This window comes from Rhinoraja longicauda, unplaced genomic scaffold (genome assembly GCF_053455715.1).
Source record: "Rhinoraja longicauda isolate Sanriku21f unplaced genomic scaffold, sRhiLon1.1 Scf000203, whole genome shotgun sequence".
In the NCBI taxonomy this organism is placed as follows: Eukaryota; Metazoa; Chordata; class Chondrichthyes; order Rajiformes; family Arhynchobatidae; genus Rhinoraja; species Rhinoraja longicauda.
The window spans coordinates 1-72,089 of NW_027601421.1; the positions used below are offsets into that span (position 1 = coordinate 1).

Below are 72,089 nucleotides of genomic sequence, written 5' to 3' on the forward strand. Positions count from 1 at the left end.
GGTGGGATAGATCGTTCATAACTTCATCACAATACACCTGGACAATCCGTTGCTATCAATCCCATTAAAATCGCCAGACCATTATTTTGATGTTTCTATTTTCCAGCTTAATGATGCTTCACAAAGGTTGGATTGGTAACTTAGTTGTACTTCTTTAGATTTAGAACAATGGGAAGAAATTATTGTAAATGATGCTGTCTCCTCTAATCTTGGAGACCAATGCAGATTGGATGATAGATTTGTGGGGAACAGCTGTGTTTAACCCACAACTACAGGCCCGGGTGAAGAACGTGAGAGAACAGGGATGATGGAGACAGGGACAGAAATAAAAGAAGTAGAACATCTTTACACTGAACGAGAGGATAAAATCAAACGATGCACTCAGATTTCTGGGGTGTGAATTGAAAACATAATCGTCTGAATCAGGCACCAGAGAGCTGGTACTGGCTGAAAATGTGCAAACTAGAATGTTAAAAATAGCCTTTAGAGGAAATTAAATCCTTTTGATTCCGCTTGTGATAACCTCTATGCACGTGCACTTGATCAGAGATTTATCACCAACAGCAGGTGGTTGTGTTACATGTCAGCCATGTCAACTCCAGACTTGCCCTCCATGGCAGATGAATCCAGATGAATCTCATCCTGTCCCATTAGTGATTACTGCACTTTCCTCCTGCTCAGGATTGAAGCAAACATGCAGCGAAGGGCACAGTTGGAGGTTTCTGCAGCCTGACAACACAGTCGTTAGATCAGGAGTTGAGCATAACAGGAGACAACTTACCCAGCATCCGAGCCATTCCCACACAACAGAGCATCAAGAGAATCTTCAAGAAAGTATTGATTATCTTGGAGGTTCAAAGAGAAATACAAAAATATCTTTAGCATTCTTAAGCCGCACAAAGATATACACAAAAATAAAGACTTGCTCTTTGATGTTAAGGTCATAGAGTCATGCAGTTTGGAAACAGGCACTTTGGCCCAACTTACCCACACCGACCACCAAGTCCCATCTACACCAGTCCCACTTTACTGCGTTTGGCCCATATCCCTCTAAACATGTCCAATCCATGTATCTGTCTAATTTCTTCTAAAACGTTGTGAGAGTAACTGCCTCAACTACCTCCTCCAGCAGCTCGTTCCACACATCCACCACCATTTGCATTAAAAGGTTACCCCTCATGTTCCTATAAAACCTTTCCCCCTTCACCTTAAACCTTTGGCTCTTGATTCCCCTGGGCAAGAGACTCATTGCATCTACCCGATCTATTCCTCTCATGATTTTATACACCTCTATAAGATCACCCCTCATCTTCCTGCACTCCAGGGAATAGAGTCCCAGTCTGCTCAACCTCTCCCCATAGCTCACACCCTTGAGGTCTTTAACATCGGTGGAATGTTCTCTCCTTGTTATTGGTATCTACTCCTTTCTGCACTTAACTTTGTTTGAAATCTCCTGTTAGTTGTCTCGCTTATCTTTATGTATAGTAGGATCCAAAAGTGTAGTTTAGATAATTGTGTGGTTATCGTTTTGAACCTTCTTGAGTTACCGTTTAAAATGCATGGTAGAACGGCAGATAACTTATGACACAAAATTAGCCCATTCAGCCCATCTAGTCAGTGCTGGCTGAAAAACAAAATTGCCAATCGAACCATTCCCACACTGGGTTCACATCCTGCCAAGTTTACATGGACAGTTTAAATGTGATGAGGCTTTCTGCCCCTGTTTCTTTTCAGTCACTGAGTTCCAGACTCCTAACACAACGAGGTGAAATAATTTTTCATCATCTCCTGTAGTACTGGAATTTCATTATTTTCAAAGGTAAAAGAGGATTAATGGCTTCAGCTTTGTTCCCACAATGCAAAGCAAAATGCTGGCGCAATGACACAATGGTAGAGCTGCTGCTTCACAGAACCAGAGACACGGGTTCGATCATGATCTCAGATGCTGTCTGTGTGAAGTTTGCACGTTTTCCCAATGAATGTGTGGTGCTCCACGTTCCTCCCACATCCCCGTGCAGGTTTGTAGGTTAATTAGACTCTGTAAATCGCCCCTTGTGTGGGGGGAATGGATGAGAAACTGGGATAACATGGAGCCAGTTGATTCGGTGGGCCGAAGGGCCTAAACATAGAAACATAGAAACATAGAAAATAGGTGCAGGAGGAGGCCATTCATCCTTCGAGCCAGCACCGCCATTCATTGTGATCATGGCTGATTGTCCTCAATCAATATCCCGTGCCTGCCTTCTCCCCATATCCCATGATTCCACTAGCCCCTAGATCTCTATCTAGCTCGTTGTATTTTTTAATCAAAACAATTATCCGCTTACAAAGCAACACCACACTGGGATAGAACATATGGAGAAGTAAGAACAATAAAAATGCTTCTAACCTGAAGCTATAAACATTTGTTCTGTTAAATGCATGAACATACAGGCCATTTCTGTTACTATTACTCAACACCTGTGACTATAGTATCAAAGAATGCTAAATTTTAAAAGCTTCTGAAATTGTGATCCAGGTACTTTGTGATGACTACTTATCTGAGTGGTTGGAAAAAGTTCAAACCAAATATGTATATACACAAAAAATAATGAAAAGATCAAGTCAGCAGAAATACTGTCTATTTTTGGTACAATCAGAGAGATGATTGTACTAGTGGGTCAATAAAATGGATAAAAAAGTTCCTCCTCAGGTTCTTATAAAATCTTTCCCACCTCACCTTAAAACCATGTCCTTTGGTTCTCAATTCCCCTACTCTGGGCAAGAGACTCTGTGCGTTTACCCGATCTATTCCTCTCATGATTTTGTACACCTCTGTAAGATCACCCCTCATCCTCCTGCGCTCCAAAGAATAGAGCCTTAGCCCGCTCAACCTCTTCTTATAGCTCCTGCTCTCCAGTCCAGGCAACATCCTCTGCACCCTACTCCGACTAGTTTCACTGTCCTCCTGATTAATTGTCCTGTTTGGATGCCTTGTTGTCAACTTCCCCTCAGTCAACAATGAACCATTGTTTCCCGGATCATCGTCTGCTTTGATCTCTCCTTTTCCCACCTTACATGCTCTTTGTACCCTTCCTCATCTCTAGTTTCCCTCTCCCCTGACTCTCAGTCTGAAGAAGGGTCTCGATTCTTCTTTCCAGAGATGCTGCCTGACACGCTGAGTTACTCCAGCATCTTGTGTCTATCTTCATTAAAAAAATCATCTTTGATCCCAACAAGCTGCCCAAGAAGAAGATATTATCAGAATATGTGATAATTGCACAAACTGTACCTTCATGATTAATGTAGTCATGCCAGTTATAACTGCCACTGTGGTTACCAACCAGGGTATCATTGTCCATCCCTGACCCGTCCTCGATGAAGGTATTATTGTAAAATAATTCTCCTGGTGGAGGCCATATCACACATTTGTGTTTCAAATTTCCCATAAACAGCTGGAGACCAATAAGTGCAAACACACTTAAACAGAAAACGGTCAGAATCATCACGTCTGCCAATTTCTTCACCGACTGGATCAGAGCTCCAACAATGGTTTTTAATCCTAGCGAACAGAAAAATGGCAACTGTTACAATGAGTCCTGGCCCTGTGACATGATTTGTTTAATATCGCCCGTGCATTTTTTTCATTGTTTGTAAAGCAATGGCAGCCGTAGAATTGCCCGCTCATTTAAAATTTAGCGCAAAAGCGATTTAATTTCTAACTAGTTATATATAATAGCACATCTTTTGAAGATTTTTCTCACAACTTTGAGGAATCCCTCTGATGGTTGTTTTCTGCTCTGAGACAGAAGAAACTGCAGATGCTGATTTACAAAAAAAGGCACAAAGTTCTGGAGTAATTTTCTCAGGATGCAAAACATCAGTTATCCATGTTCCCCAGTGATGCTTGATTGATCGATTGCTTGATTGACTCTTTAATATCCGATTTGTCACATGTCACATTGACATTCTTTGTTTTGCATACCAGGCTTGGATAGAGTGGGTGTGGAGAGGATGTTTCCACAAGTGGGAGAATCTAGGAAAAGAGATCATAGCCTCAGAATTAAAGGACGTTCTGTTAGGAAGGAGATGAAGAGAAATTTATTTAATCAGACGGTGGTGAATCTGTGGAATTCTTTACCACAGAAGGTTGTGGAGGCCAGGTCAGTGGTGATTTTTAAGGCAGGGATAGATAGATTCTTGATTAGTACAAGTGTCAGAGGTTATGGGGAGAAGGCAGGAGAATGGGGTTAGGAGGGAAAGATAGATCAGCAATGATTGAATGGCAGAGTAGATTTGATGGGCCTAATGGCCTAATTCTACTATTCCTCATGACCTTATGACTTATACACAAGGTATGCAAAGAGTCGCCAACAAAGTTACAAAGTATTCATTACTTTGGTCCCTCGTAGTTCTCAGCCCCCCCCCCCCCTCCTTCACGCTGGGTTCCTCTTTGTTATGCCGCCTGACCCGCTGAGTTACTTTAGCACTTTGTGACTTTTTGTCTTGCTTTCTGTTTATATTCTATTTGATAATTTTCTGTTCTGCCCTTGAGACATGGTCTTGTCCGGCAGCAACTGCAGGCCAATGCCTTACAATCCTGACAATACAACATCCATTGTGGCAAATTGTTTATCCCTGATGGATCAACAAAATGTGCTGGTTGGAATCAGGCCTGTGGTTTCTGGGAGAGGAATGTAAATCAGCCAGCTTGCAAAAGCATTCCAAGGAACCAGCATTTGGCCTCGTTGTACTAACCGGTGGGTTTCAGAGAAGATTTTTTTTTAAAGTCCTAATTGAGCATTAGATAGTAATCCCACAAAGAGAGACCGTTGGATGGTTGGAAGGGAGATAGAATTACTGACAAAATCCTTTTCAGAGTCGTGGCATATTGTGAGGGCAGTGTGGTGGGAATTCTACTGTGCACCTGTCAAAGCATTACTGACAGGGGGATACTGACAGCGGGAGCTGAAATGTGTGGAATTCCATTCTGCAGGATTAACATCCCTCTCGTTGGCTGGCTCCAATGAACCCTGTGTAATCGCTTTTATTCATAACACTGCAGTTTTGTATTACTGTTTACAAATATTGAAGATTCTTGAGGGGTTTAAGAGTTTTGTTTCATGCTCTGTCCCACTTCTCTGAAAAGGAGAGAATGACATTGCTTTGAAGTGAGAGGAGCAAAGTTTAGTGTTTTAGGGCAGGAGTTGCTGCGTTACAGTGCTAGAGACCAGTGTTCGATCCTGACTACAGGTGCTGTCTGCATGGAGTTTGTACGTTCTCCCCATGACCACGTGGGTTTTCCCCGGGTGCACCAGTTTCCTCCCACACTCCAAAACGTGCACGTTTGCAGGTTAATTGCCTTCTGTAAAATTGTAAATTGCCCCTTGTGTGTGTAGGATAATGCTAGTGTATCGTTGGTCGGCGAGAACTTGGTGGTCCTAAGGTCTCTAAGGTATAAAGATGGTCAGGGAATCTTTTTTTTTTACAAACAGGGTGGTAAGTGCCTGGAATGTGCTGCCGGGGTTGGTGGTTGAGGCAAATATGATAGTGGCATTTAAGAAGCTTAGTGATAAATGTAGGAATATGCAGGGAATGGCAGGATAGGTTATGTACAGGTAGATTAGAGATGGTCTTGGCATCATGTTCAGCATGGATGAAGGGTCTATTCTTGTTCAGCTCAGTCTGTAGAAGGGTCTCGCCCTGAAACATCACCCATTCCTTCTATCCAGAGATGCTGCTTGTTCCGCTGAGTTACTCCAGCATTTTGGGCATGTTCTTGTGCTGTTCTATTACAAGAAAGGGTGCATTGTTGCTCATATAGTTACATCCATCCTTTTAAGATGCTTATGAACAGCACTTCCATCGTCTCACTGGCACTGGAGAACTTGGACAGCTGATGATTCGGATTGGCACCTCTCCTCAGACCCGAAATGTCACCCATCCATGTTCTCCAGAGATGCTGCCTGACCTGATGAGTAACTCTCGCACTTTGTGTCTTTTCTTGTAAACCAGCATCTGCAGTTTTGTTGTGTCTACATCTAACAGGCAATAACCTTCCGACAGTGAACTTATTAATTAACAATCAAAGAGCAGTTCTGACTGCTGTATTGTAAAGGAATGGGAACGTTTGACACGCCGTTACCTGGAATAACTGTGATGGTTTTCAGAGCCCGCAGAACACGAAAAGTTCTTAAAACAGAGACGTTACCCAAATCCACAAATTCAGTAAGGTATCTAATCAAGAACAACAGAGAGACAACAGCTAAGTTTTATTCATGCTGTTGTTTCATAGAACACAATATTTACACTATCATTTACAGATAATTGTGAACTTCCAATTACCATCATTTCACTACAATGCCTCTCCATATATATGCAAAATTAAACTGGTTTTGCAAAAAAGTAGCACATTTATTTAAAAGATGCGAAATTGTGAAAAAGAATTGAAGAATTGCCAAAAGGTAATTCTCAGAAAAGGTATTTTTAGACCACTGATAATAAATGTATTTAACCACTATATTAATGGTTGTAGATTAGATTACTGGCTTTATTAAGACTGCAAGCAGGAATTGCTTATAAATGAGGAAGAACTTGCAGATCTTGCAGCTATAAACCTCGAATCTCACGTAGGATATTTGATACAAGGTGGCACAGAGTCAAGATTCTACAAACGACAAATGAATGAGCTGATATTCTATTTTTAGTGTTTAGTTTAGTTTAGAGATACAGCGTGGAAGCAGGCCCTTCAGCCCACCAAGTCCGCGCTGACCAACGATCCCCGCCCACTATCACTGTCCAGCACACTCGGGACAATTTACAATTTTACCGAAGCCAATTAACCTACAAACCTATAAACTTTTGCAGTGTGTGAGGGAACCGGAGCACCAATAGAAAACCCACACCATCAGGGTAAGAATGTACAAACTCTGTACAGACAGCACCCCTAGTTATGATCGAACCCGGGTCTCTGGCGCTGCAACCACTGTGCCAAGGAGCTGCCTCTTTCTTGGTGAGTTTGGTTGAGGGATAGGGTGGCACTTGCAGAGGCAGAGACCTGGGTTTGATCCCGACTACGGGCGCTGTCTGTATGGAGTTTGTACCTTCTCCCCGTGACCTGCGTGGGTTTTCCCCGAGATCTTTATTTTACTCCCATACTACAAAGACGTGCAGGTTTCTAGGCTAATTGGCTGGGTATAAATGTGTAATGTGCCCCTAGTGTGTGTGGGATAGTGTTAATGTGCAGGGAATGCTGGTCGGTGTGGACGGTGGGCCGAAGGGGCCTGTTTCCATGCTGTATCTCTAAACTAAACTAAACTAAAATACATAGACCACAACTTTGGAAGAATTCTTTCATCTCCTTTCAATAATGCCACACGATAGGTACTGCATTCATGGCCAGAGGAGCGTGGCCTCGAGAGCCAGTATCTCTGACAAGGCAGCCCTCCCTCATTGCTATGACATTGTGAAGAAGCTATAATGCAACAAGCTTTTGCCAGATATAGATATAGAACATAAAACAGTACAGCACAGGAATAGACCTTTTGACTCACAACATCTGCACCAAACATGAAGCCAAGCCTTGCTCTCATCTGCACCAAACATGAAGCCAAGCCTTGCTCTCATCTGCACCAAACATGAAGCCAAGCCTTGCTCTCATCTGCACCAAACATGAAGCCAAGCCTTGCTCTCATCTGCCTGCACATTATCCATATCCCTCCACTCCCTGCATTTCCATATACCTATCCACTATCGAATCTGCCTCCACCACCATCCCCAGTCACAGGTTCCAGGCACTCACCACCCTCTGTGTATAAAACTTGCCCGCACATCTCCTTTAATCTTTGCCCCTCTCACTCTAAACCTATGCCCTCCAGTATTTGATATTTCCCAACTAGGAAAAGATTCGGACTGTTTATCTTATCTGTGCCTCTCATAATTTTATAGACTTCTATCACATCTCCCTCGCCTTCCAGTGTTCCAGAGAAAACAATCCAAGTCTATCCGACCTCTCCCTGTAGCTATTGCCCTCTAATCCATGCGCAATATTAGGGTGACACGGTGGCGCAGTGGTAGAGTAGCTACTTTACAGTGCCTGAGACCCGGGTTCAATCCTGACTATGGGCGCTGTCTATAGGGAGGTTGCACATTCTCCCTGTGGGAAACTGCATGGGTTTTCTCCGGGTGCTCCGGCTTCCTCCCACATTCCAAAGATGTGCAGGTTTGTAGGTTAATTGGCCTCTGTAAATTGTCCCTGGGGTATAGGATATGAAACTGGAATAATATAGAACTACAGGTAATCATTGGTCGGTACGGACCTGGTGGGCTGAAGGGCCTGTTTCCATGCTGTATCCCTAAACTCAGCTCAACTCAACTAAACTAAACTAAACTAAACTAAACTAAACTGAACTAAAACCCAAAAGAATATTCTCCAAAGTCTGGAAGTAGAAGATGGGAAGATAACATTATAAATGATCTTAAAGTAAGTCCAAAATTGAGGCACAGGAAAGTTCAAGGGTGGGCAATCACTGAGTTTTGTGACCGATGAAGTACATGCTCTGGTCCTTTGTGCATTGCAGGCCACTTCCTATGGGAAAGCATTTCATTCTGTGTGGCTTGTTCTGGCTGCCAGCCACTAACTAGTAATAGAAGCAGAAACTATTCTGCATATTTTAAGGGTTGTGGCAACATCTGAGAGACGAACAATGATAGCTGGCCTTACCAGTGACACCCACATCCTGAAAAATAAAGATTAAAAAACAAAGCCCATTTTGCAGAGAAGGTGAGGGGGTGAAGCTAAGAGATGTCGACATGGCGATGAAGATTGTAGATCTGTTCTGTACTTTAGCAAGATGAAGAGTGATAAAACATATCAATAAGTCACACAATAATCTTTGCATTAGTCAAAAGTCGAGTGTTTTATTGTCATATGTCCTAAATTTGAACAATGAAATTATTACATGCATTATACCTTCTGTCTATACACAACATTAAAGAGAACCCATTCATAGAAACATAGAAAAGTAGGTGCAGGAGTAGGTCATTCGGCCCTTCGAGCCAGTACCACCATTCAATATGATCATGACTGATCATCTAAAATCAACCTGCTTCCTGCTTTCTCCCCGTATCCCTGGATTCCTTAAGCTCAAGAGCTAAATCTAATTCTCTTGAAAGCACTCTTGAGCTCCCAAAGTACAGACTTCATGTTATCTGCCCCACCAGAGGGGAGAGAACACGATCACTGTTACACTTCAATCAAGAACGCATATCGCTCTGTTCCCTGGGCGGCTCTGGGTCTCTGATCATTGTTTCGTTCACCTTATTCCGACCTACAGGCAGAAACTAAAATCTGTTAAGCCTGTGGTCAGAACAACGAAAAGGTGGACGAGCGAGGGCATTGAAAAACTACAGCCCTGCTTTGACTGCACTGATTGGAATGTGTTCAGGGAAGCAACCACAAGCCTTGATGAGTATACAGACACTGTGACATCCTACGTCAGCTTTTGCGAGGACAGTTGCATTCCCACTAGGACCCGGATCTGGTTTAACAACGACAAGCCCTGGTTCACAGCAGTACTCAGACAGCTCCGCCAGTCAAAAGATGAGGCCTACAGGAGTGGGGATGCAGACCTCTACAGGCAGGCCAAGTACAAGCTGAGAAGAGGAATCAGAGCTGCCAATGAAAGGTACTCTGAGAAGCTGAGGAGCAAGTTCTCAGCTAATGACTCTTCTTCAGTTTGGAAGGGCTTGCAGGAAATCGCCAGCTACAAGAGGAATCACAAAATCCTGGAGCTAGGCAGCATCTCAGGAGAGAAGGAATGGGTGAAATTTCGGTTCGAGACCCTAATTCAGACTGATGTCAGGGGAGAGAGTGGGACAAAGATAGGATGTAGTTGGAGATGGGAAGACAGCGGGAGAACTGGGAAGGAGGAGGGGAAAGAGGGACAGAGGGACTATCTGAAGTTAGAGAAATCAATGTTCATACCGCTGGGGTGTAAGCTACCCAAGCAAAATATGATATGCTGTTCCTGCAATTTGCGCTGGGCCTCACTATGACAATGGCGGAGGCCCATGACAGAAAGTTGAGACTGGGAGTGGGAGGGGGAGTTGAGGTGTTGAGCCACCGGGAGATTAGGTTGGTTAAGGCGGACTGAGTGAAAGTGTTGAGCTACAAGACGAAAATGACCTGATCGAGTTCTACTGCAGGTTCAAGAAACAGAAACATAACCCTGGGACCCCTTCCTCCACTCCCCCCCCTCCACCCCCTCCCCCCCTCCCCCCCTCCCCCCCTCCCCCCTCCCCCAATCACCACTTCACACCTACTCACAGCCTGACTCCAGTCTGCACTGACTGGGCCCTCGTCCATTTCTCACCCCCTCCTTGCTGCCCAACATCAGTCTGGCCACTTCATCTCCAACAATAGAAATTGCGGAGGTGGAGAGGCTATTTATGAGAGACAGAAAAGCCGGAAATCTCCAGGACTGGACAATGTTTCCCCCCCCACCCTCAAGCTCCGTGCCGAACAACTGGCACCGGTCTACACAGACATTTTCAACCAGTCCCTGGAAACCTGCACTGTCCCTGCCTGCTTCAAAGTCTCCACTATTGTCCCTGTACCCAAAAAGACAAGGATCACTAGTCTTAATGACTACAGGCCTGTCGCACTGACCTCTGTCATCATGAAGACCTTTGAAAGACTTGTGCTGGCCCAGCTGAAAAACATCACAAACCCCCTGCTGGACCCCCTGCAGTTTGCATACAGGGCCAATAGATAGGTGGATGATGCAGTCAATCTAGACCTGCACTTCATCCTCCAGCACCTTGACCGCAAGGGGACCTATGCCAGGATTCTGTTTGTGGACTTTAGCTCTGCATTTATCACCATTGTGCCAGAGCTACTACACTCCAAACTCTCCCAGCTGACTGTGCCTGAACCCCTCTGTCAGTGGATCACCAACTTCCTGACGGACAGGAAGCAGAATGTGAGGCTGGGAAAGCACATCTCGGACCCGCAGACCCTCAGCATAGGAGCACCGCAAGGCTGTGTACTCTCCCCTCTCCTTTACTCTCTCTACACCAACGACTGCACCTCCACAGACTCCTCTGTCAAGCTCCTCAAATTTGTGGATGAAACAACCCTGATTGGACTGATCCAGGATGGGGAGGAATCTGCCTACAGATGGGAAGTGACACAGCTGGCGTCCTGGTGCCATCGCAACAACCTGGAGCTCAATGCTCTCAAGACAGTGGAACTAATTGTAGACTTTCGGAGAGCTATCCCTCCCCTCCCCCCACTCACCATCAACAACACCACAGTCACATCTGTGGAGTCATTTAAGTTCCTTGGAACCATCATCTCCAAGGACCTTAAATGGGGGGCCACCATCGACTCCACAGTCAAAAAGGCCCAACAGAGGATGTACTTCCTGCGGCAACTGAGGAAACACAATCTGCCACAGGCAATGATGGTCCAATTCTATACTGCCATCATTGAGTCCGTCCTCACCTTCTCCATCATGGTCTGGTTTGGCTCAGCCACCAAGCACAACATCGAGAGGCTGCAGAGAATTGTTCGATCAGCTGAGAAGGTTGTTGGCTGCAACCTTCCCCCCATTGATGAACTGTACACTGCAAGGGCCAGGAAGCGAGCGGGCAAGATCATCTCTGACCCCTCTCACCCTGGACACAAACTCTTTGAAGCACTTCCCTCTGGAAGGCGACTCCAGACTGTCAAAGCAGCCACAGCCAGACATAAAAACAGCTTTTTTTCCACGAGTAGCAGCTATACTCAATAAACAAAACTCTGCAGTCTCTTTTTGCTCTGGTTTATTTCACTCACATGTTTAAACCGTAATGTTGTATTCTTAATGTTTTAATGTTTTATGCTTTATTCTTAATTGTTTACTATATGTCCGTGTTGTTACTTGCGAGCAGAGCACCAAGACACATTCCTTGTATGTGTACATACTATGCCAATAAACTTATTCATTCATTCTTTCATTCATTCATTCAAAACCCCAGTGAATTGGCCTCCACTGCCTTCTGTAGCAGAGAATTCCACAGATTCACAACTCTCTGGGTGTAAACGTTTTTCCTCACGTCAGTCCTAAATGGCCTACCCCTTACTCTTAAACTGTGACCCCTGGTTCTGGACTCCCCCAACATCAGGAACATTTTTCCTACATCTAGCCTGTCCAGACCTATAAGAATTGTATATGATTGTATATGATCCCTTCTCATCCTTCTAAATTCCAGTGAATACAAGCCCAGTTGACCCATTCCTTCATCATATGTCAGTCCCGCCATCCCGGAAATTAACCTGGTGAACCTATGCTGCACTCAATAACAATAATATCCTTCCTCAAATTAGGAGACCAAAATTGCACACAATACTCCAGGTGAAGTCTCACTAGGGCCCTGCACAACTGCAGTAGGATCTCCTTGCTCCTAAACTCAAATCCTCTCGCAATGAAGGCCAACATTAGCTTTCTTCACTGCCTGCTGTATTTGCATGCTTACTTTCAGTGACTGATGTACAAGCACACCCAGGTCTCGTTGTACTTCCCCTTTTCCTAATCTGACACCATTCAGATAATAATCTGCCTTCCTGTTCTCACCACCAAACTGGATAACTTCACATTTATCCACATTAAACTGCATCTGCCATGCATCTGCCCACTCACACAACCTGTCCAAGTCACCCTGCAACCTCATAGCATCCTCTTCATAGTTCACACTGCCGCCCAGCTTTGTGTCATCTGCAAACTTGGAGATGTCACATTTAATTCCCTCGTCTAAATCGTTAATAAAAATTGTAAATAACAAAGGTCCCGGCACCGAGCCTTGCGGTACCCCACTAGTCACTGCCTGCCATTCTGAAAAGGACCCGTTTATTCCTACTCTTTGCTTCCTGTTCGCCAACCAGTTCTCTATCCATGTCAATACCCTACCCCCAATACCGTGTGCTCTAATTTTGCACACTAATCTCTTGTGTGGGACCTTGTCAAGGGCTTTTAGAAAGTCCAGATACACCACATCCACTAGCTCTTCCTTATCCATTCTACTTGTTATATCCTCAAATCGTTCCAGAAGATTAGTCAAACATGATTTCCCCTTCATAAATCCAAGCTGACTTTGACCGATCCTGTCACTGCTTTTCCAAATGTGCTGCTATCACATCTTTAATAATCGACTCAAGCATCTTCCTCACTACCGATGTAAGGCTAACTGCTCTATAATACCTCGTTTTCTCTCTCCCTCCTTTCTTAAAGAGTGGAGTTACATTGGCTACCCTCCAGTCCACAGGAACTGATCCAGAGTCGAGAGAACATTGGAAAATGATCACCAATGCATCCCTCCCTCTAGATCCTCGGTCCCCTAATAGTTTTGGGAGATTGTTTATGTCTTCCTGAGTGAAGACAGAACCAAAGTACTTGTTTAACTGTTCTGCCATTTCTTTGTTTCCCATTATAAATTCACCTGTACAAAAGCATGGTCAAATTTAAATCTTTAAGTCATAGTTTGATTCCAAGTCATTTTGAATCATTTAATACCTGTACATTTTCCAATCTCTATTTTGAATGAACCTAATGATTCAGATTCTGGGGATCTCCAGGGTAGTAAATTCCTAAGGTATATCAACCTCACCATGTAGAAATGTGCCCTCTGTTCACCCCAATGACCCTTCATTTTCATACCTGTGCCACTGTTCCTGGATTTCTCAGCCAGGTGAAACAACTTCCCCACGTCTAGCCTGTCATGTCCTTCAAGAATGTTGAAAGTTTTGAAGAAATCTGTACGTTCTTCCAAACCCAAAAGAACAGAGTCCCACTCACCTTAATCTCTGCATAAAATAAGCCCGTCAATACTGAAACCCACTAATGAATTTTAAAGCTGTGGCAAATACACCCTTTCTTCTTCAGGAAGCCAAAACTGTAGAAAATATTCCAGGTGAGGTCTCTTTAAGGTCCTGTGCAATTTCAATGTCTTCTGTATTCAAGCTCTCTCATAATAAAAGCTGATGTACCATTTGCCCTCTTCACTGCACCTTACACCTGACTGCTAACCTTCAGTAACTTGTGTACAAGCACCTAGATCCTTTTGAATATCAACACTACCCAATCTCGCATCATTTAGCCAATAGTCTGCTTTTTCTCTGTGCACCATTTCCCCATCTTGTATTCCATGTTTTTGCCCACTCTTTAACATTGCCCATACCCCCCTAAAGTTTATTCACATCCTCTGTGCTCTTAATCCCACCTAATTTAAGATTGCAAATTTGTAACTTTGACATTTTATTCTCTCAGCCTAATTGATCATATAAACTGTGAATAACTGGGGCACAAAATCATACTTTCTCCACCACTCAAATCCAATAATGTTTTCGAGACTGAAATTTTAAAATGTCAAGCAAGTCAAGCTACTGAAACAAGAGGCGTTTGTGCAAAATTGTTTAGGTTGAAATAATGTAAAATCCAGAAAATTCCCAGCAAGATCCATTCAAGTATAAATGGAAATATAATCTTTACCAGAGATTTTATAGTTTTGCATTCATTGTACAGAATGAAAAGCACATAAATTAATCTACCTTTCTACCTTTTGTAGTTGTAACTGTTGACCTGGATAAAAACAATTTCAGGATAGAGTGGTTGAAGTCTAGAACGCATCGAGTGAAGAACTGGACAGATGAATGCATGCCCTGGCACTGTGTCTAATCACATACAATGCAAGTGGGCTGCTCATTGTCAAATACGACAAATTGGTCCAGAAATGATGATCGATTTAACTGCAATCTAAGTGTATGTCCAGGAGGAAGTTGTAAAAATGTTGATTAGATCCCAAAAATCCTCTTTAGGAATAGAAATCCATTCTGTCAATGACATAGGTGGGAAGGAATGTTAAGGGGAAACGTTATACTGTCGGGGAATGATACTCCTGTTAACCAATCATCCCTTAATTCTGTCTTTTGATTTTTTAATACAGCTGGTATGTAGCAGGAAGATTCAGCTCTGTTAAGGCAGATATCGTGTTTGGGAGTCATGGATGGTGAACCGGTTCAAGTGACAATGTGCAAGCCCAATTTGGAAGATGCAGGAAACCATCACACCAGTTAGGCCACAGGCATGGGGTGCCGGAAGTCGCACAGTCGGCAAGTGTGACTTCAATCAATGCGCAATGCTGACCTCATACAACAGCTGTTAGATTGGAGCACTTGACTCCAGCTAACCCCTTCTCTTATCAAATGCGCGTTGAAAGCATTTTATCGGGATGCATCACAGCAAGGTTTGGGAACAGCTCCATCCAAGACCACAAGAAATTGCAGAAAACTGTGTGGTGCAGCCCAGACCATCACACAAACCGACCTGCTTTCCACGGACTCCATTTACACCTCTTTCTGCCTCGGCAAGGCCACCAGCATAACCAAGGACAAGTTGCACCCTGGCCACTCCCTCTTCTCCCCTCTCCCATCGGGCAAAATGTACACATCCAGATTCAGGGACAGTTTCTTCCCAGCTGTTATCAGGCAACCAAATCATCCTACCAACAACTAGAGAGGAGTCCTGAACTACTATCTACCTCTGGAGATAGACTATCTTTGATGAGACTTGAGTTATTTATCTAGCACTAAACATTGTTCATGTTATTCCCTTCATCATGTATCTGTACACTGTGGATGGGTCGATTGTAATCATGTACTGTCTTTCTGCTGACTGTTTAGCACACAACTAAAGCTTTTCACTGTACCTCGATACACGAGGCAATAAACTGAACTCAAACTCTTAACCATACAGGATTGAACAAACATCCATTAGTAGGAAGGACAGTGAGAGCATGATTTAAAGCAAAATATTTGATCTCATTAAACTGGAAAGAGTGGAGAGAAGATTTGCGAAAATGGTGCCAGGACTCGAGGGGCCTGAGCTACAGGGAGAGGTTGGGCAGGGTGGGACTCGAGGGCCTGAGCTACAGGGAGAGGTTGGGAAGGCTGGGACTAGAGGGCCTGAACAACAGGGAGAGGTTGGGCAGGCTGGGACTCGAGGGCCTGAGCAACAGGGAGAGGTTGGGGCAGGCTGGGACTCGAGGGCCTGAGCAACAGGGAGAGGTTGGGCAGGCTGGGACTATTCCTTGGAGTGCAGGAGGATGAGTGAGTTTATAGAGGTGTACAACATCATGAGGGGAATTGAAATGGCGAACGCACATCACAGGTAGGAATATCTTGGGTAAGGGAATCAAAAACCAGAGGGGAGAGGGGAAATAGGGTGAGAGGGGAGAGATTTAATAAGTAAATGAGGAGCAACTTTTTCACACTGACATGGGAGGTATATGGAATGAGCTGCCAGAGGAAGTAATTGAGGTAGATACTGCAAAAAACACTTTAAAAACACAAAAGACACTTGTCAGGTACATGGATTGGAAAGCGTTAGAGGGATATGGGTCAAATGCGGGAAAGCCCGTCTAGCTTAGATGGGACATGGGCAAGTTGAGCCAAAGGACCTATTTGGTGCTGCATGACTCTGACTCCATGACTCACTGATGAATTATTGACTGATTACTTCCTAGCTGTGGCTGAGGTTTGATTGCAAACGACTGTCTAAGGATGGATAGGGTTTCAGAGGTCCTGTGATATGCCCATAATAATCGTCCCTGCTGAAGACAAGCTCATGTTCCAAACATTCTACAACACGTGTGCTCAGCAGGGAATGACAGACAATTCCACTTCACCAAGCGCAGCCCAGATGACTGATACTCATTGCAGATCTCACAACCTCTGTCGACTGGGAGAAACAAACTCTTTTCTTGTTGTGGTTGTGCTGGTCCATGCAATTCAATTATTTAGTGGCATAAATTCACAGAAGAACCCAAAATACTGTCTCATTAGTGTGAAGATTTGTGAGATTTTGCAGTTTTGTTGGATATGAAATAAAAGAACAGAGAATGGCCACATTGTAAACCCAGGCTCATTCATTCAGGTAAACCGTGTAAACCTTTTTTGGCAAACTAAGGTCAAAGTTTTATGTTAAACAACGTACATGAAACGAAGAAGGAATCTGTGTTTCTACAGCACCTTTCCTGAACTCAGACAATCTCAAAGTGTTTCACAACCATTGAGTGTTATTGAATACGGTCACAGTGGCAACGTGATGCAATACACACACAGCTCTGGTCGCCCCAACACAGGAAGGATGTGTAGGCTTTGGAAAGAGTACGGAGGCTGGGGAAAAGGTGCACAGGAGGGTTGCCAGAATGTCACCTGCTTTTAGTTGTAAGGAGAGGCTGGACAGGCTTGGATTGCTTTCTCTGGAATGCCAGAGGTTGAGGGGAGACCTGTCAGAAGTATATAAAGTTCCAAGATGAAAAGAAAGGGTAGACAGTCAGAACCATCTTCTAAGGGTGGATATGTCAAAGACCAGAGGGCAAAGGTTTCAGGTGAGAGTGGCAAAGTTTAAAGGAGATGCGCTGAGCTAGTTTTTTGTTACAGATGGTGGCAAGTGACTGGAACACAGTGTCAGAGGCTGATTTGGTTAAAGACTTTTGTGTAAGCACATGGATATACAGGGAATGGAGAGATATGGATCATGTGCAGGCAGATAAGAGTTAGTCTTGCCATCGTGTTCAGCAAAGTCATTGTGGGATGAGGGCCAGTTCCTATGCTGTACTGTTCTATGTTCTCACCCACTCCTATACACAACGATGAGGATCAACTGGACAGATACAGGTGCTCCTCAGCTTCCGATGGGCTTCTGTTCCGAGAAACCCATCGGAAACTGAAAGTAATGTAAGTCTAAATGCATTGAAAATACGCGATCACGTGGCCGGAAGCGAGCGGCGGCTCGCTAAGGGTCACTGCCGTTTGCACCATCGCAAAGTCGAAGCAATATAACCTGGGCAGTACCTGTACTAATCAGGATAACATTGGGTTCATCGGAGATGGAGGCGGGTCCACAAAAGATCCACAAAAAGAAGGAACTTTCCACATTGCTGCATTACATTTATTTTCATATCGCTGTGTTATTCTGCTTCTCGATTTTAATATGAGCATTCGGCTGTAGTGAATCCATCTTAATGCCTGATCTATGCAGATGTCTGGATAAGGAGAGCAGGGGAGGGTGGCTGACACCATTATGCATCATGTTCACCGAACCTTCCCTATTAAACCTTCCCTAATAAACCTTCCCTATTAAACCTTCCCTAATAAACCTTCCCTATTAAACCTTCCCTAATAAACCTTCCCTATTAAACTTTCTAAAGCAGAAGTTAATCTAGTCCGAAATGTTGGAAGGTTTCCATTAGCTTCAATATCACAAACATTATTTGCTTGGCTCCAGGGTTTTGTGACATGATACTAGCATTTTAAATAAACATTGCTGATCTGGACATTTTGTTGCTGGTTCCATAAAACAGTTGTTGCTCTGTAAACTAGTCTTATACATGAATCACTACACTACTGCACCACTGTGCACAGCGGCAGAGTTGCTGCCTCACGGCGCCAGGGACCCGGGTTCGATCCTGACTACGGGTGCTGTTTGTACAGAGTTAGTACGTTCTCCCCTTTACCATGTGGGTTTTCTCTGTGTGCTCCGGTTTCCTCACACACTCCTAAAACGTGTAGGTTAATTGGCTTCGGTAAAAATGCTAAAATTGTCTTTTGTGTGTAGGATAGTGCGAGTGTACTCAGTAATCGCTGGTCAGTGCAAACTCAGCGGCCCCAAGGGCCTGTTTCCACGCTGTATTTTTAAAGTCTAAGGTGAAGTCAAACTGTTTTAATGTGGTGAGAAAGTATTCAGGGGCCTTGCCCACTGGAAACGATCGGTGTGCAGTTTTCGCTGCACATTAGAGAGGCACACACATCTGAGCTACTGCTGTTGGTATAGAAGGGATATGTCCCATTGGGACACATGTCCAATGGAGAATTCCTTCCTCAAAGAGACGCACATGCTCATTGTGCTCGTATACATCAGGGACATTACATCATCGCTGCAGACCTGAGCAACCAGCCAGTCAGTTATGAAGCAAATGGATGCAAGGAGTGGCAGCAATTCAGTCGTTCTGCTGCATCAGTGATATAGAATGGGTAAATGCTGATTTTTGTTTAAAAGTTGCTTCTCAGAAGCTTCATTTTGCGACAGGATTTGAGAGTGGAATTGGTGAGAACCAGTCACAATAGATGTTATTTTGGTGAAGTGGACATAGGTTACGACTGCAAAAGCAAAAGACAGAAAAAAACTGTGATTCCCTTAGTCCTCTTATTCCTATATCCTCTCCACTGGCTTCACGTTTCACATCCTTTCTCTCCTTCCCTCTCAGCCTTTGACTTTTTTTCATCTTTGTGCTTTGTCCACCCATCTGCAAATCAAACCCTACTCACCTGTATCCACCTATCAGTCGCCAGGCTTTGTCCCATCCCCAACTCTCTTCCAACCTTTCACCCCCCGACTGAAATCAGGATGAAATATGGTCCCAATCCAAAACGTTGCCTATCCATGTTTTCAAGAAATGTTGCCAGACGTGCTGGGGGGGGGGGGGGGGGGTCAGTACTTAATGTTTCTTTAGGTATATCTGGGTATATATTCTAGGGATATATCCATATCTACCTTACCCATAAATATTTTGGCAGAAGAATGGAAAAAGTCAATTGATGGACAGAAACATCTGTTTCACACAGGTATCCATTCCCTGATACATTTACAAGGTTGCACTGGTGTTAATGGGCAATGCCAGCAATGGTCGCCACCTCTGCAGTTGGGTTGTTAATTCAGAATTGGTGCACAAAATATTTTGTTCAGCATGGCTCGTGCTGACCACACATCACTGGAACTTCCACCTGAAGGAATTGAATGATAATGGAGATAATTCCTACTCACGCCATTGTGATGACACTGAAATCCAGCCAGTTCCAAGGGTCTCGGAGAAACGTGAAGGGATTAATTACAAATCCTCGGGCAAAAATCTTTATCATTGATTCAAAGGTGTAGATCCCAGTGAAGGTGTACCTGCGAATGTACAATCGAAACAATGAAGTAGAAACATCTATCAGGCTACTTTGATTACTTAATGTCCAATATAGAGCTAAATAAGTAGAACTTTTAAAAGACAACACTGATGTGGGGAGGTTAACAGGTTAACATCAGAGCTACAGATCCAACCACTGCAAGACATTTAGCAAAATCAGTCATGCAACAAGGAAACAGGCCCTTTGGCCCATCAAATTCACGCAAATCATCAAGGACCCATTTATGCCAGCCCTGCACGAATACCACTTTATTCTCTACAGATGCTGATAACACCTTTGGTTTAGTTTAGATTTAGAGTTTAGTTTAGATAAGTATTGTAGAGCAGAAGGATCTAGGAGTACAGTACACAGTTCCCTGAAAGTGGTGTCAAAGGTTCTGCTTATCGAGTGGAAAGAAAGTCTTTTGTTCAGGCAGATACTATAACAGCATTTAAACCACACTAGATTAGATATATGGCTATTTAGAGAGATACAGCCCAAACATGGGCAAATGGGACTATCTTACATACGGCATCTTGGTTGGCAAGGACAAGTTGGGCAGAAGGGCCAATGTGTGTGTGTGGCATGACTCTATGTGTTGCTAAGTGACTCGATAAAACTGTCAGGCAATAAACATCTCCAACAAAAGAAAGTCTAATCACATACCCTGACAGTTTACCATTACACCATTCTTCATCACCATTATCCTGGAGGTCACTGTTGACTAAAAAACAACCAGATATGTCACATAAAGAGCCTGGCTGTAGGAGCAGGCCAGAGGATGCATCTCCTGTGGTGGGTGACACCACAAGGCTTTCCAGCATAGAAGGCACAGGCCAGGAGTGAAATGGAATATTCTGAATGAATACAGTTCCAAAAGCTCTCAGGACCGTCAGTATAGCCAGGTCTGTGTAGCACAGGTCAGTATAGCCCAGGTCAGTATAGCCCAGGTCTGTATACCCCCGGTCAGTATAGCCCAGGACAGTATAGCCCAGGTCTGTATAGCCCAAGTCTGTATAGCCCAGGTCAGTATAGCCCAGGACAGTATAGCCCAGGACAGTATAGCCCAGGTCAGTATAGCCCAGGTCAGTATAGCCCAGGTCAGTATAGCCCAGGACAGTATAGCCCAGGTCAGTATAGCCCAGGACAGTATAGCCCAGGTCTGTATAGCCCAGGACAGTATAGCCCAGGTCAGTATAGCCCAGGTCTGTATACCCCCGGTCAGTATAGCCCAGGTCAGTATAGCCCAGGTCTGTATAGCCCAAGTCTGTATAGCCCAGGTCAGTATAGCCCAGGACAGTATAGCCCAGGTCAGTATAGCCCAGGACAGTATAGCCCAGGTCTGTATAGCCCAGGACAGTATAGCCCAGGACAGTATAGCCCAGGTCTGTATAGCCCAGGACAGTATAGCCCAGGACAGTATAGCCCAGGACAGTATAGCCCAGGACAGTATAGCCCAGGTCTGTATAGCCCAGGACAGTATAGCCCAGGTCAGTATAGCCCAGGTCAGTATAGCCCAGGTCTGTATAGCCCAGGACAGTATAGCCCAGGACAGTATAGCCCAGGTCAGTATAGCCCAGGGCAGTATAGCCCAGGTCAGTATAGCCCAGGACAGTATAGCTTAGGTCTGTATAGCCCAGGACATAGTGTAGCCCAGGAGAAAGTAGTCCATTTGATTGGTATCACAGCAACCACGTTCAACATTCATTCTGGCCACTAACAGTAGAGTGGCTACTGTGTGTGCAGTCCCCAAAATGCACCCAATTACTCACTGAGACAAATCTGCTGGCACCCCTAAACCTGTCTCCTCTACCAGCATGAAGGGCAGGGGCAGCAGGAACAGGAATACCACCACCCTCAGCTCCCTTGCAAGTCACACTATCAAAATATCACGCCTATCATCATTCATAGAGTCATAGTGATACAGCATGGAAACGGGCCCTGTAGGCAAAATCGCCCACCCCCACCAACATATCCCATCTACACTCGTCCCACATGCCTTCATTTTGACCATATCCCTCCAAATCCATGGTCCTGTCTAATTGTTTCTTAAATGTTGCAATAGTCCCCGCCTCAACTACCTCCTCTGGCACCTCGTTCCATACACCCACCACCCTTTGTGTGAAAAAGTTACTCAGATTCCTATTAAATCAGTCCCCATTCATCTTAAACCTATGTCCTTTGGTTCTCAATTCCACTACCCTGGGCAAGAGACTCTGTGCATCTACCCAATTTATTCTACGCTCATCCTCCTGTGCTGTGAGGAATGGAGTCCCAGCCTGCTCAACCTCTCCCTAAAGCTCAGACCCTCGAGTCTGCCAATATCCTTGTACCCTTTCCAACTTGACAACATCTTTCTTGAGACATGGTGCCCAGTACTGTACACAATTCTCTAAATTTCTTATATAACTGCAACATGACCTCCAAACATCTATAATCAATACTCTGACTGATGAAAGCCAATGTGCCAAAAGTCTTTTTAACAATCCTATATACCAGTGATGGCACCTTCATTCCTGCAACTACATTAACTCCCCAATGTCATTGCATGAACACCTTCACCAGAAAAATTGCAACAGTCCAAAACGGTGGCAAAGGAGACGAAGAGTGTCAATGAGTGGGCTATTCAATGGTACAGAGCATCGTTCTTCCTATAAATAATCAGCACATTTCTAGATCTTGCAACCCTGGCTTTTCATAAACTAATATGGAGACCAAATCATAGCTGCGATTACAGGAAAACTTCACAACCTTTATCACAGGCATGTGACACATAAGCTACTATCTTTGAATGACCTTTCATAATGTATGAATGTTTGGGCAGCACGATGGCGCAGCGGTAAAGTTGCTGCCTTACAGCGCCAGAAAACCTCTTAAGGATAGCGGAGTCAGGGGGTATGGGGAGAAGGCAGGAACGGGGTACTGATTGAGAATGATCAGCCCTGATCACATTGAATGGTGGTGCTGGCTCGAAGGGCCAAATGGCCTCCTCCTGCACCTATTGTCTATTGTTTATTGTCTATAAAACCGGGTTCAATCCTGACCACAGGTGCTTATCTGTACGGAATTTGTACGGTCTCCCTGTGACCTGCGTGGATTTTCTCCGGAATCTCTGGTTTCCTCCCACACACCAAAGACGTCCAGGTTTGTAGGTATTTGGCCTGGTCTGGATGTAAATTGTCCCCAGTGCATGAAGGATCATGGGGATCGCTGGTCGGCACGGACTCAGTGGCTGAAGGGTCTGTTTCCACACTGTATCTCTAAACTAAACTAAACTAAACCACAGTGAAGCCTGAGAGGGGAACAGGAATATAACGATCACATGTCGGCAAAGTTACAGATGAGTTTATTCTCAGTAATGTTCCAGACATCAATGTGTTTGCTATTTATGTAACAGAGATGATGAGTAAAGAAAAAATATTGAGATATTTGTTTTTGTCGAGTTTAAGGGCCTGTCTGGATTAGATTTAGTGAGAGTCTGCAGAATGACATATAAAGTTGTAAAATCAATAAAATCAATAAAATCAATAAATATCTGCACACTGACGTAGAAGTTTGAAACAGGTTGGAGATCAGATGCTGTCTGGGAATGGGTCCAGATTGTACTGAACTGTGGACTGAAAGTTACCATAGTCAGCATTGAAGACACAATCCCATTCATTTGAATGGAATGCCTGATCTTCATTTATGAAGCAAGTTCCGGTTTACGTTCATTTTCTTTCTTTCATTTCATATTTATGCTTTTAATTACTTTACGGTAGAATCAGGATTTTGGCTTCATCTTCTTGTCGAGTCCACGTCACAAGATTAAGAATTGTCCATCCAGAGCTGCCTACTATGGCGTATTGCTCCTCTTGTGCTTCTTGTGTTTCTTGTGCGTAGTGGTGGAAAGATTGGCGTAATTTTACACAAACTTGTTAAGAATTTTTTTACAATCGATTGATCTGTTTTTAAATAAGAGGCACATTTAAAAACAACAGATCTGCTTTTTCACTCACACGACCTGTCCAAGTCACCCTGCAACCTCATCGAATCTTCCTCACAGTTCACACTGCCACTCAGCTTTGTGTCATCTGCAAATTTGCTAATGTTACTTTTAATCCCTTCATCCAAGTCATTAATGTATATTGTAAATAGCCGCGGTCCCAGCACCGAGCTTTGCAAGGGACCCATTTATCCCCACTCTTTGCTTTCTGCCTGCCAACCAATTTTCTATCCATGTCAGTACCCTACCCCCAATACCATGTGCTCTAATTTTGCCCACTAATCTCCTATGTGAGACCTTGTCGAAGGCTTTCTGAAAGTCGAGGTACACTACATCCACCGGCTCTCCCCTGTCCATTTTCCTAGTTACATCCTCAATAAATTCCAGAAGATTAGTCAAGCATGATTTCCCCTTCGTAAATCCATGCTGACTCGGAACGATCCTGTTACTGCTATCCAAATGCTCCGCAATTTTGTCTTTTATAATTGACTCCAGCATCTTCCCCACTACCGATGTCAGACTAACTGGTCTATAATTTCCTGTTTTCTCTCTCCCTACTTTCTTAAAAAGTGGGATAACATTAGCTACCCTAGGTTAATTGGCTTGGTAAATGTAAAAATTGTCCCTAGTAGGTGTAGGATAGTGTGTTAATGTGCGGGGATTGCTGGTCGGCGCGGACCCGGTGGGCCGAAAGGGCTTGTTTCTGCACTGCATCTCTAAACTCTAAACGTCAATACTCATATATACCTTTCTCCATCAACAGCTACACTTCCTCGAACCATGCATTACAAATGGTGACTTCCTCTCTTCTGACTCCAGATAACTTTCCCAAACAATGGGAAAATCTCTGATAAAGAGTTAGACCTGAAATGTTAACTCTGCTTCTTTCTCCACAGATGCTGCCAGACTTGAGTGTTTCCAGCTTTTCTTGCTTGGAGGCAAAGAGTCATCAAGTCATACAGCACAAAAACTTTGGCCCAACGTGCATGCCCATGTCAACCAAGATGCTGCATCTAAGCTAGTCCCTTTTGACCGTGTTTGGTCCATATCCCACTAAACCTTTCCTATCCATGTACCTATCTGAGTATCTCTTAAATGCTGTTAGATTATCCACATCAACCGCCTCCTCTGGCAGTTCATTCCATATACCCACTGCACTCTGAGCAAAACAATTGCCTCTCAGGTTTGTATTAAATCTTGCCCCTCTCACCTTAAACATATATCCTCTTGATTTTGATTCTCCTACCCTGTGTGAAAGAGTCTTGTGCTATTCCCCTCATGATTTTATACACCTCTATATGATTACGCCTCAGATCCTGTAGTCCAAGAAATAAAGTCCAAGCCTGCCTACTCTTCTCCCCAAAGGCTCAGCTCCTCAAATCCTGGCAACATCCTCATAAATTCTTTCCGCACTCTTTTCAGCTTGACGACATCCTTCCTGTAGAAGGGTGACCAAAACGGAAGACAGGATTCCAAATGCGGCCTTCCCAACATCTTGTACAACCATAACATAACTTCCCAACTTCTATGCTCAATACCCTGACTGATAATGGGCAATGTATCAAAAGACGTTGACCCCCGACTACTTGGTGTCAGTTTCACAGAACTATGTGCCTGTGCTCCTGGATCCCTTTGTTCTACAACTGTCCACAGGGCCCAACTTTGGCCTGTGAAGGTCCTGCCCTGGTTTGACCCCAACACACACATTCCTGCATTAAACTCCATTAGCCATTCCTCAGCCCATTTGCCCAGCTGATCAAGAGCCTGCTGTAATTTTTGATAACTGTATTAATTATCTATAATACCATCCACTTCAGTGTCATCTGCCAACTTACTAATCATGCCTTGTACATTCTCATCCAAATCGTTGATATAAACCACAAACAGCCATGGGCCGGGCACTAATTCTTGGGGCACCCCACTAGTCACAGGCCTCTCGTCTGAAAAACATACTTCCACCACCACCCTCTGCTTCCTTCCATGGAGCAAATTCTGTATCCAATTTGCTAATTTTCCCTGGATCCCATGCGATCTAACCTTCCAGAGCAGCTTACCATGCAGAACCTTATGAAAAGCCTTCCTGAAGTCCATATGGACCACATCTACAACCTTGTCCTCATCAACCTTTTTGGTTATCTCTTCAAAAACTCAATCAAATTCATGCCTATGTATGAAGCCATGGTGACCATCAGCCCATGCCTACTCAAATGCATATATATCTTGTCCATCAGTTTTTACTTCAGTTTCTAGCAATGTAATTTTAATATATTTTACGGGAGAGTGTCTAATAATTTTGAACACTTTGAAACTCACTATCATGCAATTTCACTTCCCATTTCTGGAAGAACTTTACAACTCATCTCTTTGTCTTCATTCATTTCACCTTACTTTTCTGACAAGGGTTTGAGAATAGGTTATTGGCAAGGGGTAAAGTGTGGGCATAAAAACAGATCATTCTCATGTTGTTAGGCTGTGATCAGTGAGTGTCTGCAGAGATTGGTCCTTGACTGGCTTATAATCTATATCAATGATTTGACTGAGGTAACCAAATGTTATCTTTCCAAGACAGAGACACAAGGAACTGCAGCTGCTGGCTTAGAACTAAAGACACAAAGTGCTGGAGTAACTCATCGGCCCAGGCAGCATCTCTGGAGAACATGAATCAATTAAGTTTCGAGTCTGAAGAAGGGTCTCGACCTGAAACATCATCTACCCATGTTCTCCAGAGGTGCTGCCTGACCTGCTGAGTTACTCTGGCACTTTGTGTCTTTTTTGTCACATTTCCAAGTTTTTTGATGACACTAAACTAGGTGGGAATAAGGAGGAGAATATGAAACATTATGCCCCATGGCAATATGAACAAGTCAAGTGAGTGGATGAGAATGTGGAATATGTGGACGATAACGTCAGATAACGTAACATGTACTTTGGTGCACACTACAGAAAAAGCTAAATATTTTTTAAATGGTAAGAAATTGGGTAATGTTAATATTTAAAGAGACCTGGTGTATTTGCACACAGTTCACTGAAGGCAACAAGTGATTAGCAGCAAATGGTATGTTAAACATTATGAAAGGAATTGAATACGTGTAAGGGAAGATAGACACAAAATGCTGGAGTAATTCAGAGGGTCAGGCAGCATCTCTGGAGAAAAGGAACAGGCGACGTTTCAGGTCGAGACTCTTCTTCAGACTGAGATTCAGGGGCGTGTGAAAGGGTACAGACCCAATCAGAGCTGGCCCCGATGATCAAGGAAAGGTGGAGAGGACAATGGTCCATTGTTGGCTGTGGAAGAGGTGATATTGAAGTGATACAAACAGTGAAGCTGGCAGGGTGGCTATGGTGGGAGAGCGACAGAGAGAGAGGGAATGCAAGGGTTACTTAGATATTGGAGAAATCAATAACCCAGCGGTGCTATGAAAGGATGCTCTTGTAGTAGACGAAATGCAGCGAAGATTCACGAGACTGTGTGAAGGGATTGTGGGTTTGATGCCTGAGGAGAGATTAAGTAGGCGAGGCTTTGGTTAGAGGTTTCCCTGGTTGAAGAATCTCGAGTGAGGAAGCACAGTTTGTGAACAGGAGGTAGACGATTTACAACTGAGCTGAGGAGAACCTTTAGAGTTCTCCATGCCAGAAAGTTGTGGCAGCTCAGTGATTATATATCTTCAAAACTCAGATTGATAGATTGCAGAACATTAGAGGAATTAAAGGGGATACTGTAAAATGCAGTTGAGATAGTTCAGGTATCACCCTGTTGAATACCTGGTGGAGCAGGTTTGAAGGGCTGGATGCCCTACTCCTGCTAAGATTCTTTATGTTCTCAATCGCCACCTTAGTTTTAGTTTTTACTGTCAGAGATACAGTATGGAGACAGGCCCTTCGGCCCACCAAGTCCGTGCCGCCCAACAATTACACTAGTATTACCCTTCACTCCAGGGGCAATTTACAGAGCCCAATTAACCTACAAACCCGCATGACTTTGGAATGCGTGAGGAAACTGGAGCACCCGGAGAAAACCCAAGTGGTCGCAGGGAGATCGTGCAAACTCTGCACAGGCAGCACCCGTAGTCAAGATGGAACTGGGTCTCTGGCACTGTGAGGTAGCACCGCTGCGCCTGTGCTGTGCCATAGTGTTGCCCGCTATTGTTTATATTTGTGCCTTTCACAGTGCTTACCATAATGAATGTGTGTGAGTGCTCTTAACATGCTCGGCCTGGTCAAAAAAATCAAATCAAAAAGAATTTGTATTGCTGTTTTCTGCATAGTGCTTGCGTAGATAGTACAGAGCAGACTCGATAGACCACGAGGCCTAACTCTGCTCCTATGTTTTATGATTGTTTCCATTTTAGAGATACAGCATAGAAACAGGCCCATTGGCCCACCAAATCCACGCCGACCATCGATGACCATCGATCCCACTTTCTCACACACTACAGGCAATTTGTAGAGGCCAATAAACCTACAAACCCGCACATCTTTGGGATGGGGGAGGAAACCCATGTGATCACAGGGAGAACGTCCTAACTCCACGCTGACAGCACCCGTAGTCAGGACCGAGGGCAGGTCTCTGGCTCTTTGAGGCAGTGGCTCTACCAACTGCGCTATTGTGCCACTGTGTGATACATAGGCTGAGGTTAAAATGCACCTCAGTTGTGATGTGATTCATTGCCCAGCCTCACACAAGTTATAAACCTGGTGCCGTATCGGACCGCTGGCAGTCCCAGCAGAAATATACCGCAGCAATACTGTTTGGAAAAAATGGTGTCAAGCCAGAGGAGGGAGGCCTGGGCAAATGAAACGTTTTAAATAAAGAGAACACAAAATAGAGGGAAGCTGTCCGGAATTGACTTGACATTTTGAAATATATAATAAGGAAACAATTCTGATGGTAATTGGGTCGACTTAAAAGAAAAATATGACATAAGTACATGTAACATTACAATAAATAAGTTTAGAAGTATGATGGTTGTAATATTAAAGTAGTGGAAGCTGGGATAGTTTGAAGAAATGAGTTCAGAGGCTGGGGAACATTAAAAAAAACAGATTAGTTTAAACAATGGTGGCTATAAAACCAATGGATTGTTGTGAAAACACATCTGGGTCTCTGGTGTAGTGTAGACAAGGAAATCCACCATTCTTCCACAGCCCACGTGAATCTAGCCCAACAACAATATATTTCATTTTTATCTGATATAGCCCAGCAAACCACTCGATTGTTTAAGATTGTGAATAAAATTGGAAAGGTGACCTGACATTGACCTCGGTTTGCGTATTCTGCAAAGACAAAGGCAGAGTCAACCTTGCACAATCTATGGATCCGTGCCAACCGTGGAGAGCTACCTCACGTACAGCAGCCTGACACCTTTTTATTCCCACGCGCTCTCTTTTCAGTCATTAACACAGCTTCCTCCATCGGCTGAACAGCACGCAACGAAAGCTTTTCACTGTACCTCGGTACACGTGACAGTAAACTAAACTGTAGATATCCCCAGACAGCTCACATGGGAATCATGGACATTTTATAGTAAAGGAAGAGACGTCTGTACCAGTGGAAGAATAGTAACCCAGTCTAATTCCAATACAAGGACTAGATGCTGCAGGTCACTGCTCTAGGTATATATCATGCACTAGATAAACATCACGAGGGTTTCTGCTCTTTAGTCAGGCAGTGCTTCAACCCTTACCATCCTCTAGGTCAAAGAACCTTTCTGCACATTTTCAACACAACCTCTATTCCCTTGCATTCTTTAGACTTTAGAGATGCAGCCTGGAAACAGGCCCTTTGGGCCACCGAGTCCATGCCGACCAGCGATCCCCTTACACCAGCCTTGTCCTACACATTAGGGACAATTTACAATTTACAGAAGCCAATTAACCTACAAACCTCTACATCTTTGGAATGTGGGAGGAAACAGGAGCACCCGGAAAAACCCATGTGGTCACGGGGAGAACGTGGATTGAACCCTGGTCTCTGGCGCTGTAAGGCAGCACCTCTACCGCTGCGCCATTGAGCTGCCCAAACATCATTTAATATCCAACTGAAACAGCCACGCTAATTATATACAGGTAGGTCTGCTTTTACGCTCATTTGCATATAGTGCGAATGGTGAATTAGGGAACTACCAGAAGAATGGTCCCATCTGAAACATTACCCATCCATGCTCTTCAGAGATGCCACCTGACCTGCTGAGCCACTTCAGCACCCTGTCCTTTTTAAAACACTCCCTGCATTATGTGGGCACGATCAAATATAACACGTTTTCATGCCATAACTCATAAACTTGCCTGTTTAACCACCTTATTGACCAATCTATACAAATATTCTCCAACGGCCCTCACTTCCTCAGTTCAATATTCTGCCATTTATTGTACAGCCTATTAAACCTCCCCAGATGCTATACTTCAGTTTTCTCCAGATTAAGTTCCATTTGATGATTTTCTTTTGGCCCAACTGATCAAATTAATGAAGGGCAGTGAAACTGAAGAGAATGCTTTGTTGTTGAGGTATGGGTGTCAGATTCGCAACAGTTACTCAAGATCTCAAGAGAACATTAAATAATGTCCTGCCAAAGACTATCTTTTGCTTTCCAACAGCTGATGAGACACAGGTCACAGATATTCAGCACAGGTCGTCTAATAAACCTAACAGTCGAAGCACATTGAGCAAGTTTCACTGGATTCTAAAGTGGACACATTTAGGACAGATCAAGCAGCTCTGAACTGGCATACCAGGAGATATTTTGACTTTCAGCAACAGAACAACTCTTCCACCACAAACTGTCATCCCCACAGAGCAAGAACAAACCTGTGAGAACTACTGTGAGAAAAGTTTCCTTCAGTCGCTATTCACTGGATGCTTTCAAGAGATTTAACTCTTAGGGCTAACGGAATCAAGGGATAGGGGGAGAAAGCAGGAAAGGGGTACTGATTTTGGATGATCAGCCATGATCGTATTGAATGATCAAATGTGGATCAGAGGCTTTAGTAGCTGTGCTCCTCTGCTAACCTCTGCTAACCTGATAAGCCAGTCAGTATTTTGCTATACTTTTATATTTTTTTGCCAGCACTAAACAAAACCAATAGCAGTAAAATATAATTGCTCAAGGAATGAAAAAGGAAAATTACTTTACAAACTTACTCTACATTTTTAGTCCACGGTGCTGGCTCTTTTATTGTCATGAAGATGCAGTTAGCTAGAATGGTAAACATGATGAACAAGCTAAATAATTTGCAAATCAGTGTTAAGGAAAAGGAAACCATTCCACATAGGACAATTAAACATCACACTCCCATAACCCATCAAAGAGATAGATTTTACAACGAGATAATAATTTCCTAGTAACCTGCATTGATTTTCACATTAAGGAAAGAAAGCTACAACATGTCATGCAACTAATAGACTCAATGATATTAATTAATATCCTTGTGCTAACAAGCATCATCTTTTCCTCCCATGAGCCACTCTGAGGCCACAGTTAACCATACGACATTAGCAGTTTTATTGCATTCATCAAATCTCTCCTCATATTGCCTTCAATCCACTTACTTGTAAACATAGAAAATTAGTTAAGCCCCAATTTTACGGTTACATTCAACAGGAAGATTTACAAGGTCTGCAATAGTTATCGGTTTGCAAAGATTTTTTTTTGTGATTTCTATAATATTCAGAAGGAAGGATATGAATGAATGAGAACTTTAATGGCAATTCTCCTCAGGAGGTGAAAGGGACTAAGCATGTACATTGCAGGTGTTGTTGTGAATCTAAAGATGGCCTTCCCCTTGGTGAGGACGATGAATGTCTGAAACAGAAGATAAAGCACAGGTTAATGTGACAGTGGAACTGGTGCGAGCCATTACAAAGCAGATTAAACTGCCCTTCCTCTTACCCATTACCGCTAAGCCCTAGGTCATTGTTGTTGAGAATTTACCTGTTCAGGTAATAATTACCAGTCAGGAGACAATGTTCTGATCATGAGCAGTAGAGTGCTGATGTGCCCTATATCTCAATAGTTCAATGGTTCTTTATTGTTACGTATTATACACAGCACAGTGACATTCTTTTGCACAACCACAAATGCACTGTTGCCACATTCTTGCGCTGTTTACAAGGGAAAAAAAGTCCTAAATGCAAATTCCAAAAGTCCACATGCTGGAGGTACTGGAGCATCCCCGATCCTGGTAAACCCAGGTAAGCCCAGGCTGCTGCAGGCCCACGTCCCGGCATCCCTCTCCCTGCCCGACCACCTCTGTGTCCCTGGGGCACCTCCTGCAGCCGACCTTGAAGGCGCTGGGGGCAATACCCCGCTCCCTCTCCAACCAGCACCCTCCTGGCGTCCGTCCCCACCACCGGCTCCCTCCTCCTCAACTCCACGGTCTTTGGGGATTCCCTTGCAGGCAACGGCCCACTGTGCCCTCCTTCGTAGTGGTGATGTTGTGGCAATTACAGAGACATGGCTGCAAGAGCACCAGGGCTGGGAGCTGAATATTTGGGGGTATACGACCTATCGAAAAGATAGACAGGTGGGCAGAGGGGGCGGGGTAGCTCTGTTGGTAAGGAATAATATTCACTCCCTTGCAAAGGGTGACATAGAATCAGGAGATGTAGAATCAGTATGGACAGAACTGAGGAATTGTAAGGGTAAAAAGACCCTAATGGGAGTTATCTACAGGCCCCCAAACAGTAGCCTGGATATAGGGTGCAAGTTGAATCAAGAGTTAAAATTGGCATGTCGCAAAGGTAATGCTACGGTGGTTATGGGAGATTTCAGCATGCAGGTAGACTGGGAAAATCAGCTTGGTAATGGACCCCTAGAAAGGGAGTTTGTGGAGTGCCTCCGAGATGGATTCTTAGAGCAACTTGTACTGGAGCTTACCAGGGAGAAGGCAATTCTGGATTTAGTGTTGTGTCATGAACCGAATTTTATAAGGGAACTCAAGGTAAAAGAGCCAATAGGAGGCAGTGATCATAATATGATCAGTTTTCATCTACAATTTGAGAGGGAGAAGGGAAAATCGGAAGTGTGAGTATTGCAGTTGAGCAAGGGGGTCTATGGAGGCATGAGGGAGGAGCTGGCCAGAGTTGCTGCCTTACAGCGAATGCAGCGCCGGAGACTCAGGTTCGATCCTGACTACGGGCGCCGTCTGTATGAAGTTTGTACGTTCTCCCCGTGACCTGCGTGGGTTTTCTCCGAGATCTTCGGTTTCCTCCCACACTCCAAAGACGTACAGGTTTGTAGGTTAATTGACTGGGTAAATGTAAAAATTGTCCCTGGTGTGTGTAGGATAGTGTTAATGTGCGGGGATCACTGGGCGGCGCGGACTTGGTGGGCCGAAAAGGCCTGTTTCCGCGCTGTATAATCTAAATCTAAAAAAAATCTAAATGAGGGAGGAGCTGGCCAGAGTTGACTGGAAAGAAACCCTAGCAGGGAAGACGGTGGAACAACAATGGCAGGTATTTCTGGGAATAATACAGATGGTGCACAATCAGTTCAACCCAAAGAGGAAGAAAGATTCTAAAGGGAGTAAGAGGCAACCGTGGCTGACAAGGGAAGTCAAGGACAGTATAAAAATAAAGAAGAAGTATAACATAGCAACGATGAGCGGGAAGCCAGAGGACTGGGACTCTTTTAAAGAGCATTCAAGAGAGAGCTGGATAGAGCTCTTAAGGATAGTGGAGTCAGGGGGTATGGGGAGAAGGCAGGAACAGGGTACTGATTGAGAATGATCAGCCATGATCACATTGAATGGCGGTGCTGGCTCGAAGGGCTGAATGGCCTACTCCTGCACCTATTGTCTATTGTCTATTGTCTATTGTCAAAAGATAACTAAAAAGGCAATATGGGGAGAAAAGATGAGATACGAAGGTAAGCTAGCAAAGAATATATAGGAGGATAGTAAAAGCTTCTTTAGGTACGCGAAGAGGAAAAAAATAGACAAATGTGGGTCCCTTGATGACAGAAGCAGGTGAATTTATTATGGGGAACAAGGAAATGGCAGACGAGTTGAAAAAGGTATTTTGGATCTGTCTTCACTAAGGAAGATACAAACAATCTCCCAGATGTTCCAGTGTCCAGAGGTCCTAGGGTGACGGAGGAACTGAAGGAAATTCACATTAGGCAGGAAATGGTGTTGGGTAGACTGATGGGACTGAAGGCTGATAAATCCCCAGGGCCTGATGGTCTGCATCCCAGGGTACTTAAGGAAGTGGCTCTAGAAATTGTGGACGCATTTGTGATCATTTGTAGAACTGAGCCTTTCAGAAAGAGTGAGGCTGAGTCTATGGAGAGATTTGAATTTAAGAATGAGAAATTGAAAATGTAGATGCTTTTAATCTGCCAGGCAATGTATACCAAGGAACACTGGGGAAATGGGGAATAGACTACAAAGTGCTGGATGAACTCAGCCAGTCAGGCGGCATCTCCAGTGGACCTGGATAAGCGATGTTTTGGGTTGTGACCCTTCTTTAGCTTGGTTGGGAAGCTTCTGCAAAATCTTCTCAAGGTATGACTGAGCTTGAAGAGGTTCCCCTCCTCTCTCTGACGGGTGTTCTGTGAGACCCTTTCTCACTGCTCCCCTTCTGTGATCATTGTTGCTCTCCTGCGCTTTGAACATGTTCTGACCCAGATTCGCTCCACTGTGAAAATGGGGAGATTGGTTTTGATACAAGGTAAGAGATGGGCAGTCAGCGTTTTGGATGGGTTAAGGTTTATAAAGGTTGGAAGTCAGTAGAGATGGCATGAGTACATCAGGTCTGACCAACACATGGATGACGTTCTCCATTATCTGGTGGGCTGAGGCATCAGTGGAACTGGGCCAGAGGCAGGTGTGTGCAGAACAACAGCAGCAGTCATACTGCACAACATGAACCTTCGTCACAATTATCTTTGTAACTTTAAAGTTATTTGCAACTTTAACATTATCAGGAGATTAAACAGGTGACCATCAATGTCATTTTGCTACGTACATCATCTCCTGTCTTGGAAGATTGAAACTTAGTGATAATTTCTGAAATAATTTTAAATGGCCAGCAATCCATAAGGGGAAAAGTAATTCATTTAAATATGTGTTATATAAATGACATAAACAGTCATTGCGTGTAATTCGTGAAATTACAATTGAATCCAAATTTCTAATGCAAATGTTGTTACAGGCATGGCGTGACACAGCATGGAAACAGGCCTTTCAGCCGAACTTGCTCACTCCGACCAACATGTCCCATCTACACTAGTCCCACCTACCTGCTTTTAGCCCATATCACTCTAAACCTGTCCTATCCATGTACCTGTTTAAATGTTTCTTAAACATTGCGATAGCACCTGCCTCAACTACCTCCTCCAGCAGCTCGTTCTAAACACCCACCACCCTTTGTGTAAAAAAGCTAGCCCTCAGGTTCCCATTAAATCTTTCTCCCCCCTCACCTTAAATCTGTGTCCTCTGGTTCTTGATTCCCCTCCTATGAGCAAAGGACTGTGTGTTTACCTGATCTATTCCTCTCATGATTCTGTACTCCTCCATAAGATCACCCCTCATCCTCGTGCGCTCCAAGGAATGATGGCCTGGCCAGCTCAACCACTCCCTATACTGTAGCTCAGTCCCTCAAGTCCTAGCAACATCCTGGTAAATCTTCTCTGAACTCCTTTCATGCTTGACAACATCTTTTCTATAACATGGTGACCAAAACTGAACACAATACTCCAAATGTTGCCCCATCAAAGTCTTATATAACTAACATGACCTCCCAACTTCTCTACTCAGACTTAAATGTTAAACATAAAGTTAAATATTTATTAAACAAAGTTATGTCCTATGTTCTGTTTGTGTTTGATCCTGTCATCCTGGACGCCAGACTTTCAATGTACACATCCAGCCATATCCAGTTCTAATTAATTTCTTATCATAATGTTGCTTTCTCTCAACTTTATCATTAAACTAACTCGCACTGGATAAATGGTTGATTAAGACATTTGGGAGTTGCAAAATGAATGCCAATGGCGGTTAAATAAATTATATCCTTTGAAGCAAGTTTGCCAGGCAGAAAAGATTAACATTTGCTAACATTCAATCATGATAGATCAGCCATGATTGAATGGCGGAGTAGACTTGATGGGCCGAATGGCCTATTTCTGCTCCTGGAATTTATGAACATCTCAATTTCACCTGGTGGGAAAACTGCAAAATTATCACATCCAATTTCTAATATCAGAAAATGCAACTTGTTACTTGCTTATTCTTGAGCCATCCAGTGATACCAAACATCCATGGATGATAATGTGATAAATATCAGTCATGCCAGACATAATGAGACTTCCTGAGACTTACTCCAATTGAGGCATAGAAGGGATCCAGTTCTTCCAGAGGTTCTCCGACTAACTCTGGAGGAACATCTCCATAAATAAATGGCAGGGCCTTGCCTGCCTCAAGGCTTCCTTTGGGTTTGCGTTCACTGACTTCCTCTTCTACAACAGATTTTGTTGCCTTTTCAGCTTTTTCCTTCGCAATTCTTTTCTCGATTTCATCCAAAGACTCTCGGGTGAATCGGCGTAAACTGTCAGGTCCCGGATGCTTGAGGAAACACGCCATCTTCTCATTCTGTAGCCCTTCGGTTTATATCGCTCAATCTCCCCAGCAAAACAGCTGCTTTACAAAACAAATGGAGAAAAGTTAGAAAAATCAGTACTTTATTTACAGGAAAGATTACATAAATGGAATCCCGACATACCAGCAAGTATTAATATCCAAACTTGCACCTCCTTAGCGATCAACTCAATAAGCATGTTGGGATTACACCAGAGTCATTAATCCATCAGCAGGTTTCGCTATGTAAAGTACACTTGCTGCTCATGTGCAATGTAATACATCTTGCCCTAATTACAAACACCCCATACTTCTGAATGATAATTTGGCAGATGGGCGGGTTAGGTGGCGATGGATTATCCGGAAGCTGTACGGCTACCAGGCACCTTCAGCTGGGCGGGAAGGGTGCATTGCTGCGTGTCTTCTCGTCCCCCACTCTCCCACCCCACCCCACATGGTCGCTACGGTCAGGGCTGGGTCAAGCCGAGCAGCTTGGAGTGGAGTGTGCTGGTTTACTCACAGAGTCAGTGAGGGTGCATCATTCCCTGCTGGTTCACTCTGCCATCACAGCTGTATCTGTGACCCACTCCCACACACAGTTTTTGGTCATTTCCCACTTATGAACAATTTGAGTTACAAATAGCTGTTAGGAATTTAACCCAGAGATTTACCGTATCTCCAACCAATACCAGAGAAAGTAAATATCACAAAATATTTATTGCCTTCCCTCACAGTGAGGAACGTGGGGGGTTAGCTGTGCTGGATGTTTATTGTAGCTTTTATGTAATTGTGTGTGTTTGCTGCTTTAACCACTCTACCTACTTGTGTTAAGTATCATGTCATTAAATGTACATTTCCCTTTACAATTATCTTCTGAAAGTGCAAAGCCTCATCTTTTTGAATAAATAAGTTAAAAAGCCGCAAGATGATAAAGGGTGGAAACTGTTCTTCTCATTTTCCAAATAGGAAATGGGAAGACATCACAAAAATCATCAAGGTTATATTTCTTTTGTGCTCGGTGTTTAGGAGGCTGCTTTTGTTAGGCTTCTTGATAATTGTAGTTAAGGGCCATCACTTGATTTATGTTCTTTTAAATTTTTTGGATTGCTCCATGAACAGGAAGAGAACAAGTAGTAGCTTGATGATGGCAAGGCAGTAAATAGTGATATAGAACAGGAGTCTGAAAAGAGGAAACATTGTGAAAATGAGTTTACATTGTCTGTACAGCAATACATGCAATGTCTGTGATTAACAATAAGGAAAGTTACAACATGCACTGAGATAATGCAGGCATGGACAATATGCACTGAGATAATGCAGGCATGGACAACATGCACTGAGATAATGCAGGCATGGACAATATGCACTGAGATAATGCAGGCATGGACAATATGCACTGAGATAATGCAGGCATGGACAACATGCACTGAGATAATGCAGGCATGGACAATATGCACTGAGATAATGCAGGCATGGACAACATGCACTGAGATAATGCAGGCATGGACAACATGCACTGAGATAATGCAGGCATGGACAACATGCACTGAGATAATGCAGGCATGGACAACATGCACTGAGATAATGCAGGCATGGACAATATGCACTGAGATAATGCAGGCATGGACAACATGCACTGAGATAATGCAGGCATGGACAACATGCACTGAGATAATGCAGGCATGGACAACATGCACTGAGATAATGCAGGCATGGACAACATGCACTGAGATAATGCAGGCATGGTAGTGATAACTGAAATGCAGCACAGAAATTCAGGACAAGGAATTAAACATTTTGGTGCCTGACATAGATAAAAGAGACAGAGGAAAGAAGAGGAAATGTCACATATTTTTAGGCATAACATCTTTAGAAATTGTAGAATGGTGGAAAAGCAATAATTATCAATTATTACAATTGGAATGCAGACTGTGACTTTATACGTCAGACTTTAGAAACACAGCATGGAAACAGGCTGGTCGGCTCACCGTGTCCATGCCGACCAGCCCTAGCGTACACTAGCACCATCCTGTACACCAGCCCTAGCGTACACTAGCACTATCCTGTACACCAGCCCTAGCGTACACTAGCACTATCCTGTACACTAGCACTATCCTGTACACTAGCACTATCCTGTACACTAGCACTATCCTGTACACTAGCACTATCCTGTACACCAGCCCTAGCGTACACTAGCACTATCCTGTACACTAGCACTATCCTGTACACTAGCCCTAGCGTACACTAGCACTATCCTGTACACTAGCACTATCCTGTACACTAGCCCTAGCGTACACTAGCACTATCCTGTACACTAGCACTATCCTGTACACTAGCACTATCCTGTACACCAGCCCTAGCGTACACTAGCACTATCCTGTACACCAGCCCTAGCGTACACTAGCACTATCCTGTACACTAGCACTATCCTGTACACTAGCACTATCCTGTACACTAGCACTATCCTGTACACTAGCCCTAGCGTACACTAGCACTATCCTGTACACCAGCCCTAGCGTACACTAGCACTATCCTGTACACTAGCACTATCCTGTACACTAGCACTATCCTGTACACCAGCCCTAGCGTACACTAGCACTATCCTGTACACCAGCCCTAGCGTACACTAGCACTATCCTGTACACCAGCCCTAGCGTACACTAGCACTATCCTGTACACCAGCCCTAGCGTACACTAGCACTATCCTGTACACTAGCACTATCCTGTACACAAGCCCTAGCGTACACTAGCACTATCCTGTACACTTGAGACAATTTACAGTACATTTTTTTACCGAAGCCAATTATCTACAAATCTGTACGCCTTTGGAGTATGGGAGGAAACCGGAGCACCAGGAGAATGTGCTGACATAACGGATGCCAAATGATCAATCCCAGAGTGTGGAAAGTAGATAATAATTGTGTATTGCAACTATGATTTGGACATAGGAGGTAATTGGGGATAAAGTATTCAAGAATACTGCATTTATATTGAGGGGCAAAATAGAGATAATGGATGGTTTGAGTGGAACTATAAAAGAATGGGGAGAAAAGATTTACCAATTAGGAAGGCACGGCTTGGAACGTGGCAACGACACCAGCCTGACCACGGGAGAAGACGGCAGGGGAAGGGAAAAGACATTGTGGCCTTCCATCACAGTGAGGAGGGGACTGGAGGAGACTCACTGTGATGGATGTTTCTTTTTTTTGTGTGTTGGTTGGGGTTGTGTAATTTGCTTATTTTATTGCTTTTATTGTTGGACTGTGGGTGACTAAATTTCGTCCAAAAAACTTGTTTTTTTGGATGACAAATAAAGATATCTTGAATCTCTTGAATCTTGAAATGGAATGTGAGTCTTCATTGCAAGAGTTCGTGTATGGCCCAGTGCAATCATGAAGGTTCCTGGTGAGAACACACTTGGAACGTTGTGTCTGATTCTGGTATTCCTGTCTGAAATTTATATTTGGGATGAACTGAGAGCAACAAATATTCACCAGTTTGAATCTTGAAAGTTTCACAAAATGCTGGAGTAACTCAGCAGGTCAGGCAGCATCTCAGGAGAGAAGGAATAGTTGACGTTTCGGGTTGAGACCCTTCTTCAGACTGATGTCAGGGAGGGCGGGACAAAGAAAGGATATAGGTGGAGACAGGAAGACAGTGGGAGAACTGGGAAGGGGAGGGTAAGAGAGGGACAGAGGAACTATCTAAAGTTGGGGAAGTCAATGTTCATACTGCTGGGCTGTAAGCTGCCTAACCAAAATATGAGATGCTGTTCCTCCAGTTTGCGGTGGGACTCACTATTACACTGGAGGAGGCCCAAGACAGAAAGGTCAGACTGGGAGTGGGAGGGGGAGTTGAATTGCTCAGTCACCGGGAGATCAGGTTGGTTAAGGCGGACTGAGCGAAGGTGTTGAGCGAAACGATCGCCAAGCCTGCGTTTGGTCTCGTCGATGTAGAGAAGTTGACATCTGGTACAGCGGATATAATAGATGAAGTTGGAGGAGGTGCAGGTGAACCTCTGCCTCACCTGGAAAGACTGTTTGGGTCCTATGATGGAGTCGAGGGGGGAGGTAAAGGGACAGGTGTTGCATCTCCTGCGGTTGCAGGGGAAAGTGCCCGGGGAGGGGGTGGTTTGGGTGGGAAGGGACGAGTGAACTAGGGAGTTATGGCGGGAACGGTCTCTGCAGAAAGCAGAAAGGGGAGGAGATGGGAAGATGTGGCCAGTAGTGGGATCCTGTTGGAGGTGACAGAAATGTTGGAGGATAATTTGTTGTATGCGATGGCTGATGGGGTGGAAGGTGAGGACAAGGGGGACTCTGTCCTTGTTACGAATGGGGGGAGGGGGAGCAAGAGCGGAGCTGCGGGATATAGAGGAGGCCCTAGTGAGAGCCTCATCTATAATGGAAGAGGGGAAGCCCCGTTTCCTAAAGAATGAGGACATCTCTGATGCCCTAGTGTGAAACACCTCATCCTGGGCGCAGATGCGGCGGAAGAATTGGGAATAGGGGATAGACTTTTTGCAGGAGACATGGTGGGAAAAAGTGTAGTCCAGATAGCTGTCGGAGTCAGTGGGTTTATAGTAGATGTTGGTCCCTAGTTGGTCTCCTGTGATGGAGATGGTGAGGTCCAGAAACGGTAGGGAGATGTCGGAGATAGTCCAAGTATATTTAAAAGCAGGATGGAAATTAGTGGTGAAATGTATGAAGTCAGTGAGTTCTGCATGGGTACAAGAGGTAGCACCAATGCAGTCGTCAATGTAGCGGAGGTAGAGTTTGGGGATGGGGCCAGTGTACGTCCGGAACAGGGATTGTTCGACGTACCCTACAAAGAGGCAGGCATAGCTGGGGCCCATGCGAGTGCCCATAGCTACGCCTCTGGTTTGGAGGAAGTGGGAGGAGTCAAAGGAGAAGCTTTCGAGGGTAAGAACCAGCTCTGCTGGGCGGAGGAGAGTGTTAGTAGATGGAGATTGGCTGGATCTATGGTTGAGGAAGAAACGGGGGGCTTCAAGACCATCCTTGTGGGGGATGGAAGTGTAGAGTGACTGGACATCCATGGTAAAGATGAGGGAGTGGGGGCCTGGAAACCAGAAGTTATTGAGGAGATGGAGAGCGTGTGAGGTGTCTTGGACATAGGTGGGGAGAGCTTTGACCAGGGGAACAGAATCCCCCTCGTTCTCACCTTCCACCCCATCAGCCAGCGTATCCAACAAAGCATCCTCCAACATTTCCGCCACCTCCAACAGGACCCCACCACTGGCCACATCTTCCCATCTCCTCCCCTTTCTGCGTTCCGCAGAGACCGCTCCCTCCATAACTCCCTGGTCCACTCTTCCCTTCCTACCCAAACCACCCCCTTCCTGGGCACTTTCCCCTGCAACCGCAGGAGATGCAACACCTGTCCCTTTACCTCCCCCTTCGACTCCATCCAAGGGCCCAAACAGTCTTTCCAGGTGAGACAGAGGTTCACCTGCACCACCTCCAACCTCATCTATTGTATCCGCTGTTCCAGATGTCAACTTCTCTACATCGGCGAGACAATACGCAGGCTCGGCGATCATTTCGCTCAACACTTTCGCTCAGTCCGCCTTAACCAACCTGATCTTCAACTGCCCCTCCCATTCCCAGTCTGACCTTTCTGTGATGGGCCTCCTCCAGTGTCATAGTGAGGCCCACCGCAAACTGGAGGAACAGCACCTTATATTTTGCTTGGGCAGCCTACAGCCCAGCGGTATGAACATTGACTTCTCCAACTTTAGATAGTTCCTCTGTCCTTCTCATCCCCTCCCCTTCCCAGTTCTCCCACTGTCTTCCTGTCTCCACCTATATCCTTTCTTTGTCCCGCCCTCCCTGACATCAGTCTGAAGAAGGGTCTCGACCCGAAATGTCACCCATTCCTTCTCTCCATGTGTCTTTCTTTGGTTTAAACCAGCATCTGCAGTTCCTTCCAACCTATATTCAGGACTGAGCTGGCTAGAGTTGTGAAAGCTAAAGGAGTTGTGGAATGTTGGGAAGGCAGGAACGAGGTGCCGATGAAAGAAGCAGTCTCGGTGATATGGATACAGGCCGGAGATCCCCTGTGTCTTACTAATGCTTCTATTTCCTCTGTTCCCCTGTAAGGGAATGGAATTTCCACAAGGTGTACAAATCTACTTTCTCACCCAAGATATAAAAAGATCAACAAGAGAGAATTTGCCACTGGATCAGTTATCAGTTGATACAAAATAAGCCAGAGCAGACGAGAGAAGTAAAATTAGGGGAGCTTATGAGCAGTAATACTCTTTAATATATATTTAATATATTACACTTTAAGATGATAGAGAATAACAGAATTGTTTAAGTTTTAAGAGGCAGAGAATAGAATTGCAAATTACAGTGAGCGGTAAACTGGGTTGGAACAGCAGAATGCATTTGAAATAAAATTCTCACTATCCCCCCTCTCATCCACCTACACATCACTCTCTAACCACCAACAGAGCAGTGGTAGAGTTGCTGCCTTACAGCGCCAGATACCTGTGTTCGATCAGTTTGTACAGAGTTTGTACGTTCTCCCCATGACCTGCGTGGGTTTTCTCCTGGAGCTCCGGTTTCCTCCCACATCCCCAAAGACGTACAGGTTTGTAGCCTAATTGGTTTGTTAAAATTGTAAATTGTCCCCAGTGTGTGTAGGACAGTGTTAATGTGCGGGGATCACTGGTCGGCGCGGACTCGATGGGCCTGCACTGTAACTCTAAACTAAACTAAAACCAAAGACAGCCTCCTCTCATTCCCACATCCCCTTCTAACACTCCGTACCCCCATCTCTCCCTGCTAGACTTCTATGATGCCTAACTCCAATGTCCTATTGTCCATCCCACCATCTTTATCTCTTCATATCCCTCTTACATCTCTAACTTTCTCATGCCGAGAAACCATCCCCATGTCCTTCTTTCTCACTGCATTCTGTCCCTCCCTCTATCACAAAGCCCTTTTCTCCACCCCACAACTCCCTCTCTTCCCCTCATCCCTCTCTCCCCCTCCTCTTGCTCTCTCTCTCCTCCCTCTTTCCCCCTCCTTCCCCTCATCCCTCCCTCCCTACCTCCATCTCTCCCCTTCACCCACTCTCGCCCTCATCCCTGTCTCCCTACCTCCATCTCTGCCCCTCCTCCCTCTCTCCCACTCATCCCTCTCTCCCTACCTCCATCTCCCCCCTTCATCCCTCTCTCCCCCTCCTCCCTCTCTCCACCATCTCGCTCTCTCCCCCTCATTCCTCTCCCCCTGATTTATTCACACTCCCTTAGCTCCCTCTCTTTATCCCATCACTCATTCCCCATCTTCTCCTCTCTCTCTCTCCCCCTCACATCCTCCTTTCTCCCAGGAAAAAAGAGGAAATGTCAGCACAAGAGAGGGAAGATAATGGAATTTAAGACTCTGCAGTGGACTATACCATTTGGGCTACCCAGGGTTGTTTCGGTCCTTTGATGTTCTCACGACCTTGCTCAATCCCTCAATATTAATTAAACAAACAGATGCATTTTGTTCTAAAAGTTAATCTAGAATTAGTATTGGTTTATTCTTGCCTTGAGTACTGAGATACAGCAAAAACCACTTGCTCGCACTCTCCAGACAGATTGTTGCAAACATGAGTATAACGTGTAGTGCAAAATAGAAAATAAACAGCATGCAGAATAATAGTGTTACTGCTACAGAGGAAGCACTGATAAAAACGTCCCCTAACAAGATAGATTGTAATATCAAGATACATCCTTAGCTTATGAGAGGTCCATTCAAGAGTGGGGAAGAAACTGTTGTTGAAAAATGTACACAAAGTGCTGGAGTAACCCACGGGTCAGGCAGCATCTCCGGGGATCATGAATAAGTGACGTTTTCGGTCATCAGCCTAATGAGAGATTGGAGAACAAGGAATGACGGAGGTGTGACTGGTCCTTGATTATGTCTGCTGCTTCCCTGAAGCAGTGTGAAGTGTAGATGGAGTACAAGAGTGTGGGGGAGGAATGGGCGTGTGTGATGGACTGGGCTACATCCCCAACTCTCTGCAAGTCCCAGTGGTATTGGGCAGTTGCCAGACCAAGCTGTGATACCCCAGTACGATGCGTTCAATGGCGCATCAGTAGAAATTGGTGAACATCAACGGGGACATGCTGAATTGCTTTAGTCTTCTGAGGAAGTAGAAGTGTTGGTGTGAATCAAAGAGTGGTATTTTAAAGTTAAATAGGAGCAATTAGGTAAAATGGGCAGTTGATTTAGGTTTAGGGAATAGTGGGGTGTGAGACATTAGAGGGGATCTACTTTCTGCAGAGACCACACCCCCGTGAAGAAAGGCCCCAACCCGAAACATCGCCTATCCATGTCCTCCAGAGATGCTGCCTGACTCGCTGAGTTTAGTATTAGTTTAATTTATAGATACAGCATGGAAACAGGCCTTTCGGCCCACCGAGTCCATGTCGACCATTGACCTCCCGAACGCACTACTACACATTTGGGGCAATTTACAGAGGTCAATTAACCCAAAATGCCCCATGCCTTTGGAATGTGGGGGAAACCAGTGCACCCAGAAAACCCATGCAGTCACAGGGAGAACGTACAAACTCCACACAGATACCACCCGTAGTCAGGATTGAACACAAGTCTCTGGTGCTGTGGGGTAGCAGCTGTACTGCTGTTCCACTATGCCGCACCTAAAGTACCTCCGGTACTTTGTATTTTCTACACTAGAAAGGAATGGCTGCAGTTTTTGAAGTCTTTTGAAGCATTATTTCTCGTTCCCTTACAGCAACAAGGAACATTGATTGAGAAGCTTTATGATGTTCCAGCATTACAGGGACCCAGAAATCAGGACATCATCTCCAGTAAAAATAACTGCAACCTCTTCATAAAAGGACGCACTCATGCAGCATCAGAAAGTTCCAAAACTCATTACAATCAATTCAATTCCCTTATCCCTAACCAGTCTGAAGAAGGGTCTGGACCCGAAACATCACCCCTCCAGATATGCTGCCTGTCCCGCTGAGTTACTCCAGCTTTTTGTGTCCATCTTCATTAATTTTATGTAGTGTTGCTACCATTTTAATGCAGGAAGAGGCAGTCTGTTCCAGTGTTGCTGTGCTAATATTTTAGGTGCCGGAGCGGCCACTGTTAAATTCCCCGCTAGTTAACATTCCCCGCTGTTTATTTTGGCTTTTTTTTACAGAGGTGTCGGAGCGGCGCTCCAGTGAATTCCAGCAACACTGCCCCCCTGGTCTGTTAGTGCACAGTGCTGTCCTGCAACTAGTAGTTGATAAAGATCAGAAACGTAGTTGTAATAATGTTGGCTGTTCGATAAATACTTTCAATGCACCAGGGAAAACCTTTCTGCTCTTTTTCAAATTGCCCATGATGGATTCTTCATGTTTACTTAGGAGAGCCTATTTAATTGGTCATATGGAGGGTGACCAGACTGCACCCCTCCACTGCCCTCCTGATCAGCTGATGGGATTGCTCATTTCAGGTTTAGAGATGGTTTAAAACCGCAACCTTTAGACTTCGAAAGCCAAAGGTAAAAGTGACCATCTTATATCTCATGAAAGAACTTTGTTGAGAGGGGGAGTTTTAATGCTTAGCTGATATCCAATATTCTGAAAATTAAAACACATGTTCTGAGGAGTAACCTTTACACATAGATAGTGGTGCGTTTATGGAACGAGCTGTCAGAGCAGGTAGTTGATGTAGGGACTATCACAATGCTTAAGAAACAATTAGACAGGTGCATAGATTGGACACGTTTAGACGGATATGGGCCAAACACAGGCAGGTGGGACTAGTGTAGATGGGACATGTTGGCCGGTGTGGGTGTTGGGCAGAAGGGCCTGTTTCTACGCTGTATCACTCTATGGTTTTATGACTCTATGACATGTTCTGGGACTTTAGATCAAAGTATTTAACTTCATCCCAACTGGTATTCTGATCAGCCAAATCAAGCACTTTCATTTGGTTTATTTTATGGTGGGTACTCTGATAAACACCTTACCGAACATTAATCTTTTTTTAAACTTAATACTCTATCACCATCTTAATACAATGCAGTTACGGACGATAATTGGGAATTCCTAGACTTAATTTTGACAAATGCGAAATGGAAAAAAATTAAGTGGACAAAAAGACAATTTCCCAGAAACGAATCCTCTAAATAGTGCTAAATAGTAGCAGGAACATTGTATTCTTGCCTCTGAAATTAACTCCATTGACTTCTACTGGGCTGAATGGCTCTGCAATTTTAATTAACTGAAGCAGATCCATTTAGTTCTGGTCACCAAGACACAATTGAGTCAGATGATTGTGAGTTCAAGCCAACCTCCTTAATAACAGTAGATTATGAAACATTCAACAACCAATACCTATTCTGAACAGTGTGGGAAGGAGTGGCAGATGCTACTTTAAACCAAAGATAGACACAAAAAGCTGGAGTAACTCAGCGGGACAGTCACTGAACACAAATATTCTGGACATTCTAGTTTAAGGAGATAACGCTATTTGCTGCCGTTCAGTTGACAAGGAGCATACTTTCAGCGCCCATCACTCACAGATTTGTGACATTATTGTTGTAGATGATGGTTCAGGTGAATGTATTCAAGAGAGAGTTAGGCTAACAGAATCAAGGGATATGTGGAGAAAGCAGGAATGGTGGACTGAATTTGGATAATCAGCCATGATCATATTGAATGGCGGTGCTGTCTCAATGCACCTATTTTCTATGTGGCTATGTTTCTAATTCTATGAATCCCAACGTCACACCCAACACTTCTCTTTTTATCAACAGTTAGTTGATCTTTATGTTTGCTGATTATGGGACAGTAAAATGCCACAATTAGCAGCAGTATTTTTATGCACAGTCTTTACAAGCCCACATTATTTTTATGTTCTATCTTGTTCTATTGTGACACCACAATCCATCTGTATATTGGGCAGTTTCATCATGTTTCCTTTATCAACCTATCAAGCATTTAATTAAATTTAGTTTGTACAATTTAAATTTGGTCGTGTGAGCTGCCTGTCGCAATGTGTCACTTTCAAACTTTAGACGGCAGGGAGTTACATAAATACAGTGTAGTATTTTAAATTTAGAATAATTAATGCCAGGGATGAGTTACAAACTTGTAATCTAATCAAAGGGTTTTGGATAACAAGATGAACTATATCTGCAGAGTTTGAACAATTTAGAATAGTCACCTGACCCCAGGATTATCTTACGTTTGGAAGTCACTTCCTGCTACCTATTGGAGTTGATAACATTAACAGCTTTAAATCGTGCACTGTGTTCGTTGTTACACCAGTTTTGCATGTAACAGACCTGTGAATGTGACCATTACAGTTTAGGATGGGACCACAGTATAGTCTGAACCTCACAAAAGCCTTCTGTCAACATTGCATGTTAATTGATAAATAATTGTATTCAATTAAAATTGAAGTGACTTTGCTCCACACTGTGATAGAGCCCAAGAACAGGCTCTTTGGCCCATCATATCAATGCTAACTGAGACCAGTAGAGTGCACCCACTCTAAAGGATGATCTACTAGACACGGGTAGGGCATATCTGTACTGGTAAATGTTTGTCTGGATATCTTCAATGGGAGGAGAAAGTGTGAAATAGTGATCCTGAAGAGCAGGCTTAAAGACTTTCGATAACTTCACTGGAGACCTCAGTGAGGGAAGAGGAAAGGAGGATAGATATCGTCTACCCAGGACACCCTCCAGGAACACGTTCAGAAGTCAGGGGTAACCTGGTGCCAAGGCAATAACCTTTCCCTCAATATCAGCAAGACAAAGGAGAATGTGATCGACTTCAGGAAGCAAAACAGTACACATACATCGACGACGAATTAGTGATGGTTGAAAACTTCACGTTCTTAGGAATAAATATCACAAGCAACTTGTTCTGGGCCAGCGATATTGAAGCAATGGCCAAGAAAGCCATTGCCCCCAACAGCTCTCACTAACCTCTTCAGATGGCCCGTAGAAGGCATTTTATCAGGACGTATCACTGCATAGTTTGGGAACAGCTCCATCCAAACCACAAGAAATTGCAGAGTTGTGGAAGCAGCCCAGACCACCACACAGAACAACTTCCCTTCCATTGACTCCATCTACACTTCACGCTGCCTTGGCAAGGCACCAGCATAATCGAGGATGAGTCTCACCCTGGCCACTTCCTCTTCATCAGAAAAGAGGGAGAGAAGTGTGAAAACGCACACCTCCAGATTCAGGGACAGTTTTTTCCCCAGCTGTTATCGGCTGTTTATACCAGTTCTGGGTTCCTTAACACTTACAGGGAAATACAGAGGTGGCATGCTGGCGCAGTGATAGAGTGACTGCCTTACAGCGCCAGAGTCCCGGGTTCGATCCTGACTACGGGTGTACAAGAAACTGTAGATGCTGCTTTACAAAAAAGGCACAATGTGTTGGATTAACACAGCGGATCAGGCAGCATCTCTGGAGACTGTGGATAGGTGATGTTCACAGAAGATGCTTTTACTAACTCTCTTTCCCCTGAGCTTGTGTTATTTCAAAGACATGGCACGGTGGCGCAGCGGTAGAGTTGCTGCCTTACAGCGAATGCAGCGCCGGAGACCCGGGTTTGATCCCGACTACGGGTGCTGTCTGTACGGAGTTTTTACGTTCTCCCCGTGACCTGTGTGGGTTTTCCGAGATCTTCAGTTTCCTTCCACACTCCAAAGATGTACATGTATGTAGGTTAATTGGCTTGGTAAATGTTTTTTTTTAAATTGTCCCTAGTGGGTATAGGATAGTGTTAGTGTGTGGGGATCACTGGTCAGCACGGATCCAGTGGGCCAAAAGACCCTGTTTCTGCGCTGTATCTCTAAACTAATCCTCAAACTGCATTTCTTGTCACCAGTGAGATCCATGACCTTCCAAATCCGACTGCACCCCGAGATTCTGCCTGTCCCCTGAGTTACTCCAGCATTTTGTGCTTATCTGCACAAATACTTCAACCACTTTGTCCCCACAGATGGTCCAGATTAATTCTCAGCTTCCTAGACCCAGGACCATTCCAGGGTACTGCTGATCACTGCCATATCTCACGGGTTGCTGCACACTGCAGACTCTACTCCCTGTGAGAGGAAATATCAATTACCTCTTCTCCAGATCAGTCGGAGTGAATCACACAGTCATACAGTGAGGAAACACTGGTGTCACATCGTCACACAGTGAGGAAACATTGGTATCACCTAGTCACGCAGTGAGGAAACAAGTCCTTCTGCCCACCATGTCCGTGCTGGGCATCCGCTGGAACTGCCTGCATCTTCCTCTTTCAGTCACTCCTGCAAAGACACATTGGGCCGCCTTTATCTCTTTCTCCCTCACACATACACACACGCACTGGCACACACACACACACACACACACACACACACACACACACACATACACACACGCACTGGCACACACACACACACACACACACACACACACACACACATAGATACATATTCACATACAAGTACACACACATACATGCACACACACACACACACACACACACACACACACACACACACACACACATACCATTACACACACATGCACAGGACCGCAAATGTACGCACACATACACACACACACACGCGCACAAACAGACACACGCACACACATACATACTCATGCCTTCACACACACAATGACATGCACTCACGCACACACATACACACACACACACACACACACACACACACACACACACACACACATGCAGGTATGTACATGCACACGCTCCATTGGTCTTCACTGAGCATTGAGAACATCAGAAACAGGAGCAGGAGTAGGCTGTGACTGCTCCAGCCTTTGATGGGATCGCGGCTGATCTGCTATTACACCACCACTTGCCTGCATTAACCCCACATCCCTATTACCCGAATCTAAGTATCAAATAGAGTCATAGAGTCATAGAGTCATAGAGTGTAGAAACAGGTCCGTAGGCCCAACTTCCCCACACTGACCAACATGTCCCATCTACTCAAGTCCCACCTGCCTGCATTTGGCCCATATCGCTCAAAACCTGTCCTATCCATGTACATGTCTAAATGTTTTTTAAACGTTGCAATAGTGCCTGTCTCGGCTACCTCCTCCAGCAGCTTGTTTCATACACTCACCACCCTCCACATGAACAAGTTATCCCTCAGATCCCTTAAATCTCTCCCCTCACCTTACACCTATGTCCTCTGGTTCTCGATTCCCTTACTCTGAGCAAGAGACTCCGTGCGTCTACCCGATCTATTCCTCTCATGATTTTGTACACCTCTACAAGATCACCCCTCATCCTCCTGTGCTCCAAGGAATAGAGTCCTAGCCTGCTCAACCTCTCCCTCAAGTCCTGGCAACATCCTTGTAAAAATAGAAGATACAGATAACTGCTCCCTAGGCAGGCTGGCTGGGCACTGTTGCTTCATCTTCTCCCCCTACCTGTTCAAGTAACTGGTACTACACTCTGTGGGCTCATCTCATTCTTTCACTTCAGTCAGATTGCCAGTGGAATGCCGATTAATGAACATATGCCTGGGAGCAACTGGTTTATGGAGAAGGCAGGAGTCAGCAAAAAATCTATCAGCATCTGCCACGCCACTCTTTGTAGACTTTGCAACTTGAGACGATTCTAGAAAGCATCAAACACATGTGGAGTCACAATCAGGCAAACTGTGTCACAAGGTCATCAGTAATAGGAGCAGAATTAGGCCATTCGGCCCATCAAGTCTACTCTGCCATTCAATCTTGGCTGATCTATCTCTCCCTCCCAACCCAATTCTCCCCGTAATCCCCGAAACTTGTATTAATCAAGAATCTATCTATCTCTACCTTAAAAATATCCATTGACGGTCTCCACAGCCTTCTGTGGCAAAGAATTCCACAGATTCACCACCCTCTGACTAAATAAATTCCTTCTCATCTTCTTCCTAAAGGAATGTTCTTTAATTCTGAGGCTATGACCTCTAGTCCTAGACTCTCCTACTAGTGGAAACACCCTCTCCACATCCACTCTATCCAAGCCTTTCACCATTCTGTAAGTTTCAATGTCCCCCCTCATTCTTCTAAACTCCAGCGAAGAGGGGCTGAGTGCTGTCAATGCTCATCTTACGTTAACCCACTCATTCCTGAGATTATTCTTGTAACCGTCTTCTGGACCCTCTCCATGTCCTGAATGATTGCTTTAAAATGCCCTGTGAAGGTATATATGGTGAGGGATGGTGTGTCGGAGGGTGTCCGGGTAAATGCCTCGAGCGTCTTTAGGTCGGCTGTAGCAGTTGGCCCCGGGACACAAGATGGCCGACAAGGAGGAGAGGGATGGAGGCTCATGGGCCGAGCCAGTCCTGGGCAATGGAAGGGATCGGGAGCCACTGCGGTAGAACAAACACATGGGAACCTGGACTTTAAACTCGATTAAATGGCACCACACATGGCAATGCAGCATTATTATATGCAAAATCAATTTCACTGTGTAATGTTTAATTGCATGTGTGACAATAAATATCCATGGGACCATTGAGTTGGGTGGCGGCAGAAAGGCAGTGGCTCTTGACTATGTCAGAACGTATGTTCAGCTACGTAAGCTTGAGAGAATGCATCATTGTTTGAAATGCTTAACAGAGGGGAGATCACAACAACGATCTTCCTACTCCTGACATCTTTCACACGTCTCAGTGTGTAAACATACTCTCAGCAACACATCACAGGAACAGGAATGATCTTCATGGTCAATCACTCATGCCTCCCATATTCTCTTTTAGCTCCCAAAGCACCAGAACTACAAAAGCCAGTTCCACGCCCAAGAAATTTGTCCATGAACACCAATAATAAATGTGTAAGCTTCAGACCCAAGCTTTGATTACCACCAGACTCAGGAATAGCTTCTTCCCCTCTGATGAATTCATTGCCACAAACAGCTGTAGAGGTCATGCCATTGGGCATTCTTTAGGTAGAGATTGAGAGATTCTTGATTAGTACGGGTGTCAAGGCTTAAGGGAAGATGGCAGGAGAATGGGGTTAAGAGGGAAAGATAGAGCAGTCATGATTGAATGACGGAGTGGACTTGATGGGCTGAATGGCCTACTTTGCTTCTATGACTTATTGACCTATTGACTCTGTTATCAGACTTCTGAGCAGTCCCTCCATAAGCTAGGGTACTGTTCGATTCACTTCTACCCCAATGTGAACATTGGTGGGCTTTGTCAATGGAAATGATGAGCTACACTGTCAGAGTGAGGCCAAATGCAAATTGGACGAACAGCACCCCATATTTTGCTTGGGCAGCTTAAACCCAGCGCTATGGATATTGTTTTCTCTAACTTCAAGTAACCCTTGGATCCCCTCTCTCCCTGTCCCTCCCCACCACAGTTGTCCATCTAGTTTCATTGTCAACCTGCTTAACTCATTAGTTTCACTGGTTATCACCTTCTCCACAGCCAACCATGGACCATTGTGGGCTCCACCTTTCCTTGATCATCGTTGCTGGCTTTGATTTGTCCTTTTACATACTTTTCATTCTTTGTACATCTTCATATTTCTAGTTTCCCTCTCCCCTGACTCTCAGCTTGAAGAAGGGTCTCGACCTGAAACGTCACCTTTTCTTTCTATCCAGAGATGCTGCCTGACCCGTGGAGTTACTCCAGCATTTTGTGCCTATCTTTGACGAGCTACAATGCTGAGAACTATATTCTGAAATCTGTATGTTCCCCTTTGCTCTACCTATTGTATTTGAGTTTACCAATTGTCCATGTACAGGATTATCCAATCTGATTACATTGCCTGCAAAACAAAACCTTTCACTGTACCTTGGTTCACATGACAAAAATAAACCTAAATCTAATTTGATAGGGGTGGCCAAGGATATGTTCCTCCCAATGTTTTTAGAATATGACATCAATACGAGGTGCAGAAATCATGAGGCCTCAAATGATACAGACTTACAGGTTGGACTCAACTAGATCACAGTGTGTGGTCCCCATGGTAGAGTCAGACTTCATATTGTTCATCATATTTCCATCAAACATTACATCAATATTGATGGTACCACTGTTTAATAATATTTATGACAGTTCCAACAGCAAATTAATAAAGTTCATTGGACCACAAGAGTTTCTATGGAAAGGGAAACATAGAACATAGAACAGTGCACCACTAGAGCAGGCCCTTCAGCCCCTTCAGCCCAAGACTATCACTTCTGCCTGCACAGAGCCCATATCCTTCCATCCACTGCATATCCATATGCCGATCAAAAAAGTATTTTAAATGTCAGTAACGTATCTGCTTCAACCACCTGCTACAGTGCGTTCCAGGCACACCACCCCTGTGTAAAATCATCCCCACTCATCTCCTTTAAACTTTGCCCCTCTCACCTTAATGTTATAACAGAGTTAATATTTCAGGTTTGTGTAAGTTTCTGTACTAACTGGCAGATGTAAAACTGAGGAGTTATAGCACCACCACTCGTTACAGCCTCCAATGCCAGTAACTCGATTTCACCCACAATTTTTATAAATTTACACAAATGCAAAATATTGATGCAAAAGTCACACAAAAATGTGATTACCAGGAGTTGTAATATTATATTCATGAGTGTACACAGACTTGTCCATTATAATGTATTGCTGATATAACTGTGATTTTCAAGCACAAAAATGGAGGCACCAGAAACTGAAGGTTGGAATCTTGAGCAAAACACCACGTCCTTGAGGAACTCAACGGGTCAGGCAGCATCAGTGGAGGGAATATATGGGCAATGTTTCCGCTCGGGATCGCAGTCTGAGGAAGGGCTTTGGAGCTTACACCCAATGCCTGTGGGTCCCTGGAGATGGGGTACGTGGTGTCCACAGGAACTTTGTTCAGCTCCATGAAGGTGGCTGCCACAGGGGTTCAAGTGTGTTGTGGATGCATCTGCCAATGTTGTCATTTGATGGTCGACGTTTGCAAGCAACATGAATAGCAGTTTGATTTACGTATTTTTTTGTAAACTGTGGATTTCTAATGAAAGTTCCTTATAAATAAATAAAAGTCTGAAGATAGGCCCTGACATAAAACTTTGGCAGTCCATTCCCTCTTCAGATGACACCTGACCAGTTGAGTTCCACACCACTTTGTTATTTGCTTATTTTCAAGTGGAACGTTTGAGCTGATTTCAGTAACAAAAACTGGAGCAAACTGGAGAGATGATTTGCAGAACTTCATCAGTCAGAGTATTGAATATAGAAGTTGGGAGGTCATGTTGCAGTTATACAAGACATTGGTAAGGCCACATTTCGAAATATTTTGTTCAGTTCTGGGCACCATGTTATGGGAAAGATGTTGTCAAGTTGGAAAGGGTACAGAGAAAATTTACGAGGATGTTGCCAGGACTAGAGGGTCTGGGCCAGGGTTGCAGTGCTAATTGTTTAGGTGTCGGAGCAGTCGCTGGTGCCAGAGCGGCCGCTGTTAAATTCCCCGCTAGTTAAAATTCACCGCAGTTTATTTTGGCGTTTTTTTTACAGAGGAGCCTGAGTGGCGCTCCAGTGAGCTCCAGTGATCTCCAGTGAGCTCCAGTGATCTCCAGTGATCTCCAGTGATCTCCCGTGAGCTCCAGTGAGCTCCAGTGATCTCCAGTGATCTCCAGTGAGCTCCAGTGAGCTCCGGCAGCACTGCACCCCTGACCTGAGCAAAAGGGAGAAGTTGAGTAGGCTGGGACTCTATTCCTTGGAGCGCAGGAGGATGAGGGGTGATCTTATAGAGGTGTATAAAATCATGAGCGGAATAGATCGGGTGAAAGCACAGAGTCTCTTGCCTAGAGTAGGGGAATCGAGAACCAGAGGACATTGGTTTAAGGGAAAGGGGAAAAGATTTAATAGGAATCTGAGGGGTAACGTTTTCACACAAAGGGCAGTGGGTGTATGGAATGAGCTGCCAGAGAAGGAATTGAGGCAGGGTTGCAATGTTTAAGAAACAGTTAGACAGGTATATGGACAGGTTTAGAGGGATATGGGCTAAACGCAGGCAGGTGGAACTAGTGTAGATGGGACATGTTGGTCGGCGTGGGAAGGTTGGGCCAAAGGGCCCGTTTCCACACAGTATCACTTTGTCTCTATAACTGCAATGCATCCAGTATTGAGAGGGTTTAATTCCAGCTCAGGAAGTTTAAATGGTGGACGGAAGAATTTATAACAATAACACTGAGAGAAGAGTAAAACACGAATGTGACAACAGAAAAACTGATTTCTGTAGGCAGCAAGGTTTTGAACATGGAGACGAGAGAAAGCAGATTCTGGACTCTGGAGCAGAATACCAAACTGTTGGAGGCACCAATGGGTCAGGCAGCAACTATGGGGTATAAGGATGGCATTGATTTGGGTTGAGACTCAGCATCAGGGCAAATTATTCAACATTTCATAGTCACAGGTATCTCAGAACTTATTAAAGGGATACATTGATGAAAAATATTCCATTAAGCAGAATTTCAGAATGCAAAAAGGTCAGATAAAATGCACCATTGTTAGATCATGCAGAGAGCCATGCTATTTGTTCAAGTGGAAAATAAATTCATAGACCGAGGACACACAAAGAAGTTGCAATGGTGTTGCAGTGAAAATTTGTAAAGCAAGCACTCATAAACTGAGGAGTAATGATATTGCTTCCACATGGTTGAATCTGTTTTTCTGAACTATAAAAATTGATTGCCTAAAAGCTAAATTTCACAGTCATATTTTTTGCAGCATTATGCAAGTCTTACATTTTTTCCCTGAAACATGCTTTGTTTTTCTGAAGTGCAATCATAATAATAATAATTTCTGTGTTGTTTCAAGTGGCTTTGTAAATTAGGTGGGAACTTCCAGCCATGTGTGTGTGGTATCTGTACCAAGGAGCAGGGAATTATGTCATTCTCCTAACATTCCTTTGCGGAGCTTTGAAGGGGACATGTGATCACAGTGATAGGTAAGTGGCCACCATGAGAATTCCCTGGATAACTTACTCTTTCCAGTGATATTTTGCAATGGGACATGTGCTAGGTCGGTCAGTGACATAGCTTCCAAACGTGGTCCAACCCCAGCACCATCCCCACCTCCAACTGAGTCATAAACACCTCCGCTCATCTTCACTCCACACACAGCCCAACTGGGCCAAGGGCCTGGACACTGTGCATGTCTTGATTGTAATCATGTATTATCTTACCGCTGACTGGTTAGCGTGCAACAAAAGCTTTTCTTTGTACCTTGGTACGCGTGATAATAAACTAAACTCAATTCAACTCATCACCTCTAAACGTTGCTGCTGACTCCTGATATATGTCTTCCAATTGCACCATCCACATCTATCACTGATGGGTTCCAATCCTCCTGTATACTTATCCAACCACCAGACACAGTCATTTGACCGATTTCCTTGTTTCCTTAAATCCACTTCCTACCTCTCAGTGGAAGGTAAATCAATCTCAAGCCTTCAGACTCTTCCTTCACTCTTTTTGTCCCACAGGGAACAATCCCTGTTTATTCTGTCTCTGCACACAACTGCACAATGCCCTGGTTAATTCACAACTGGACTCCTGGTACCATCTCTGGAGAAGACATTGACCCTTGAAGTAAAGGACCTGTCCCAATTCGGCGATTTTTAAGGCGACTGCCAGCGACTGTCAAAGTTGTAGCAGATCGCCGCAGCAGGACGCCCCCTACGACAAGCTACGACAACCTACCACCTAGTAGACGGCAAGCTGCTGACAACCAGCGACCCAGTCATCGCGACTTAGGACGTCCACCTACAACAGCACCTACGACAAGCTACGACAACCGAAGTCAACCTACCTCCACCCTCGACAAGCTATGACCCTATCGTTCACAACTGATGACAACTGTAGCCATTTCACGTAATTTTGGCACCAAAGGGGTGTGGGTATTGTTTCTAATCATTCTGCATCATGACTGCCATGGAGCAATATATGATGGCATTGGTTTTACAAGAAGAACAAGCCCTGCTGCTTGCAGCGGCCCTCATGCTTAAAATTCTGCAAGACAGAATGACAAGAAAAATGGGGAAGAAGAAGCCCAAGAAGAGGTCTGTGTGGTTGAAGCACTTGTCCCTGAAGAGACCCAATGCAGTACAATGTCAAAATAAATGAAAAGAGTTCGCTTTTCAATGCAGTGCAATGCTTGTGTTTGTGTTGGTTTTATTGGTCAAAATAAATGAAATTAAAATATTTGAAAGAGATGCCATGAGAAACTACTCTGAAATACAATAACTTCAAACATCAATCGTTTGTCAAGAAGTCCAGAATTTACAAACAAAATTCTTATAAAAGGTGGATAACCGTCGTCAGTACCGGCGACAACCTAATTCACCTGGTGACAACCTGGCGACAACCTACGACAGCGCCCACGACAGGAGATGATAAGCTACCATCATTGGCGTCAAGCCAGCAGACACACGACCATGCCCGCGACACACCGCAACACACCGCGACACACCACAACACCCCGTGACACCCCGCGACATACCGCATCACCCCGCGACACACCGCGACACGCCGCGACACACCGCGACACACCATGACACACCGCGACACACCGCGACACACCGCATCACCCCGCGACACACCGCGACACGCCATGACACACCGCGACACACCGCGACACACCACAACACCCCGTGACACCCCGTGACACACCGCGACACCCCGCGACACACCGTCACACACCGCGACACACCGGCGACACACTGGTGACACACCGCGACACACCGCGACACACCGCAACACCCCGTGACACCCCGTGACACCCCGTGACACACCGGCGACACACCGTGACACACTGCGACACACCGACGACACACTGCGACACACCGCAACACCCCGTGACACCCCGTGACACACCGACGACACACCGTGACACACTGCGACACACCGACGACACACCGTGACACACTGCGACACCCTGCGACACACTGCGACACACCGCAACACCCCGCGACATACCGCGACACACCGGCAACACTCCAGCAACCGTGCGGCGACAGCCTAGTCGCCTGTAGTCACCTTAAAAATCGCCAAAGTGGGACAGGCCCTTAAAAGTATTGTGAGATTATAAAGAATAGGTGATATCTTACTCGCAAATATATTTATAACATTTCTATTGTTAGTCAGTGTTATATAACCTATCTTAATCTTTCCACGACTTGCTTTTGGCTTATACTTTGCTTCAGTCCCCAACTATATATTAAAATTTTCAGTAAATTTGGCAAGTCCATGTTTACTTTTGATTCACATAACATTTATTTACCGAGGAAGCAATTAGGAAGCACTGACGATAAGTGTCTGATATCTAATTCCTTCGTATTCTCTACGTTGCCCATTTTACATCCATGTTCATAGTCTACATGGCTTTTGAATGATAAATAATAATTCAGTAATCGTTTGTATGAATTTTATGTCAAAACTATTGTCTGTGTACAGATAACCTTATCAAGGGTAGCTTTACAGTTCATTTTCTCTGTAATGTCTCAAATAAATCATAGACTTATCTACTTCAGGTAAGATTATTTACATCAAAGTGCAGGCTAACTTCCTTTGGTGTTTTTATTTGCAGGTGAAGTGTTTGCATTGTTCACTAAGTTTTAATATTTCCACCCTGAGTCAGATATTTTGAGCATTATGGTTCAGTTCTTGCTTTGGGGGAATTCCACAGCGACAGCCAGGACACTGAAAAGTTCTTGTTTGTTGCCCTTCATTTGGGAGAAGTTTCTCATACATGTGATTGGAAAGATGCAGAGGAAAGACGAGAAGGGCCAATTAGAGCAGAGGAATGTTCTTGTGCTTGGAAACATGTTGGATCACGTGGACAACACATTCCATTCCTCCTCAGGAGCGATCAAGGCCTGAGCCTCAGTGCCTCGTGCAGTGCACTGCTGGGCTTCAGTTGAGGTCTACGTTTAATATTGTCACGTGCACTGATATAGAGGGGAAATCTTTGTCTTGCATGCGAGGATGTAATGCTGAGGCCTTTATAAGGCACTGGTCAGACCACATTTGGAGGACAGTGAGCAGTTTTGGGCACCATATCTGAGGAAGAATGTGCGGGCATTGGAGAGGGTCCAGCGGAGGTTCATGAGAACGATCCCAGGAATGATTGGGTTAATGTATGATGAGCGTTTGACGGCACTGGGCCTGTACTCGCTGGAGTTTAGAAGGATGAGGGGGAACCTCATTGAAACTTACCGAATAGTGAAAGGCCTGGATAAATAGAATGTAGAGCGGATGTTTCCACTAGTGGGAGAGTCTAGGAATAGCCTCAGAATTAAAGGACATACCTTTAGAAAGGAAATGAGGAGAAACTTCTTTAGTCAGAGGGTGGTGAATCCGTGGAATTCATTGCCACAGAAGGCCAGGTCAATGGATATTTTTAATGCGGAGATTGATATATTCTTGATTACTAAGGGTGTCAGGAGTTATGGGGAGATGGCAGGAGAATGAGGTTGAGAGGGAAAGATAGATCAGCCATGATTAAATGGACATTGGAACTTACAAACCAAGCCCATTGTCCGCAATAGGGTGGAGGTCAATCGGACAGTACCCTAGCTTATGGAAGGACTGTTCAGAAGCCAGATAGCAGAAGAGAAGAAATTGTTCCTGAGTCTGGTGGTGCGCACTTTCAAGCTTCTGTATCTTCTGCCTGACAGGTGTGGGAAGAAGGAGGAATAACCGGGGGTGGGAAATGTCTTTGATTATATCGGCTGCTTTTCCGAGGCAGAGTGAAGTGTAGATGGAGTCCGGTCTGCGTGATGGACTGGGCTACATCCACAACTCTCTGCAATTTCATGCAGTCTTGGGCAGAGCTGTTCCCAAACCAAGCTGTGATGGAGCCCGGCAGCCTGCTCTCTATTATGCATTTGTAGATGTTTGTAAGAGACAATGCAGACGTGCCAAATTTCCTCAGATTGCTGAGGTAGTAGAGATGCTGGTGGGCCGTCTGGGCTGTCACGTCCATGTAGTTGGTCCACACCAGATCATCGGTAATATCATTGGTGTGTGGCAGAAGGAAAATGCAAGATCAGGGTTCATTGGTTGTAGCATTGGTCGATGCAACAGAGGGATGGAGAAGATGACAGTGAGAACACGGAGGGGAGGGGGTGGGAGGGGTCTTTTCGTCAGTGCAGTGAGGTTGAGGTTGGACACAAATAATGCAAGCCTAGCAATTAACAATGGGCTAGGATGCTATCCAGTTTAAGATTCAGCCGTACAAACCATGAGATTGTAGACTTTGTTCCAAACTTATGCTGATTTAGCTTGTCTCAGCCATGAGCAGCCAAATAGGAAAGTTCAATCGTTTAGTTTAGTTTAGAGATACAGCGCAGAAACAGGCCCTTCGGCCCACCCTGACCCCACACACCAACACCATCCTAGGGATAATTTACGACGTTCATCGAAGCCAATTAACCAACAAACCTGTACTTCTGTGGAATGTCGGAGGAATCAGGAACACCTGGAGAAAACCCACATAGACACGGGGAGAATGTACAAACTCCACACAGACAGCGCCCGTGGTCAGGATCGAACCCGGGTTCCTGGCACTGTAAGGTAGTAGCTCTACTGCAGCACCTCTGTGCTGCTCCAACTTTGACACAGAGCTTTGCTGAATAAGAATCTGCATCAGATCTGCTGAATCAGAACTGTCTCCACACAAATCGAAGATAGACAAAAAATGCTGGAGTAACTCAGCAGGTCAGACAGCATCTGTGACAGATCAGCCATGATCACATTGAATGGCGGTGCTGGCTCGAAGGGCCGAATGGCCTACTCCTGCACCTATTGTCTATTGTCTGGAGAAGAGGAATAGGTGACGTTAAAAGACCCTTCTTCAGACTGTGAGTCAGGGGAAAAGGATTTAACACGTCGGGTTGATTGCATTAGTCGAAAGCAGGGTGGACCACGAGAAGGTTGCAATCTCCCACCCTGACCTGGTAGAAGCTGCTCAGATAAAGTCCTTGCCCTCACTACCAATATAGAGGCTCGCTTCCAATGTGCCCTGAAAACTTATCTCATCGCTCTCATCGATCTGTCATCAGCTCATGACACCGTGTGGAGACATGGTCTTTTGCTGAATCTTGAAGTGGCAAACCACCATGCATCACCACCAACCTCTCATCCATCCTCAGCAACCGTAGATTTAGGGTCTCGCTTGCGGACCAGACCAACTCTGTCAGGACCCTGACAGGCCTCCCCCAGGGCTCTGTCCTAGCTCCCCTACTCTCCAACATCTATGTGGGTGACGTGCCAACTACCTGGTCCAGGAAGTTTGCATATGCAGATGACCTTGCCCCTGCCGACCAGGGAGCTGCCCTTGAGGATATCAGCAGGGTGCTAACCCAAGACTTGAAGGGGTTGGAGGAGTACTTCACCTTCTGGTGACTTCGTCCCAACCCATCCAAGACAACTGTCACTGCCTTTCCCCTCAGCAGTCAGCTGGACAATGCAAAGCTCCGAGTGTCCTCTGGTGAGCCGGTGAAGAATGAGGAATTCCCCAAGTACCTCGGAGTCACCCTGGACCGCACCCTCACCTATCGTGAACACCTGAAGAGGGTGGCTGATAAACTGAAAGCAAGGGTCAACACCATCAGGAAACTTGCAGGCAACAGCTGGGGATCCAATGCACACACCCTCCGTACCGCAAGCTTAGCCCTAGTCTACTCAACAGCCGAGTTTTGCTCAACAGCTTGGGCTAATAGCTGCTACATCAAACGAGTTGACCCTGTCCTTAACTCTGCAATGCGGGTCATAACAGGGACGCTTCAGTCAACACCTTTGCAGTGGCTCCCTGTTGTCTTGTCTTGTTGATACTGCACCAACCACCGCTGTTGGGCTATAAACGTGCAGTCACCCGTGCATGCAGTTGCAGATTTAAAATTTAGTGTTTTCAAGCAACAGTTTAAAAGATTTTACTATCAGCAGCAAATGTTATATGCAGTGGCAAAGGATTCCAAACAGGGATGGTTCTGGGGTGCAGCAAGAAGCGGAAACAGTCTATGTTGGTCTGGATGGTTATATAATTCAAGGATTGGTTTAGTCCAGTTCCTGATCTGTTGTTCCTCTCTCACACCGCCCCTCCCAGCGAACACAGAAGGGAGAGGATGTTGACAGATTGGTGCACCATCGAGGCTAACCCTGACCATCCCATCCATGCTGACTTGAACAATCTGCCCAACATGTGCATGAAGTCACACAAACCCTTCTGGTCTTCAGCCAAATCCCTGGAAGACTTTGACCCCAAGACTGAGTGGCGCAGAGCCTGGAACAATGCCAACACCAACAACAGAGAGGTCATCACAGACCCCACAGTGAAACCACCGGGATTTGACCTCCATCGCAAGCAATGGCAAACCCTGAACAGCATCCGCACCCTCCACGCAAGAACAGCCCTTCACCTGCACAAGTGGGGGATGACAGACAGACAGACAGCCCTGCTTGTGACTGTGGATATCCAGACCAGACCATTCCACACATCGTGAATGACTGCCTACTGAGGCTTTTCCCTGGTGGCATCAAGGCCATCCACCCAGCAACTGATGCTGCCCTGGCCTGGATGTCTACCCTTGACCTGCAACCTTAGGCTGTGCACGCCATACACAAGAAGAAGAGGAAGTAGAAGAAGGGGAAAAGGAAACAAGGGATATAGATGGTGATGTAGAGAGATATGGAACCAAATGAATGAAAGATATGCAACAAGTAACAAAGATAAAGGAGACAGGCCATTGTTAACCATTGGCCTCGGTGAAAAGGTTTGATGATGAGCATTTGACAGCACTGGGCCTGTACTCGCTGGAGCTCAGAAGAATGAGGGGGTCTCATTGAAACGTACCAAATAGTGAAAGGCTTGGATAGAGTGGATGTGGAGAGGATGTTTCCACTAGTGGGAGAGTCTAAGACTAGAGGTCACAGCCTCAGAATTAAAGAACGTTCCTTCAGGAAGGAGATGAGAAGGAATTTCTTTAGTCAGAGGATGGTGAATCTGTGGAATGCTTTGCCACAGAAGACTGTGGAGGCCAAGTCAATGGATATTTTTAAACCAGAGATAGATAGATTCTTGATTAGTACGGGTGTCAGGGATTATGGTGAGAATGCAAGGGAATGGGGTTTGGAGGAAGAAATAGACCAGCCATGATTGAATGGCGTAGACTTGATGGGCTGAATGGCCAAATTCTGCTCCTATTATTTATGACCTTATGAAAATGAGTTACATACAATGAGACTCCACAAGACCACTTTGAAGCTCGTACAACAGCTTGGGTGGGGGAGGGACGGGGAGAGAGAGGTTTGCAAGGGTTACTTGAAGTTAGAGAAATCAATATTCATACCACTGGATTGTAAGCTGGCCAAGCAATATATGACATGCTGTTCCTCCAATTTACAATGGAGGAGGCCCATGATAGAAAGATCAGTGTGGGAATGGGAGGGGGAATTAAAGTGTTTGGTAATGGGGAGATCAGGTAGTCTGAGCGGAGGTGTTCAACAAAATGATCACCCTGTCTACGTTTGGTACAGTAAACCAGGTACAGTGGTGCAGCAGTAGAGTTGCTGCCTTACAGCGCCAGAGACCCGGGTTCGATCCTGACTACAGGTGCTGTCTGTACAGATTTGTATGTTCTCCCTGTGACTGCATGGGTTTTCTCCGGGTGCTCCAATTTTCTCCCACACTCCAAAGTCATACAGGTTTGTTGGTTAATTGGCTTTGGTAAGTTTGTAAATCATCCCCAGTGTGTCGGATAGTGCTAGTGTACAGGGTGGCCGCTGGTTGGTGCAGACTTGATGGGTCAAAGAGCCTGTTTCCACGCTGTATCTCTAAAGTCTGAAGTTTAAAGATATGATTTGACATTTGATGGATTGCATATGGATTTGTCATTCCACCCTTCGACAGTGCAATGAAGTTGTTGTGTCATGTGGCTTGTATCCACAGTGTCTTAGTGCTAACTATGCTTAAAGCTCTTCAGAATGGCAGCCTGCTTAACAAATGAGCTAAGCATTTGAATCATGAAGTGTAGTTGACCACCTAAAACCATTCTTCCATTTTGCCATTAATTGCATACTTAATTCACAATGTCTGTCTTATGTGTTTACTGAAGAAAGTCTCAACAACACCTGGGGGGGGGGGTTGGTGGTGCAGTGGTAGAGCTACTGCCTTGCAGCGCCAGAGACCCGGGTTCAATCCTGATTATGGGTGCTGTCTGTACAGTGCGTGTCCCCGTAAAGTGCGTGGGTTTTCTCCGAGATCACTATTTGGTTTCCTCCCATACTCCAAAGACGTACAGATTCGTATCTTAATCGGCTTGGTATAAATGTAAACCTTGTCCCTAGTGTGTGTAGGGTAGCATTAATGTGCTGGGATCACTGGTCGGTGCAGACTTAGTGGAGCCCAGGGCCTGCTTCCACGCTGTATCTCTAAATTAAACTAAACACGTAAATGATGCATGAGCATGAATCAATTCAAGGCGCAATCCTAACTGTAACATTTGTCTTTGTGGCCAAGTTTGAGAAATATGTCAAGGCAAAGTGCAAAGAGCACAGATTACCATGTGCTCTCCACCACCAATGGACTCTTCCTAACTCCAGTCAATCATTCATTTATTGATTATTGCTAACCCACTACGGCCTGCTGTATCCCCCGGTTGCTAACTACTTTCACTCCCCTTCCCCTTTGCATTCTCATACAGACCTGCCTGTCGGAGGAACAGCACCTCGTGTTCCACTTGACTAGCTTATGCAATGCTATGAACATTAATTTCTCCAATTTTAGCTAACCAATAAAAAAACCCCCCTTTTCCCATCACTCTTCCCTGTGCCTCACCAGGATTCACATTCATTTCACCCAGAATCACCCCCTTCCCCTCCCCTTCCCCCTGAAACCTTCCACCTGAAACCCTTCCTCTGGCTTTACATTTCATGTTCGATAGAGCTCTCGGGGGTAGTGGAATCAATGGATATGGGGAGAAGGCAGGCACAGGTTACTGATTGTAGATGATCAGCCACGATCACAATGAATGGTGGTGCTGGCTCAAAGGACCAAATGACCTCCTCCTGCACCTATTTTCTATGTTTCTATGTTCATGCTTTTCCTCCCTTTGTTTATCTCACAGCTTTTTGTCTTTTCATCTCAGGCCATTGTCTAATCATGGTTAGGTGACATTTAGGGTTGGACCCTTCTCGACAAAATAAGACTAAAATTGCTGGAGTACCGACTCAAAACGTCACCTATCCATGTTCTCCAGAGATGCTGCCTGACATGCTGAGTTACTCCAGCACTTTGTGTCCTTTTTGTAAACCAACATGTTCAGTTTCTTGTTTCTGCTTGATTGCAAGATTTATTCTTCTGTCATTGCGCTAGTATATTCACCCAGCACTTTGTATCTTGTAAACACAAAGAAAAAAACCTATTAGGAGCGAAATGATCAAATTTGTAAGCACATTTCTCAAACGTGCAATATCATGGGCTTACTATAATGGGAGATTTCACTTACAGTAATATTAATTGGAATATAGCCAGCGCAAAAGTTACAGAAGGCTGTGAATTCATAGAGAATCAGAGTGACACAGTGTGGAAACAGGCCCTTTGGCTCAACTTGACCACACTGGCCAACATGTCCCAGCTACACTAGTCCTACCTGCCTGCGTTTGGTCCATATCCCTACAAACCTGTCCTATCCATGTAGCTGTCTAACAGTTTTTTAAACTCTGGGATAGTCCCTGCCTCAACTACCTCCTCTGACAGCTCGTTCCATACACCCACCACCCTTTGTGTAAAAACGTCACCCCTCAGATTCCTATTAAATCTTTTCCCCTTCACCTGAAACCTGTGTACTCTGGTCCTCGATTCACCTACTATGGGCAAGAGACTCTGTGCGTCTACCCAATCTATTCCTCTCATGAATTTATACACCTCTATAAAATCATCCCTCATCCTCCTGTGCTCCAAGGAATAGAGTCCCAGCCTACTCAACCTCTCCCTATAGCTTAGACCCTCTAGTCCTGGTAACATCCTCGTAAATCTTCTCGACCTAAATTGCATTGAGGAGTATTTCATCTGCCTACATTGGAGGACAGTTCTCGATTTAGTTCTGGAATAAAGCTCTGCCTCTACGGGTTACCTGTTTCATCCCTGACAGGCTGAAGAAGGTGGAAGAAGGAACAGTGGGAGATCCTGATGTGGTGGCCATTATATTCCAAACAATTACGGAAATGGACAAATATAATATTTCTAAATTGGGCTAGGCACAATTTTACGGAGAATTGCTTTGGTAAATGTGGACTGGAAACAGGGATGAAGGTAAATCAGCCCTGAAGCAATTGGAACAGCGGAATTACTCTTCATCAAGGCCAGCCCGGAGGTTTGTCGGGATCGGGTACCCGTCTGAAGGCTTATCGGATGGCGTAACCGGGAGGGAACTGCCGATGTCGGACACAAGGAGCAAGGGCCGGGAGGACGGTGAACTAGTGTAATGCCTCCAGAGCCTCCAAGGATGGCTATAGGAGGACACATAGATAGCCAGACGAGGAGAGGAGAGGGACGTCAGTTTGGGGGAACTGTGCCAAAGACCAGTTTTTGGACTGAATTATAGCGCCAAAAATGGAGGCGTCTGCATATGCAATATATGTTTCATGTATTGTGTTTTCTTGTGTTTTTATGACTGTTGGCAGATCAATTTCCCTCCTGGGATAAATAGAGTTCTATTGCATCTACGCATTGTATCGTATATGCAAAAAGAATTTTACTGTGCCGTTGCATATGTGACAAATAATGCACCAGTGAACCACTGGGGGCATTTATGTGGGAGATTCCAGTCATTCTGAATAAACATGTTACCACAAAAAAAAAGGTAGGCTGTCAAATCTAGTGCCTCCTGCATGATTACACAGAGGGACACAGGAACGTTTATGCCATTGTGCCAGTATCTGCCAGTGACCGTTCACCCATCAACTAGATCCAAATATCAGACTTTCTGTGAAAGTACACTTTAACAGCACAGACATTGTGGGCCGAATGGCCTGTTCTTGTGTTCTATGTTCTATGTTCAAATAGGGCAGAAAGCCTAGAAGAATATAAGAAGAGTATTGGGCTTACTTAAATGAAAATTAGGAAAACAAAGTGCGACTCTGAAAAAATATGGGCAAGTAAATTAAAAAGATCAGTATTTTTTAAGTAAATAAATAGCAAAAGGAAAACTAAGGATAGAGTTGGATATGTCAGTGGAAGTGGAGTATGTGGGTGAGATTCTAAATGAATATTTTGTAACAGCCTTCACAGAAGAAGCGGGTGATATCGATGGTGTCACTTTCAATGAGTGTGAAATATTAGACGGAATAAAAACAGTGAGAATTAAGGGGTTTATCATCTTTGAAAACAAATTGGATTAAATATATCCCACGCTATTCAAGGAAGTGAGGGAGCAAATTCTTGGATTCGATTACAATTTTCCAATCCTCTCCCAGCTGCACAGGGTCAGAGAAATACAGCATTATAAATATTGTGCCACAATTTCAAAGGAAGGAAGGAATCAACTAAATTATTGCAGGACTATTGATTTAGCCCAAGTGCTGGACACAACATTGTCAAGAGATACTATAAATCTTGTTTAAAAAGATAAATTAGGAACAGCCAGGATAGACATGTTAAGAGACGGCCAATCTACCGACTGATATTTTTGAGGGGATGAGATTCAATAATGTATTTGATATAGTTTTATGAGTGTATTACCAATTTTTTTAACAAGATTCCACATGGCCGCATGGATAAAAGGGTTAAGGATACAGGGATCCAAGACAGAGTGACAAATTAGACTGAAAATCAGCCACAAAGGCAGGATGCAAAGGTTGACAAATGTCCTTGTGATGGGATGGTGGTTTCCAGAAGGCTGCCTCAGAATTCAGTATTCAGTCGTTTAATATCTGCAATGTCCGTTATTGACTTTGACTTAAATCCAGGGAGAATGATAAGGAAAATTAAACTTCATTCTGGGACTTGAAGTGTTGACTCTGTTGTTCTTCCCACAGGTGCGGCCTGACCTGATGAGTGTTTTCTGCACTTTCTGTTTGTGTTTCAGTGCATTAAAGGGAAGTTAGTGGATGGTACAATTGGCCCAGTGGTTGACAGTGATGAGGAAAGAATCAGTCGGCAGAAAGTTATAGAAGATCTGGATGTTTGATGGTAAAGTGGTCCATGGAATCCAGTGCAGCAAAGTGTAAGGAAAACCATTTGGAGGAGTCGTGGTGACTCAGCAGTAGAGTTGCTGCCTTACAACACCAGAGACCCAGGCTCAATCCTGACTATGGGTGCTGTCCGTATGAAGTTTGTACGTTCTCCCCATGACCTGCGTGGACTTTCCCCGGGTGCTCCAGTTTCCAAATACGTGCAGGTTTGTAGGCTACTTGGCTTGGTAAAGCTGTAAATAGTCCTAAGTATGGATGGGACGGTGTTAGTGAGTGGGGATTGCTGGTCGGCAGGGACTTGGTGGGCTGAAGGTCTGTTTCCACGCTGTATCTTGAAAACTAAACTAAAAAGGTCCAGCAAGGCAAGGAATGCATAGGGGAGTATTGACATGTGAGGTGGAACATTGGGACTTGCATGTTCACAGATCTTCCAAGGACGTAGAGCTGGTCAGTAGGTGGTTAAAAGGGCAAAAGAGACGCTCTCTGTTCGCTGAGACGGAGCGCATAGGAGCTAAAAACTGTACATGGCAGTGATTGGCCCATAGCTCGAAAGCCATCTGGGGTCATTGCATTACAGGAAAGATATGGTTACACTGGAGAGGATGCAGAGGAAAGATATGAAGACATTGCCAGAATTGGAACATTGCATCGATGAGGAAAGATTGGATGAACTAGAGGAGAACAACTGGAGATTCATTTGAGTTGTATAAAATTATAAAGGGATTGGAGAGAGGAACTCAGAATTACATATTTCCCTTAACAAGAGATGTTACGGCACGGTAGCGCAGCGGTAGAGTTGCTGCTTTACAGCGAATGCAGTGCCGGAGACTCAGGTTCGATCCTGACTACGGGTGCTGCACTGTAAGGAGTTTGTACGTTCTCCCCGTGACCTGCGTGGGTTTTCTCCGAGATCTTCGGTTTCCTCCCACACTCCAAAGACGTACAGGTATGTAGGTTAATTGGCTGGGTAAATGTTAAAAAAAAAAAAAATTGTCCCTAGTGGGTGTAGGATAGTGTTAATGTACGGGGATCGTTGGGCGGCACGGACTTGGTGGGCCGAAAAGGCCTGTTTCCGGCTGTATATATATGATAAGAGAGTCAGGAACTAAGGAGCACAGTTTAGAAACAATTGATAGGATTATGTTTAGTTTACAGCATAGAAACAGGCCCTTCAGCCCGCTATGTCCACGCTGCCCATCGATCACCCGTTCACACTAGTTCTATGTTACCCCACTTTCATGATCACTCCCAACACACAGCGGGAAATTTACAGTGGTCAGTTAACCTACAAATCCGCACATCTTTGGGACGTGGGAGGAAACCAGAGCACCCAGAGGAAACCCACGCAGTCACATGGAGAATGTGCAAGCTCCACACAGGCAGCACCTAAAATCTGGATTGAACCCAGGTCTCTGTTGCTGTGAGGCAGCAGCTCTACTTGCTATGCCACTGTGCCGCCCCTCACAGACCATGTGCCAGCCCTCTGCCCACCCTCCCCCAGAGGCTGGGAGGGATGTGGAGCTCAGTGACTGAAAGGGAGGTGGAGGCTGTAGCTCCATCACATGTAAACAGTCCTTCAATGCAGCGGTAGATTCTTGGGCTGTCGGGATATGAAGCCGAGTCTGGAACGTGGCATCAGCTATGGAGCTCGTTCTTGACCATCACAGGCGCAATATATCCTGTGTAGGAAGGAACTGCAGATGCTGATTTACACCGAAGATAGACACAGAATGTAACTCAACGGGTCAGGCAGCATCTTTGGATGGAATGGGTAACGTTTTGGGTCAAGACACCTGAGGTCTGAATCTTCAGAGTCAGACCCAAAACGTCACCTATTCCTTCCCACAATATACCCTGTCTGTTTTATACATTATCTATGCTTCTGTGAAAGCCAATATCATTTTGCTACCAGAACTGTGGCCACTGACCCACATCACAAATTAAGTCCCACCCTGGTCATTCCTTCTTCTCCCAGCTCTCATCGGGCAGGAGATACAGAAGCTTAAACACACACACCACCAGACTCAGGGTCGGTTTCTTCCCCTCTGTTATCAGGTCCATGTCATCTCCACCCCATTACGGACATTGGACTTTGTCTCTGGTACTGATGCGCTACAATGTTGAGAACTATATTCTGCACTATGTATCTTCCCCTTTGCTCTACCTAATGTACTTCAGTTCAATTTGACTTTATTGATGTAGAGTATTATCTGATCTGTTTGGATAGCATGCAAAGGTTGGTGGTTTTGCAAATATTGAAGATGGTTGTGAACGCTTGCAGCAGGATCTGGATTGATTGGCCAGGTGGGCGGAGGAATGGTTGATGGAATTTAATACAGAGAAGTGTGAGGTATTGTATTTTGGGACGTCGAACAAGTGTAGGACCTACACAGTAAATGGTAGGCCTTTGGGTAGTGTTGTAGAGCAGAGGGATCTAGGAGTGCAGGTGCATGGTTCTTTGGTTGAGTTGCAGGTAGATAAGATGGTCAAAAAGGCTTTTGGCACATTGGCCTTCATCAGTCAGAGTATTGAGTATAGAAGTTGGGAGATCATGTTGCAGTTGTTTCAGACGTTGGTGAGACCACATTTAGAATATTGTGTTCAGTTCTGGGCACCATGTTATAGGAAAGATATTGTCAAGCTTGAAAGGGTTCAGAAAAGATTTGCGTGGATGTCGCCAGGACTAGAGGGTGTGTGCTTTAGGGAGAGGTTGAGTAGGCTGGGTCTCTATTCCATGGAGCGCAGGAGGATAAGGGGTGATCTTATAGAGGTGTATAAGATCATGAGAGGAATAAATCGGGTAGATGCACAGAGTCTTTTGCCCAGAGTAGGGGAATCGAGGACCAGAGAAGATAGGTTCAAGGTGAAGGGTTAAAGATTTAATAGGAATCCGAGCGGTAACATTTTCACACAAAGGGTGGTGGGTGTATGGAACAAACTGCTAGAGGAGGTAGTTGAGTCGTTTAAGAAACAGTTAGACAGGTACATGGATCGGACAGGTTTGGAGGGAAACGGACAAAGTGCAGGTAAGTGGGACTAGTGTAGTTGGGACATTGTTGGCCGGTGTGAAACAGAAGGAAGGGATATAGGTTTAAAGGGATTAGTTTAGTTCAGTTTATTTTATTTTAGAGATACATTGTGGAAACAGGCCCTTCGGCCCACTGAGTCTGTACCGACCAACGATCCCCACACATTAACATAATCCCACACACACTAGCGACAATTTACATTTATATTATTTACCTACATATCTGTACGCCTTTGGAGTGTGGGAGGAAACCGAAGATCTCGGATAAAACCCACTCAGATCATGGGAAGAACATACAAACTCTGTACAGACAGCAGCCGGAGTCAGGATCGAACCCAGTTGTCCGGCG

The 72,089-nt window shown here is 44.8% G+C and overlaps 1 protein-coding gene across 1 annotated transcript; it reads right to left on the reverse strand.

The window, feature by feature from the left end:
* Positions 1-777: 777 nt before the first annotated feature.
* Positions 778-36,533, reverse strand: LOC144590554 (sodium channel protein type 3 subunit alpha-like). The gene is made up of 7 exons (XM_078395081.1): positions 36,273-36,533; positions 31,635-31,753; positions 31,093-31,182; positions 19,842-19,970; positions 6,125-6,216; positions 3,272-3,541; positions 778-845 (listed from the first exon to the last, which is right to left on the reverse strand). The coding sequence occupies exons 1-7, from the start codon at positions 36,531-36,533 to the stop codon at positions 778-780; spliced, it is 1,029 nt and encodes a 342-aa protein (XP_078251207.1).
* Positions 36,534-72,089: the final 35,556 nt, after the last annotated feature.

Coding starts and splice junctions, on each gene's coding strand:
- LOC144590554 (XM_078395081.1), bottom strand. CDS start 36,533: ATGGCGTGTTTCCTCAAGCATCCGGGACCTGACAGTTTACGCCGATTC. Junction 31,183..31,634: donor ATTAAAGTTCTCATTCATTC/ATATCCTTCCTT, acceptor ACTGATTTGCAA/ATTATTTAGCTTGTTCATCA. Junction 3,542..6,124: donor AACCATCACAGTTATTCCAG/GTAACGGCGTGT, acceptor TCTGTTCGCTAG/GATTAAAAACCATTGTTGGA.